This window comes from Delphinus delphis, chromosome 1, assembly GCF_949987515.2.
Source record: "Delphinus delphis chromosome 1, mDelDel1.2, whole genome shotgun sequence".
Classification (NCBI taxonomy): domain Eukaryota; kingdom Metazoa; phylum Chordata; class Mammalia; order Artiodactyla; family Delphinidae; genus Delphinus; species Delphinus delphis.
Window position 1 is genome coordinate 32,007,106 of NC_082683.1, and position 60,948 is coordinate 32,068,053.

Genomic DNA, 60,948 nt, shown 5'->3' on the forward strand with positions numbered 1-60,948 from the left:
AGTTCAATCATGCAGACAATGATTCAATCCATTATGCCTATGTAATGAAACTCCAATAAAAACTGGACACTGAAGCTCAGGTAAGCTTTCCTGGTTAACAGTATTCTGCATCCATGTGCTGGGAGGGTGATGTGTTCTGACTCCACAGCAAGGGGACACTGGAAGCTTCACATTTGGGACCCTCAAACCTTGTCCTATGTGTCTTCTTTTGGCTGGTCCTGATTTGTATCTTTTTTTACCCTAATAAATCTGTAACCATAAGTATAGCATTTTCCTGAAGTCTGTGAATTGTCCTAGTGTATTATGAAACCTCGGGGCGGGGGGCTTCCCTGGTGGCACAGTGGTTGAGAGTCCTCCTGAGGATGCAGGGGACACGGGTTCTTGCCCCGGTCCGGGAAGATCCCACATGCCGCAGAGCGGCTGGGCCCGTGAGCCATGGCCACTGAGCCTGTGCATCTGGAGCCTGTGCTCCACAACGGGAGAGGCCACAACAGTGAGAGGCCCGTTTACCGCAAAAAAAAACCAACCTCAGGGGGTAGTGGAAACTCCCTGAATTTGTAGTCAGTTGGTCAGAAATGTGGGTGGTTTGGGAAGCCCTAAACTTGCAGCTGGTGTCTGAAGTGAGGGAAGTCCTTTGGAGGACTATGCCCTTAACCTGTGAAACTTGGCCTACTCTGGATAGCTAGTGTCAGAATTGCATTGCAGGATCTTTTTGCATTATGAACCTTCAAATCTGAAAAAATAATTGCACTCTGCAATAATTTTTTTGAAAAATTTCCCCACTCCATTCATTTTCTTTTCTTCTCTCTTTCTGAAACTCCTGCTATCCTTTTCTTATCTTTTCTTCAATTTCTATCTCTCTGTGTGTGTGGTTTTGTTTTGGTTTTTGTTTGTTTGTTTGTTTTTGACTTTCCGGGAGATTTCCTCAACTTCCAACCTATAGATTTAATTTTTGGACTACTATATTTAAAAAACATTTTTTTTAGAGCTCTTTTTTTTTTGGTTTCTCAAATGTTCCCTTTTTTTGGTTTCTTTTTTTTCCCATGGACACAATTTTTCCCCCTCTTTTCCCTCTGAGGCTATTAATAATAGTTTTTATATTAATTATAAATTTTGAAGTTTTCTTCTGCTCCCTGTTTTCCCTATTTCCTTGGAATCTGTCTCCCCAACCCCGCACTTGCTTTGCTCTTTTTCTTTTTGTTAGAGGCTTTCATCAAATGTCTGGTGATCCTTGCTGTCAGCTTTTACTTATATTAAAGAGTGAAGTATTAAAAGCTGATTGAAAGCTCTATGTGTGAGTGGTGGGGACCGGGCGGTGGTCTTTTAGTTATGGAGCTTCACTAAAGGGTGAGTAAGCAGATACCTGGCAGTTTTACCAGGAACTCTTCAACTGTCTGTATCTGTGGGTTTTAAAATTTCCATGTAGAGAAGTCCTCTAATCTTCTACCAGGGGCAAGGTAATAAGCCTGCTTGACAGTGTTCTGGGAACCAAGAGGGGAAAAGGGGTGAGAGGGTCTTATAGTTCAGCAAATCCCCCCTCATTACAGTACAGTCTGTCACTCCTATTCTCAGCTGTGCCTGGTGTTCCCAAGTCCAGAGCCTCTCAATTCAATCTCCTGACAAGCTGGAAGAGGGCAGTCACTTGGCTGCAGAGGTTGAAGGAGGAGATTTAGGAGTCTAACTCCTTATGCTTCCATGCAGGCCTCCCCTTTTCGGCCCCGTCCTACAAACTGCCTTCAAATGTATCCAGCGCCTCCTGTTCCTGAGCTGTTTTTCTGTTCTGATGCAGTTATAGACCTGTTTCTTGTTGGCATTTCTCTCTCTTCCTCGCTCCCTGGATAAGGAGTTGTATTTCAGCTTCCTCTGGCCTTTTGCTAAGGCAGCCAGCCCTTATCCATCTGGTTTCCAGCTTCACATCTCTCAATTGCTGTTATCTCCCCTACTCTTTCTTTCTTTTTAAAAATTAAAGTAGGGAATTCCCTGGTGGTCCTGTGGTTAGGACTCTATGCTTCCACTGCAGGGGGCATGGGTTCAATCCCTGGTCAGGGAACTAAGATCCCACATGCTGTGCAGCGTGGCCAAAATAAATGAATAAAGAAGTAAATAAAAAATGAAAGTAAAATTTACATAACATCAAATTCACCATTTTAACCATTTAAAGTGTACAATTCAGTGGTTTCACAAGGTGGTACAACTGTCACATCTAATTCCAGAACATTTTCATCACTCCTCCCCCAAAACCCGTATCCATTAAACAGTCATTCCCTGCCCTCCTACACCCTGGCAACCTTTAATCTACTTTCTGTCTCTGTGGATTTGCCTTTTCTGGACATTTCATATAAATGGAATTATACAATATGTGACTCTTTGCATCTGGCTTCTTTTGCTAAGCACTGTGTTTTCAAGGTTCATCCATGTTGCAGCGTATATCAGGATTTCACTCTTTTTCATGGCTGAATAATATTTCATTGTATAGATATGTCACATTTTGTTCATTCATCAGTTGATGGGCATTTGGATTGTTTCCACTTTTTGGCCATTATGAATAATGTTGCTATCAACATTCATGTACATGTTCTCGTTTGACTACATGACTTTGATTCTTTTGGGTATATACTTAGTAGTAGAATTGCTGTGTCAGGTGGCAACTCTATGTTTAACTTTTTTTTTTTTAATAACCTGATATTTATTTTTTTAATTTATATTTATTTATTTACTTATTTGGCCACACGCATGGGATCTTAGTTCCCAGACCAGGAATCAAACCCACGCCCCTTGCAGTGGAAACACGGAGCCTTAACAACTAAGCCGCCAGGGAAGTCCCCTATGTTGAACTTTTTGAGGAATGCCAAACTGTTTTCCACTGTGGCTGCACTATTTTATATTCCCTCCAGTAATGTATAAGGGTTCTGATTTTTCCACATTCTTACCAACACTTATTTTCAGTTTTTATTACTGTTATTTTTATTGCCATCTTAGTGGATGTAAGGTGGTATCTCACTGTGGTTTTTTTGGCAGAGACGTGCCTTGAGGCTTGCAGGATCTTAGTTCCCCGACCAGGGATCAAACCCAGGCCATGGCAGGGAAAGTGCCAAGTCCTAACCATTGGACTGCCAGGGAATTCCCCTCATGGTTTTGATTCACATTTCTCTAAGAACTAATAATATTGAGCATCTTTTCATGTTTATTGGCCATTAGTATGTCTTCTTTGGAGACTGTCTCTTCAAATCCTTTGCCCATATTTTAATTGAATTGTTTGTCTTTTTGTCATTGTCTGGATACTAGACCCTTATCAGATACATGATTTGCAAATATTTATTTCCATTCTGTGGATTGCCTCTTCACTTTTTTCATAGTGTCCTTTCATTCACAAAAGTTTTTAATTCCAATGAAATCCAATGAATCTACTTTCTCTTTTGCTGCTTGTGGTTTGGAGCATCATATCTAGGAATTCGTTACCAAATCATGCAGATTTACCCCTATGTTTTCTTCCTAGAGTTTTATAGTTTTAGCTTTTATATTTAGGTCTTTGATCCATTGGAGTTAAATTTTGTATATGGTGTGAGGTATGGGTCCAACTTCTCCTGTTCCTTTCTTTCCTTCCTTCCTTCTTTCTTTTTTTCTTTCTTTCTTTCTTTCTTTCTTCCTTCCTTCCTTCTTACTTACTTTCTTCTTTCTTCCTCTCTCTCTCTTTCTTTCTTTCTTTCCTTCTTTCCTTCATGCAACCATCACCACAATTTCCAGAACATTTTCATCACCCCCAAAATAAACGCCACACCCATTAAGCAGTCATTCCCTTCTCTTGTGAGTTTATACTTTATTCCTAATCCATTTACTGTCATTTTAGCGGAATTTCAGGGATCAGTGGAGATAAACCCATGTGATCAATCCTCATGTTCAGTCAGAAATCTGCTCTCCCTTTCAAACTTCAACAATTCTCACTTTCATTAGGCAGATTCCTGAGCCAGGTGGTCTGAGAGGGCTTACTGGAGAAGGGAAATTTCATCTGAGCCTTAAAGATGTTTAGGATTCCAGTGGAAGTTAAGGAGATGAAGGTGGGAGAAGATGAGAAGGGAGAGTTAGGGAAGAGAAAGGGGGAAGGAGGGGAGATGAAGGACTCTGGCGTCAACATCAGAAAAATTTAATCAGATTAAAATCTGGTTTCTTATCCCAAGTCTGTGGCTCTGCTTGAGTTTCACTGAAAAGCAATCCTTTCCTTAGAACCCTAAGAAATGTGGCCTTGCCTTGAGTACAGTGAGAAAGGAGTTCTGGAGTCTTTGCACCTCAGTCTGCAGCCAACCTGGGGAAGGGGCCAGGTCTAGAGAGACAGGGACAGCTTTCAAGAATGGAGATGGGTAGGCTAAATATAAAACTTCTCTGTTTGCAAGCTGTGTCACACTGAGTCAGCTTGTACTGCCTCTCAGTTTTCTCATCTGTAAAGTGGTTATCCTTATCTAGTAGCATTATTGGAGAATTAAATAATACTGTTGGCAAGGCATTTGGCACAGTGCCTGGCCCAGAGGAGAATTTCAAAAATGTCAGTTTTCTTTTCTTTCTTTCTTTGGAGATTCAAGGTAAACAGTATAGGTGGGGTCTCAATCAAGGCCTTGACTGTATGGTGAAGGAGCTTGAACTGAAGCTGAAAGCAATGGAGAATTATTGGAGGTTTGTGAGTGGAGGAGTGACACAGATATATCTGTGCTTTGGAAAGATCACTTCTGGAAGAAGAGAGTCTAAGCATAACGCAGGAGAGGGAGCCCCAGCTCTGCATCTAATTGACCCCTTCTTCTCATATGTGCCCGACACATATGAGTGGTCCTCGTCAGTGTTTCACTAGTGGACTGTGAGTTATGTGAAAACTTAAGCCCTGATACAAACAGGGCACTCACAAGTTTGCCTTTTTTAGAGGTAGACTTGATGGGGGTGGGGGGAGCTGATGTAGCCAGCCTGAACTATCACATGGGGGATGAGATGGAATTTTTGAGAAGCTCTGGAGATCATGATCATGGCTGTCGCCCAGGGGCCCTCCACGACTGCTCCTCAGAGAGATGGAATACCACGTGTCTCGTGCCTGAGGATAATTGTGAAACCATATGAACTCTCCTTAAGAAACTTTGTCCGTGGCGGATGACAAAACCTCATCCACACCCTGCTCTGGGTTCTGACCTCTGGGCACAGGTGGACCCAGGGAATCACCTGGAATCACTCTTCTGTCCACTAGAGGGAAACCCAGGCTAGAGAGACGGTGACTCCTGTGTGTAGGAGCCCTGAGGCAGCAGAAGGAGCTGCCACCCTTGGGGCCTGAGTGACCTAGGCCCAGTGCTGTGCTGGAGTTGTTGCCTTTTCAGGAATCGTGGGAAGAGGTTGTTACATGTGGTCATTAAAAATTAAATTATATAAATTCACATTTAAATAAATATGAAAAACAAAGATAATAGAGACTCCAAACTGACCATTCCCCAGTTGTTTTACTGTATTTTACTATTATCTACTATACCTGTTATGGTGGAAGTATTATAGCACGGTGTGCTACTGTCCAACTCCCAACTAGAAAGTTTTCCCCCATCAGAAGGGTGCTTCCCTCAGGAAGCACCCACCTAGGTCTGTCTTCCCAGGCCTGGCTCCAGTCCCTGGCCCCAAATGTTGGATCAGCTACACAGAACACTGTACAAGAACAAGCAAGACACTGGTGTCAGACAGATCAGGGCTCCGCCATCCCCTCACTGCCTGATCTGAGAAAGGCACTTAGCCAATCTGGTCTTCAGTCTCCTAACTTGACAAATAGGGGTAGGAATACTCATCATGCATGACCATTGTGAAGATTAAACGAGATCATCCGTACAGAGCTCTCGGCTGGGCCTTCGCATCACCTAGGAAGGTGTTCTCATGACGTAGAAGCTACTATTATCATACTTGTGGAGGGGTGGGGTAGGTGCTGAATTTAAATTGGCTCTGAATCCTGGACCACCCTGACACTCGGTGTGTCAGGGAAGGGGCGTGGGACGGGAAGGACCAGGAGGCAACAAATCCGTCGTGGCACCGCTGGCTGACCTGCCCAAGCACACAGCCAGGAAGTGAACCCACCCCGACTCCAGGGTTGGGGCTTGGAGGGCGGAGGGCGGCAGCCGGACGTCTCAGGCCCGGCGGTTGTGCGCAGGAAGCGGTGGCCGGGGCTGTCCCGGAGCCTCAAAGCGGCGGAAGGGAGGGAGCAGCCGGCACCTGCATTGTGCAAGGCTCGCTCCCGCTGAGTCGCCGCGGACCCCCTGGAGCGCGTTCTTGGCGTTCGCTGGTGGGGCGGGGCCCGCGACGTTCAGGCAGGTAGTTACTGGGCAGGGAAGACTCGATCTGCCTTCATGCCTTCATGCCTTCACTCATTCACATACCCATCAGTTATTAAGGTGCGGCACAGGTCCATGATCCCAAAGACCTTCACAGCTGGTGGCTCTGTGGTCAGATGGCTGGGTTGGAATCTTGGCTCCGCCACCCAGTAGCTGTGTAACTTGGGCAAATGACTTAACCTCTCTGGACCTCAGCGGGTGGAATGTTGGATTAAATGAGCGGACGTAGCTCCACTACTTCATCAAGTGTTGGATTAAATGAATTCCGTGTGAAGCACTTGGAATCATGGCTGCAATCAGTCAGCATTAAGTGTAGGATCTTTTCAAAAAATAATTTTTATTATTGCAAAAGATCATTTCAAGAGTGGCGTGGAGGATGCACTAGAGGGGCCAAAAGTTGCACACTGGAGGCCTGAACAGTGGTTTTAAAGATTTTGAAAACTGATTGCCAACCTTTGAAAATTGTGAAACTTCATCTAAAACTCAGATTTGGGCTTCTTTTTAAAAGATTGATGGTCTGGAAAGCTTGTGTTTCATAATCTGCTATTGGCTATTGTGCTAGAGGCAGTCTCTTTATTTATAGTGTGTTTTCCTATGTCTTTTGCAAAATGCTGTTAATTGTTTTACTAGAAAAAAAAATTAAAAACTCTTGGGCAATTCCCCTGTTGCAAGAATCTGCAAGGCAAATTTATTTTGAAAGCCAGATATTATATTTAAGTTGTGGTTATTGGTTGCCTTGGTTTTAAAATGTTGCCTTCTGGGACATCTCCTTAAAAAAAAAAAAGATTTCTTAAACGTGTCAGAATGGGGCAGTTCATGTCATTTGCGTCCCCTGAACCAAGAAAAGATCTGAAGTTCTTTGCGTCTTCACAGCTGGGCTAGAGGCCAGAAGTTAGTGATTAAGTGGAAGGTGTCGAGACCTTACCAGGAAGTGAAGTGGAGATGGAGCGAAAGAGCAGACAGGTGTCAGGAATTTCAAAAGTAGAATTGACAGCATGTGGGGAATGGGGGAGAAAGAGGAGACAGGTTGACTCTTGGGTTTCTGGCCTAAGGGAATGGGTGGAAGGTAGACCCATTCACTGACCTGAGGGTCCAGAGGAGGGGAATAAGTTTGTATTTAGCCATGTGGGGTCTGAGAGTCTGCGTCAGTCATGAGATCAGTGAGGTATCTCAGATCTGGTGCTCAAAAGAGAGAGCCAGCACTAAGACACACCGTTGGTGAGACAGGAGGCCTGGTTAAATCACCCCAGGGGGGGACTTCCCCGGTAGCGCAGTGGTTAAGAATCCACCTGCCAATGCAGGGGAGACGGGTTCAATCCCTGGTCCGGGAAGATCCCATTTGCCATGGAGCAACTAAGCCCATGCACCACAACTACTGAGCCTGCGTGCTGCAACTACTGAAGCCCACGAGCCTAGAGCCCGTGGTCTGCAACAAGAGAAGCCACTGCAACGAGAAGCCCATGCACCGCAACGAAGAGTAGCCCCCGCTCGCCACAACTAGAGAAAGCCTGCACGCAGCAACCAAGACCCAACACGGCCAAAAAAAAAAAAAAAAAGTCACCCCAGGGATGTGTGGGAAGAACAGAAGGCTCAGGATGGATCCTGAGGACCTGTTTACATTAAGGGATGAAGGCACTGAAGGAACTGGAAGATGTAAAAGGAGGAGGAGAGGAGGCTGCAAGAGTTTGCGGGGTCCAGAATCTCTTCCTTTTACATCCCCTGCCTTGCCAGGGGGACTTATCCTCCACCTGCAGCACTGGACCTCTCCCCAGTATCTCACCGCAGAGGTGGACTAAAGAATAGTTAAGGGGCTTCCCTGGTGGCGCAGTGGTTGAGAATCTGCCTGCCAATGCAGGGGACACGGGCTCGAGCCCTGGCATGCTCCACATGCCGCGGAGCAACTAGGCCCGTGAGCCACAACTACTGAGCCTGCGCTTCTGGAGCCTGTGTTCCGCAACAAGAAAGGCTGCGATAGTGAGGGGCCCGCGCACCGCGATGAAGAGTGGCCCCCGCTCGCTGCGACTAGAGAAAGCCTTTGCACAGAAACGAAGACCCAACACAGCAAAAATAAAAAAAAATAAAAAAGAATATTTAAGGAGGAGGGGTTCTGACCAGAGCCTGATGTAGCCTGAATGGTAAGATGGGGGCAAGACCCCAGTCAAGTTCAGAACACCTAAGTGCCCTTCAGAAGCTGCTTCTTGCCCCCCAGGGTCACTTGGTGGGCCTCTGGAACACTATCGGGAAAGGGAGCTCAGAGGAAGAGCCCAGCTGGGCCCCTCTGGCTGCAGAGTGAGCAAACAGGGCACCCAGGACATTCTCAGCTGTGGGGAAGTTGGGAGTCCAGAGGTACCTGGAGCTGCCACATGGTAGGATAACAGGTCAGGTGAGGGAACCCCAACCCTTGTGACCAAAAGGTATTGCGACTGTTATTGGTAGAGGCCAGTGATCTTACTTGGAAGCCAGAGATCCGGGCTGGGGCAGGGCTGAGCTTTGAAACATGCATTGACTCTTACTATGTGCCAGGCACCACCATGCATGTTTTATCTGATCGTCATAAAAAGTCTATGGAGGAAATGCAATCTTCTCCATTCTACAGAAGAAGAAATTGAGGTGCAGAGAACATAAATAACGTGCCAAGGACACTCAGCTGGTGAGAGGCAGAGTTGGGAGGCCAAGGCTGGAGCTCAGGCTCCATCCCTACGGTTTCTCCTGGGGTGGCCCCACTTCTGTGATGGCTTCTCAGTCTCCCTGACACTCGGGCTCTACCTTGGGTATCCTCCTAGGCTTCATCCTCGCCCTCACACTCGATCAAAAAATAATTACTAAATCCTGTCAATCCCCCTCTACAGACCTTGTATCTGTCTGCTTCCCTCCAGTCCTTGAGTCACTGCTCCAGTTTGGGCCTTGTGATCTCTTGCATTGGCCTTTCCATTAGCCTCTTCCTTGGTCTCCCTGACTTCCAGTTCTCCCACCTCCACCCCAGTCCCTCCTCCACGTGAGCAGCCGGTGGTCTCTCCTAAAACCCAAGTCTGGCCACGCCATTGTCCTTAACACCTGCCAACGATATCCCATTGCCCTCTGGATAAAGTGCAAATTCCATAGCAGGTAACCAGGCCCTCTGGGCTCTCACGCTCACTGCTCCCCCGGCCTGCTCCAGCCAAACAGGATCTACTTCACCCTCCTCTGAACAGACCCTGGCTGGGCTTTCTTGACTCTGGACCGTTGCACCCACTGCCTACTTGGCCTACCACAATCTCCTCCCTCCATCTCTGCCGACTGAAGTTCTGGCCATCGTCAAAGGCCCAGCTTCGTGGAGGGCCCCTTTGCCAGAACCAAGTTACCTTGGATTAAAGTTCTTGGTGTTCCTGACTCTCTCTCCCCTACTGGGTAGCGTGTCCAGCGTGTCTCTCCCTTTGCACCTAGCACAGTACCTGACATACTGGGGAGGTTCTGTAAGCATGAGCTGGGACTCCCTTAGCCTCCATCCCCCAATCCCACTATCCTGGCTCTGGTTGCAGGTTCAGTCCTTGATCTGGCCTGGATTCACTCCAGCAACAGCAGCTCCAGGTCCAGCTCCTGGCTCAGTCCCAACACTGATTCTAGCTCTGACCTGCTCCAAGCTGTAGCCCCACCCTCTGGCCTAGCGCCAGCTTTGGCTCTAGATCCAGGACAAGTATAGGCTTAGCCTATAGCATTGGGTCCAGACTCACACTCCAGCCAACTGTTTCCTACCCTCCCAATCTCCAGCTCCACTTTCCTGGACTGAGGTTTCCTGCCTCAGTACTCCCCAGTTAGAAGGAGGGAGAGAGAATGGGAAGAGGCTAAACAGAGCCCCATGCAGCCTGCTCACTTCTGGGGTTACCCCTGCCCTCAAGCCACATTGCTGCAGTATCCCAGCTCAACGTCAGGGCCCTGACAAGTGCTATGGGGACAAACAGTCCCAGGTTCAAAGCACGAGCCTGCCATTTACCGGCTGTGATCCTTGGCGCCCCAATTCTCTTGCCTATAAAATGGGACAACAGTGGATGTGAGAATGGCAGGAGACAAGGCTGTGGAGTCCCCACAGGCATGGCACCTAGAGGAGAGTAGATGTCAATAACCGTGAAGGCCTTTCCTCTTCACCCTTCCCCAGGTCCTTTGGGTCAGTTCCTGCAGGTGTCCTTCACATTCCAGTGCCCATTGCATAAGGGTTTTCCTGCCACTATGACATTGGTAGGCCTGGTGCAGCCTTGTTTCTAGGGGACAGAGCCAAGGCACCCTACTGGAATACTGGAGCCCCTGCCCAGAACTACATGTCCCTGACGTCAGGTGCAAACATGAGTCCATAGAGTAATAGGGGAAAGGCCAGTCTTCCTTCTTTGTTGGGGGCTGAGTATATATATTTCGGTTGGGGAGGTAGGGTGCCTCCTTCTCCCCTCTGATTGCCTCACTGAGTCTCCGTCCCATCAGAGCTCAAAAGGCAAGGGTTCCTATGGATAAGGGAACTTGGGGACCCTGTCCCCCAGACCCAGGAACCACCATCAGTGGGGGTCTGGGTGTGATGTGCAGGTGTGTGCATGTGTAGGTATTGATGTATATGTGGCATGGTGTGTGGTGGGTATAGGCATGTTAGAATATCATGTGTAGTGTGTATACGTCTGTAGGTAATGTGTGTGTCTATAAATGATAGAGGGTAGTTGGAGGGCTGCGCCTATATGTAGCGTGTGTGTGATGTGACTTTTGTGTATGGGTAACTGTAAATGTGGAGATAGGTATGTGGACCTGAGTATGCGGTCCAAGCAATGTGCGTATGTGGTATGTCTGTATGTGATGTGGGACAGGGTGAGAGTGTGAGCTGGAGAGCTCTGTTAGGCGGTGGGCAGTGGGGAGGTGTTGGCATATCTGGAATTCCCCGCTGAATTCTCTGAGGTGACCTGGGCCAGGGTCATTGTCCCCTTGCTGAAAGAGCAGAGAAGGGCCGTATGCGTGAGTCAAGGGGGTTGGGTCTCTTCTCCAGAGAGCCAGACACTCCATGCCCAGCTGACTGCCCTGCCCTGACGTCTGCAAACAGCCCGGGGAAATAAATATAACCTTTGGAAGGCCTGGTGATGTGTCTGGGGAGGATACTACAGCTGGTAGCTCATGTGAGCACTGCCCTGCCTTTGACCAGCGGTCGAGGCTGCTGAGGCCAGTGGCCTTGCTGCCACTAACAGGCCCTAGATGATTATCTCGAACTGCAGCCCAGCTCCAGAGCTTCCAGAGCCTCCCTGCTAAGCAGAGTTAGCCCAAGTGCAAATCGGCATCTCTTGGAACTCTAGGCCGGAGAAGGAAAGTTTAGGGACTTCTAAGTCCAAGCCATATTCAGGCAGCTGATCTCTGGAGGAACTTAATTTTAACTCAGGTTGGTTCCTCCCTGCCCTTCCTCTAGGTGTGCCTCTTTCCTCAGAACGGGCCATGCCTCCCCTCTCAGAATCATTCCTTAGATAATGTGATCTTGTGTCTTCCCTCACTCCGTGCTGGAGACACCCTGAATCACTTGCATTTCCAACAATGCACTCCGCAGCCCACTGCCTAAAACACCCTACTCTGCCTGGCTGACTCTGACTCATCCCTCGCAATTCAGGTTAAGCATCAGCTCATCAGGATGCTTTCTGAAGCTGAAGCTACTAGTTGTCCCCTAATATCCATGACCCTGCTTGTCCTTGGTCATAGAACACTGCTCTTTAGCTGGGCACAAAGTTTGCCTGGAGTAAAAGCTCTATTTCCCAGAATTCCTTGTAGCTAGGTGTGGCTCTGTGACTAAGTGCTAGTCAGCTTGTGAGCAGAAGGATTTTGTGCAACCTCCAGGAACTGTTTCTAAAGGGAGAGTGTGCCGCTTTCACGCCTTCCTCCTTGGGACTGACTGGAATGCAGCCGTGATGACCAGAGCTTGAGCAGCCATCCTGGACAACGGTATGGAAGCATTGTGTTAAGGATGGCGGAAGATGGTAGAGCAATAAAACAGAAAGCACTGGGTTTCTGATGGTCATGGCTCCACCAGACTAGCTCTGGACTAGTTATTTCCAGACTTCTAACTGGTTGTAATGACTGCGATTTGGGGTTTTCTGTCACCTGCAGCCAAATCCAAGCCTCACTGATACACTTCCCTTGGATCGGCTATCTCTCTAGTCCCCTCAGCTCTGTCTGCCAACACCCTCCATTCTAATTGCCTAGTTCTATTTACTCAGCAGATTGTGAACTCAGGAGGGCAGGGTCCACGTCATCTACCAAGCACAGTGTCTAACAAATCAAAAAAAGTTAGTTTTTATTAACAACCGTGTGAAATACACGTTGAGGCATCCAGATTTGGGTGGAGCTGTGATTGAGGAGTTATTAGTATATTAGTATAGAATATAATACAGTCTATTAGTATAAATATGGTCACTGAAGTGGTGGGAGAGGATGGGGTAAATAGAAAAGAGGGTTAAAGGAAGAGGTCCTTTAAGGTCATGCTGAGGGGGAAATGCCCTAGAATGAGGCTGAGAAAAAAGCCTGAGAGCTGGCAAGGATCAAGCAAAGGGCTCTGGAGCAGGTGAGCTCGGAGACCACATGTGATTCCGGGGTTTCCTCCAGCAGCTTGCAGTAGACTGGCATAGAAGCAGAGAAAGCAATCAGTTGAGTTTGACCCAGGATGAGGACAGGGGAATGTGTCTGCAAAAGAAATGCCAGCCCGGTGGAGGAAAGACAAAGTAAAACTAGGAAGGGATGCTAGGTTGGGAGAGGATGGGGGTGTGTCAAGGGATGGGAGGTCCTGATGGGGTTGAAAAATAGGTGGCATGGACATGCAGACATGAGAGACCTGAAGAGAATTTGACATTTTTTCAGGGTGTAACCATGCCTAGGATAAAAACACGGTCACCAAATTGTGTATGTGTTTTTTTTTTTTTTGGTTCTGCAGGACCCCAGCCTCCCTCAAAGTCCTCCTGGGAGCTCTGGGCATCCCAGGGGCTTCTCACACATGCCCGGAGAATTCACTCAGGAGGCTCTCTCCTCTTTTTCCCTTTCTGCTTAGGATCTCAGTGGAACCATTGACTCTTGTCAATGCCGATGGCCAGTGAAAGCACTGCTGCTGGCGAAGCCCAAAGGGGGGGCTGATGTGACTGCTGGTGCCCACCTGGCTCTGCACTGAGGCCACCCCTGCCCAAAGCTAAGGGCCCTAGTGTTAAAAGAAGCAGTGGTCAATGGCTCAGAGTTCTAGAGTCCAGGACATCTGAGTTTCCATCCTGGCTCTGCCACTAGCTCTGTGACCTTGAGCAAGTTAACTAACTTCTCTGTGCTTATCTGCAGAGGAGAGGATATTAAAGAACTTACTTCACGGGGATGTGGTGAAAATGAGAAATTCACTGAAACCACTTAGTACAGTGCCTGGCGTAGAGTGAGTGGTTAACAAATGTTGGTTATTATGATTTTTGTTATTATGGTCCTTCTTGCATTCATTAACTCATTTAACAAAAAGCTCTCGGCATTCCCCCGCATGTGCTCTGTGCTTCAGCCAAAATGGATTTCCTGACATTTCCTAGCACTTAGCATCTTGCCTCACCCCTCTGTGGCTTCATACATGCCGTTTGCTCTGTCTGGATGGTCCTTCACTCCTCGTCTGCCTGGCAAACTTGCCCTTCGAGCCCCAGCTAATGCCTGTTACCCTCAAGGGACTTTACAGACTGGATCAGATGCCTCCTCTGGGCTCGCACGTGACCAGGGCAGTCTCGTTGCACAACTCTGGAGGGACCCATCATATAGACCCCCAGACTTGTGCAACATGGCAATCCTGCCCATATCTCTCCTCTGTTTCCTTCTATCATAATTTTTTAAAATCAAATCCTTACTGTAATGATTTATTTACCTGTTGGTTTCTCCCTCTAGACTCTGAACTCCTTGAGGACTCTGCCTGACACAGAGTCAGGGCTCAGTGAATGCTCATCTGAATGAAGGGATCTTGGTCTCATCCTTGCATCCTGGGGCTCCTGAAGACTGGGAAGACAGAATGAACAAACATGAAACATGTTAAGAACTGAGCATGCTCAGGAGGTTCACAGCCCTGTGTGTTTTAGGTCGAGGCTTTTTTAAGACAAACAGAGCTGTGAGGGAGGATTCAGTGGTCACAGTGGGGGACTGGAGCTGAGATGTACAGAATGAGTGTGTGCTTGGGAAACCCAATGCTCCACACTTCTGGAATGCTTCGCTCTGGGACAGGAAGAATTCAAGCCCTCCATTCCCCATGATTTTCATCTGGTCCAAAGTGAAAGAAGTAATCATTTCAAAGCTCTTAATGGGACTGCCCTGGTGGTGCAGTGGTTAAGAATCCGCCTGCCAATGCAGGGAACACAGGTTCGAGCCCTGGTCCGGGAAGATCCCACATGCCGCAGAGCAGCTAAGCCTGTGTGCCACAACTACTGAGCCTACGCTCTAGAGCCCACGAGCCACAACTACTGAGCCCACATGCCACAACTACTGAAGCTTGTGTGCCTAGAGCCTGTGCTCTGCAACAAGAGAAGCCACCGCAATGAGAAGCCCGCACACTGCAACCAAGAGTAACCCCCACTCGCTGCAACTAGAGAAAGCCCACACGCAGCAACGAAGACCCAACGCAGCCAAAAATAAATAAATAAATAGATTTTTTTTTTTAAAAAAAAAGCTCTTACAAGGACATTAGATACCCAAGAGGAACTATCATAGGTTAATGCTCTTTGCAGGCTTGTTTTTATACATGGTAGGCTGGGGCATAGCCTGAAACAAGAGGATGTGCTCAGAGGATCTGCCATTGCTCTAAAAGATAATTCGAGTTATCCCCACTATGGGCAGGGACCCAATTATAAGGCTCTTAGGAAAGTGTTTTTCTTCCTCAATATGGATTTAGACTATACTGTTGCTGAGAATAAACACTTGTATTTTATAGGCGTATGTGTGTATGTGTGTTTTTGATCTGCATTTAACCACTCTATCCCCCACCCCGCCATCCCCACTCACCCAAAAGGCCAAATCTGAACAATGAGGAGGAGGCATAGCTTGTTACTTCTCATTGGTGGAAAGACTTTAAAGGGACAGGACACTGAGAATCAAAATTGCCAAGCCCACCCTAGGCTGCTTGGTGAAGGCTATTTCCTGTACCTTTGCATGCTCTTGCTGTGAAATTCGTCTAGACTGAACATTCAGACTTTGGCGAGTGTTCTGCTGAGTGTTTCTTATCCTGTTGATTTGATCCCATGTGGCTTAGGGGGTGAGGTTTCCTGCACAGAGCCTAATGGAGACTGCCCAATGAAGAACTGAAAAGGTGGTCTCTTTCCGTGGGTGTGAGGGAAGGAAGATCTGAGACAGGAGAATAAAGTTAGGAACTGAGTGTACTCATGAGGGGACATCCTGTTAACAGGTTTTGGTTGTTTTTTCCCTCGGGCAGTCATGTGTCATGTACAATTTTCAATGATTTTTCCCAGTTGTATTTCCCTACAGGAATTCCTGCTCCTTCAGTGAATTCTGTCACCAGCACATAGGCCTTGCATTCATGGCAGCGTCGTGGAGTGAGCATGTCCAGCGTTGGGGCTGGGGAGGAGTCCTGCTGGGCAAAAGGCTCCAGAGCAGATGGGGGAGGAAGGGGAATAAAATGTGGAGAGGTCCATTGTAAAGGAGAAAGCAGTCAGGGTAAGGGGATGGACTTGAGCAAAGGCTTCGGTGAGCCCTGGAAATTACCTCTTCTGGGGCCCAAGAGCTTCAAGCCCTACTCCTGGCTGGAACAGAGAGTGGGGTGACATCTCGGGGAAAGGAAAGGAAAGGTGGGGGTAGGAACCCCTTGCTCTCACCCCATGGTTGCCATGAGCTGCACCTGTGCTTCCTCACTACACTGCTCTGTGGGAAGGTACTTGATAACAAGCAGAATAGATCCTGCCCACCTGAGGACACCTCCACATGCCACCTGCCCTACCCTTCGCTTCTCATTCTTCCTGGTGACCAGGGAAGTCTTCGGCACCTCAAGGAAGGTTACTACCACCTTCACTTTGGCCTTCTCCTCTGGGAGGAGGAATTAAAGCTGCAAATCTCTAGGAAGAGAAGTGGGGCAAAGGGAGAAGCTTAAGAATTTGCTACTCTCCCTTCTGTAACCCCTTCCTCTCACCCAATATAAGCCCAGAACCTGAAGTTCAGAGGACAGAGATCACAGCTTACCACCTAAGGTTTAGTACTCAGCCCACCCCAGCCCCAAAGTACAGCTCAGAGCCTTGAACCCAGAGCCCAAACAAGCCCAGCCCTGGTCCAAAGTCCAGCCCAGAACCCAGACCACAGAGCCCAGAGCACAACCTGGCCCAAAGGCTAGCCAGAGCCCAAGATCAGAGCTCAGAACTTAGAGCTGGACCCTCAGCCTACAACCCAGGTCACAGCCTAGAACCTAGAGCCAGAGGACCCAAAGCTCAGAGTCCAGAATTCAGGTCAAAACAAAGCCCAAAATCTAGAGCCCAGAGCAGCCTAGAGTTCAGCTCAGAACCTGCCCCAAAGCCTAGAACCCAGCACAGACTCATCTTAGTTCCAGAACTCAGAGTCTAACCTACTAGTTAGGGTGGCCTAGAACCCCACACTCAGCCCAGAGCCTAGCAGATCTTTGACGCTCCTCCTAGAGGCAGCCCCAAAGGCAGAGATCAAGACTGCAAGCCGAGGTGGAAGAATTCCAGATCTCAACCCTACTCCTGGCAGGAGGAAGTAAGGAGCTGGTGTTTGTGTGTGTGACAGGGGGAGTGTTCTGTGGTCCTCCCAGTCCCGGTCTGGAGGGTTCATCTTGGGGACTCAGATACCAGGCAAAACAGGGCTTTCTCTGCAAGGACTGGCCCTCAGACTCCCAATGGGATGGGAAACAGAGTCCCTCCACTGATGATTTGCTTTGTGACCTTGAACAAGTTCCTTCCTTTCTCTGGTCTCACTTCTACCAGAAAGGAAATTAGGGAGCGCTTTATGTAGACCCATAGTCCCAGAAACATGGAGGAAGGGGCTATTACAGCCCCTTCACTCATTTAGTCTTTCACTCATCATACATTTATTGAGGACTTCCCTGGTGGCGCAGTGGTTAAGAATCTGCCTGCCGATGCAGGGGACACAGGTTCGAGCCCTGGTCCAGGAAGATCCCACATGCCGCAGAGCAACTAAGCCCGTGCGCCACAACTACTGAACCTACGCGCTAGAGCCCGTGAGCCACAACCACTGAAGCCCGTGCGCCTAGAGCCTGTGCTCCGTAACAAGAGAAGCCACCACAATGCCACAACGAAGACCCAACGCAGCCAAAAATAAATAAATTAATTTTTTTAAATGTTAATTTCTTTCCTCTGATCCCTCTGATTGGCAGGATGTCTTTGATTAATAGACAGTGGAAAAACACTTTCTGATCTGGGTTTAAAACTTAAAGGTTGAGAGTCTTAAATTAAAAAAAAAATAGAATACTTGGGGGAGCTGTAAAGGTGGCCTTGTCAGTACTTTCACTGAGACTATTCGGTGTCCACCCAGCAACACAGAGATGAATAAAGCATGGATAATCTTATCCTCTGAGAAAGTAACATCTAATCATAGAGACAAGTGTAAGCAGACTAAGTTATGGAATGATGTGACAAAGGCCTTATAGAGATCTGTCTGAGTACACATTTGAAAACGTCAGCTTCTGTCTGGGGGGTAGAAGTCTGCGAAGCCTTCACAGGAGGTGGTAATGCAACCAAACCCTGAAGAATGAGTAAGAGTTCCTGAGACAGGGATGGACATGCCAGCCACAGGGAACACCACAGACATGGAAGTGTGTTGGAGGATGGTGGGTGCAGGAAAACTAAGCAGCTTGGACTGGCTGGGCATTTGCTGGCTGGGGATCTGGTAATCCCTGAGGCTGAGAAGATGGAGAGAGGCCTTGTATCCTCATCCTGAAGACACTGGGGAGCCATTAAAAGGATTAAATGCAGAGGAGTAAAATGACCACATCTGTACTTTATAAAGATGACACTGTCACTAGCCATCCTCAGACCCTCATCTCATCTCTCCTGGACTGCTGAAGCAATACCCTAACTGGTCCCCTCTGAGCCAATCTCCAACAACAGATGAATCTTTTTTTTTTTTTTAGTTTGGGCTCGCCACGTGGCTTGCAGGGTCCTAGTTCCCCGACCAGGGATCAAACCCGGGCCCTCAGCCCCTCAGCAGTAGAAGCACGGAGCCCTAACTACTGGACTGCCAGGGAATCCCCCAACAGATGAATTTTCAAAAAACAAATATGACCTTTTCATCCCCCTATTTATTGATTGATTGATTTTTTATTTATTTATTTTTGGCTGCATTGGGTCTTCATTGCTGCACGCGTGCTTTCTCTAGTTGTGGCGCGTGGGGGACTACTCTTCCTGGTGGTGCGCAGGCTTCTCATTGCGGTGGCTTCTCTTGTTGTAGAGCCCGTGCCCCTGCATTGGCCAGGGAATTCTTAACCACTGCACCACCAGGGAAGTCCCAAAATTAACATTTGTTGAGAGCCAACTGAAAGGTTTGTTTTGTACACATACATTGTCTCACCTGATCTTATAACATGATGATCTGATAAATTACAGATCAGATAAATGAGACTTAGAGAACTTAACTGACATGCCCAAAGTCACAGAGTTGGCTAGAGACAGAACTAGATTCAAATCCTGACGAGCCTGACTCCAGGCCACACTCTCTAAGGGCCCCAGCTATGCTTATCTCTTGCACCTAATCACCATGAGATCACGGGGTTACGTGTCTGAAGGTAGCCACCAAAAGCTGGAGGTCTCTGCATGCCAGTGGAAGTGGAAGCAGCCACTGCATTGTGTTGGGCTGTCCAGAGTGCTTTTTGTATAGATAGGTGAAAGGAGGCCCAGATGGGAGGCGGGACCTCAGGCAGGTTCTGCTTCTGCCACGTTGGTTTGTCTGAGTTCAACAAGTCCCTTACTCTGAAAGAGTCTTCCGGCTCTCAGAGGGTCAAAGGCCAGCAGACCGAGGCACAGCTGCTATGCAGGAATAAGGAATGAGCATAAAGAGAAGGAAGGCAGAGGCCTGGCCAGCCTGTAAGAGAGCAGTATCACTCAGGCTTCAGTCCCCACCCCTTCTTCTGAGGCCAGGCTTTGCGCTTCTGCCCAGAGAGCACCTCACCTGATCTTGTACCCCGGAGCCTACCAGGCAGGTTGGTCCAGCCACTGGGGCTTCCTCAGAGTTGTGCCACGGCGTGGCTTTCTGAGCCAAGGCTGACCTACCCAGCTTCTTCCACACTATCATTCTCATGTCACCTCAGCAGTCAGAGTCTTCCTGGGAAGTAGGGCTGTCTCTCTCTTCTGGAGAGGACCTTGAACCTGGGGGAGTCAAGGATGAGAAGATGCAGAGGCTCTAGGTAGGGAAGGGGGCACCAAGTATCCCAAGGAGTCTCTGGGCACTCTCCAAGTCCCTCAGCCCCAACTGAGGCTCAGAAATTAGACCCATCACCCAGCTCAGTCCTGAAGCCCGGATAGGAGGCTTCCCCATGGAGTGATCAGCCTTGAGTTGGGGGATCAGCCTCGAGGCCTCTCCTGTCTCTCTATTGCCCAACCAACATCTAGGCAGGAACTGGTAGCCCTCAGATGACTTCAAGGGCCCTCAGCTACTTCCTTCCCAAAGAGTCTCTCTTGGGATCCTTAAGAGTCCCTCCTTCTTACTTTCTGCCCTTCCATTTCCCTGCAGGGCAAACAAAAGGGCTAGGTGGGGGAATAGCCTCAGGCAATAGCTTGCCCAGCCCTAAGCTCTTCAACCTGGCCATTCCCTGGCCTCAGGCCTCAGACCATCACCACTTAGGGTATAAACTCACTAGTGGCTCTTGAGATAAGTATGTTTTAAGGCATGGGCTGGGCTCCTTTTCTCCAGAAGTCAGGGTGGTAGATCTGCCAGTTAGGGACTAAAGAGATCTTACCATTGGATAACAGTTTGCAAGCAAACTATCCCACTTGGCAACACTGGCATCTGACAACACCTTCACTTAGCAACAATCTCCTAGCACCAGCACCCCAAAGGCTCTACCTGGTAATCCTGCCCTGGAAGAATCCCACAGGGCTAGAAATACCACCTTGAATCACCAGATATAAATCTAGCCCCTAGTCATTTACATCAAATTTTCTCCCCTCTGACTTAAGTGGCCTTCTTTGTGTGGCTTTGCCCAGGATACTACTAATGATGATGATGGTGGTGATGATGTTAATGATGACGATAAAACTTTTTAAATGCTTACTATAGGCCAAGCGCTGTTCTAAGGACCCTACTAAATCCTCATGATAACACTGTGAGATACACAGAATTATTATCCCCATTTGACAGGTGAGGAAAGTGAGGCTCAGGAGACTTTGTAATTTGCCCAAGAGTAAATTGTGTGGTAGAGATAGGCTCTGAAGCCAGGTGACCTGTCCTTGGAATCTTTGCACTTAATTCTGCTGCTCTGTCTCCCAAGAAGATCAGGGGACCCAGTGGCCTTCCCCAAAGGCCTTCAGGGGAGTACGCTAGGATATGATGAAGCCCACCAGGCTGGGAATGGTGCCCTGTGAGGGCACAGACAGGTGGAGAGCAACAAGGGGATCTCTGAAATGCATTTGTCCTTGACTGTGAGGCTGGGCTAGATCCAGAAAAGGTCAAGGTTGGCCGCAAGGATAGTACCCCTCAGAGTGGGGAGTTGCCTTTCTGTTCCTAAGGGAGAAGCCCTTGTCCTCACTGCTATCCTAGATGAAAAGAATGTTGCTACGAAGAACGGGCCCAGGTCTCTCTCCAGGCTCCTGAGGCTAAGGGAGCTGATAAGGTTGCCCTCTGCCCACCTTGGACGGGAGCCTAAGCAAAGCCTCTTGGGCCCCAGGCCTGGTGGTGTGGGGGAAAGGGGGTAGGAATAAGAGTAGCCAAGAGGGCCATGGAGACACATTGTCAAGACTGTGTGTAGCCAGAGGACAACATCTCTAAGTGACGAGTTTACAGACAAGCTCATGGTCTGAAAAAGAGGCCTGACTCTGGGTGTATAAAACTGGTCGCTGCTTTCCCTCTCTTAGCCTCAGGTTCATCGTCTATAAAGTGGGGGTAATAAAAACTACCCTCCCCAGTTATGTTGTGAGTAAATGAGATGGTATATACCTAAAGCACTTAGCACAGTGCTTGCCCAGCAATAATTGGGAGCTGTTGTATTAGCAGGGCCCTGATTCGGTCAGGGGTGAACGAGTGTCTCTAGTGATGTGTTATGGGGCTCTGTCTTGACCAGCAGGCTGGATGGTATAGTTGAAGTCGCCTGGAGCAGCCTGGATCTAAACTTAGGGAGAGAAAACAGGGGGCAATAGAACCAGCATTCAAAACAATTTCGACAGGTTGGAATAAGCAAGATGACACTGTTGTTCTGTGAGCTTCAAGAAGGGGGAGACACTACACAAAGCAGAGGATGAGGGAGAGACCTGACTTGACCCTAGCTCCAGTGAAAAGGATCTGAATGATTTAGTTGACCACAACCTGATGGGAACTAATCATGGGAGAGAAAGGCTCCAAAGCCCAGCAGTCTTAGGCTGCATTAACAATGTGTCGTGTCCAGACTGGGGAAAATAATAGGCCTATTGTGTTGGCTTGGTCAGGCCATATCTGGAATCTTATATGCTATGCTGGCAGACTGGAACTGGGCCAGGAGGGGGGACCAGCCCAGCCTGGGCTCCCAGGCACTTGTGCTAAGCACTTCCCCTGCATTTTCTTGTTTCATATCCAAAACAGCTCTATTAGGTAGTCACTTAATATCTCCACCTTATACACAGGGAGGTTAACTGAGCTGCCCAGGATCAACCACACAGCTAGTAAACGGAGGAGCCTGGGGCTCTTCTGAATGGGCTACCCTTATGCTTGTACCTGAGGGAGGCTGAGCAGGCATCACTGAACACATCTGAGTCAGGCCCCCGCTAGTCAATGGGGATATGGCCGTGAAAAAGATGTGGTTCCTACCTTCCCAGAGCTCACGGTTTGGCAGGGGTCTAAATCACTTGTGTTGTAGCGTGATCCCATCGGACTGAGGATGTTAGCGCTGGAAGGGATCGTACAGTCACCTCAGCCAACTCAAGCCCAGAGAGGGGAAGAGACAGAACAGTGTCACACCACTCGTGGCAGAACCGTGGGGGCCAGTTCAGGCCCTTTTCACAGTATTCAGCTGCCTCATCTTGGCTCCCTTAGGCTCAGCAGTGGCCAAAATCTGTGTGCCAAGATGGGGATCTGCTAGGGCAGATGAGGAAGCTTGGTGTGGCCATCCTGGGGCAGCCAGACCTCATCTCTCCTGCTGGCAATCAGATTTTATGAAAGAAAAAAGGAAACTGACACTGAGCAACCACAGGCACAGGAGTGAGTAGCCTTGGAGCATCCCAGCAACCACTTCACTAGTCAGTCTCAACTGGCCCCCTCCCAGCCTCTTGAGTGCCTGGGAAGCCAGGGCTGATGGTGACATGAGGGGCCCAGAGGTGGTAGAAGACTTTTCTGGCATCTGGGTCTAGCCTCCCATCTTCTTTCTTTTTTATAAATTTATTTATTTTTGGCTGCGTTGGGTCTTTGTTGCCACATGCGGGCTTTGTCTAGTTGTGGCGAGTGGGGGCTACTCTTTGTTTCAGTGCATGGGCTCTAGGCACGTGGGCTTCAGTAGTTGTGGCACGCGGGCTCAGTAGTTGTGGCTCGAAGGCTCTAGAGCGCAGGCTCAGCAGTTGTGGCACACGGGCTTAGTTGCTCCATGGCATGTGGCATCTTCCCCGAGCAGGGATCGAACCTGTGTCCCCTGCATTGGCAGGTGGATTCTTAACCACTGTGCCACCAGATTATTCAGCACTCTTTCAAACCTTTCCTTGATTGTTTCAACCCAGAGCTTTGTATCTCCCAGGGCTTCTTTTTGGCCGTGCCACGCAGCTTGTGGGATCCCAGTTCCCCAACCAGGGATCCAGGGATTGAATTCTGGTCCTCGGCAGTGAAGGCACGGAGTCCCAACCACTGGACCGCCAGGAAATTCCCTCTCCCAGGGCTTCTTCTTGGGGAGACTGGTTTACCCTTCTCATAATTTTTGCTGAGAGGGATAGCACAGGGCTGTGGAGAGGGAAGGATGTGAAATGGGGCAAAACCTTATAGGCCTGCCTCTGCCACATGAGCGCTGTTTCATTTCTCTGAGTTTTCCTTCCCTCAGCTGTAAAATGGGGATAATAATAGCACCACCCTCACACGGTGGTTATGAGGGTTGAATTAGATCATGTTAAGCATGGAGGGAGCTCTCCGTAAAATGCCGCTGATATCATCATTGTGTGCTGATGGCTGTGGTCCCGACTCCTCTCCACAACTTAGGAGCTTCCTGCCGGCAGCGACTGCGACTGCGTTGCCTCGTCTTTCTCTCCCATCGCGAGGGCCCCACAGATGCCAATGTCGGGAAGAAGAAATGGTCCGTCTTGGAGGAGGGGTGAGGGGTGTCGGTTAGGAAAGTGTCAGCGCTATATGCTCCAGGTTTGGAGCAGAGGGAGACTCGAACTGACTCCAGACGTTAAAGGGGGCAGTAGGTTTCCAAGCCTCTGCCTTTCCTAGGCCTGGGGGTTGGAAGTCTTGGGGTGTAGATCTCACTCAGGTAGAACTCACTCTGGGGGACCTCGGGCAGGTCACTTATAGCCTTGGACCTCAGTTCCTCGTGCTTGTCAAGTGGGTCTCCGGCTTTAACCGCGGGGTTGCGCGGAGGCGCGCAGCCGGACGCGGGCTCCAGGCTGGAGAACGTGGCTTGGTGGCACAAGCCGCAGAGGGGTTTGGGCCGGCGGGAGGCCCGACGGGCTCCAGGATTGGCTGGCGGCGGTGTAGCAGAGCTCCAGGATTGGCCAGTTAGAGAGGGCAGGGCCCAACCTTTTAAGAGGCGCGTGGGGAGTGCAGTGAGCGAGTCAGCGGCGTTCGTAGCGGCGGCGGCGGCTACAACTACAACGCGAGCCCGGGCGGAGCGGAGGCCCGCGGAGCAGAGGAACATCGCGGAGCAGAGGAACATCCCGGCTTCCCGGTCCGGGGCGGCGTGGCCCGCGGCTCATGGCCAAAGGAGAGGGCGCCGAGAGCGGCTCCGCCGCGGGGCTGCTGCCCACGGGCATCCTCCAAGCCGGTGAACGCCCAGTCCAGGTGAAGGTGAGGGCCGGGCACCCCGGGTGGAGGGTCAAGGGTGGGCGGCAGGCTGAGGTGGGGCGTCACGGGATAAACCTGGTTCTGGGACACCTTGGGCTAAGCCGGGAACAGGAGGACCCAGAGGCAGGAGAGGGCCCTGGGGTGCCCTGGAGGCAGGCAGTGATGGAGAAGGTTTGTAGGCGCTGGCCCCCTTTTGCCCACCCCCCACTCTGGGTGTCTCTGGGGAGCGGCCCCACCGGCGGCTCCACGTTGTGCCCGGCTCCGCTCTGCCTAGTCGGTTTCCGTTCCTCTGTGACCAGACGCTTAATTTTGCTGCCCTAGACGCCAGAGAGACCCCAGAAATCTGGGAAGCCCAACTTGGTCCCAAATCTCTCATCCCCCTGCTCTCCACTCCCACATGCTACGCCTGCTTCTCAACTCCGCAGTGAGGGCCGCTCAAGTTCATTCATAAGAGCAAGGGCTCTGCTCTTAAAGGAGCCGCATTCCGCAGGCGTTTGTGTCAGTGTAGGTGTCGGCTCTCGCGCGGAGCTTTGCGCGTCTTGACCTTCGGCCCCATTCCCAGCTCTCTGGACATAATGAAGGACCCAATGACATCAGACGGCCCCAGGGAGGGATCCCAGGCAAAAGATATCTAGATATCTAGGAGGTGACTGCCTTTTCGTTTTAATTTTATTAACCGATCCTTGGAAGAAGCCTGGGAAAGCAATTATGCTGCTCCCGTGTATGAGTAATCTACTTTCCCTGGGCAACCTTAACCTCCCTAGTGCCCCACCCAGAGAGGGTCCAGCCCTGCACCTAGAGGACTTTCCTCTCCTCTCCAAGATTCTCTGGGAACTGGGGGAGGGGGACAGGGAGAGAGGGAGGGTAGGACAGCTCCTGGGTTTGCCTGAAGGTCTGGCTGCCTCCAGGGGCCAGGGAGGCTCTGGGACAGATGGAAGGAACAGCTGGGCCTAGAGCCAGCTGGGTTGGGCCCTTAGGGATCTCTAGAGCCCTCACCCAGTAGGCAGGTTCACTAGCCTCTGAATCAGGGCAGAAGCCAGGGCTGGGCTTAGGCAGCTCTTGGCGGCAAGAGGATTTTCAGGTTGTGGCAGCTGGTGCCAGGTGGGGACAGGTCCATTGCTGGCGCGTGCTCCCTCTCCAACTTGGAAACAAACAGAACTGAGGCCTTTGGAGGAGTCATTAAGTGAAGACGAGCTGATAAGGATCTGGGTTTGGGGTGGGGTGGCTTAGGGGCTACTTCCTCAGTATGGATTCCCCTTTTCCAGATTTTTAAGAACAGAGAATACCTTTCATTTCTTGTGGGAAGTGAGCTGTCCCTGGGTGGGAATAGGGCAAGGCAGACTTGTTCCTCCTGGCAAAGTTCCAGAGTTTCCTGTCTCTGGAAACTTCCAGGATGAAGGCCAGGATCGTGGATCTCTTTTCATTCTTTCCTCTTCTTCCCAGGAGTCGAAGAAGAAAAACCAGTTGTCCATTTGCAACAAACTTTGCTATGCAGTTGGGGGGACACCCTACCAGGTGACGGGTTGTGCCCTGGGGTTCTTCCTGCAGATCTACCTGTTGGATGTAGCTCAGGTGAGTGAGCTGAGCCCGCTAGGGCTCCTCCATCACCCCAAGGTGGGAGAGACTACGGACTCCAGGGTAGGGTCAGTTTCCCCATCTGTGAAATGGGACTGGGAATCCCTACTCTCCTGCCTCTCAGAGTCACAGCGGGTGAGAAATAAGAAGGCTTTGGAGAGTATCCAGAAGGGGAGTCTCTGCCCCAGGCCTCTTAGCTGGCAAGGTCAGCTCACTCCTCCTTGCCTGGCAAGAGCAACAGAGCCTGGAGGGGTAGGCAGTGGTGTGATAGAATGGAGCCCGCTGTGATGTTCTTAGAAGAGACTGGCACACAATACCCCCAGCTGGACAGCAGTAGCTGGCTTGGCTCAGGGGTTGGTGACTTTGCAAGCAAGGCATCTTGTATTCACTTAATAGATGGGGAAGCCTAAGCCCCAGAAAAGACAAATGACCTAATTTAAGCAGCTAGTTTTTGAGCAACTCCCATGGGCCAGGCCCTAAATGGGGTGCAAATAATGGGGAACCTGCTGTCAAAATGTAAGAAGTTAGAAAAGTCAGACTGGGGAAACTGCAGTGTGGGAGAGGCCTCTCCAGCTTCCTGGAGCGATAGTAATAGTAGAGCCTATTGATGGATGAGGAAGAGTCCAGAGAAACTGTCTATTTAGGCCTAGAAGGTTTGGGGGGAGGGGGATAGCTTGAATGGGTAGTGACAGTAACAGTCTACTTTTTCAACATTTTTTCTATTGATTTCTTTTTCCACATCCAAGATAGAGCTTGACCCTGTAAGATAGGGGTCATAACCCCATTATACAGATGGGGAAATTGAGGGCCACTGCGGTGACCCAGCAAATGCTATTTCTGATATCAGGTGGTTGGGGCTTGTGAGAGGGAGGCAAGGAACTGAATTCTGGATTCATTCTAATTGATGGGAGTGTTTTTCAAGGGCAGCGGAGGGGAGGACCTAGGGGGAAATATCTGGGAAAGTTTCCAAGGAGACACACAGTGCTACTTCTGTTGGGAAACTGTTGTTGTCATTATTAACAAGGCAAGTGATGATGCTTAAGGCCTGGGTGGGAGCAGTACAGGGTCCTAATGGCCAGGCTGAAGTAGGGAGGGAGCCCTGCCTTTGCCCATCGGTGAGGGTGGTTGTTGCCCATCAGTTGAAGGATGAGGAAGTCATCTTTTGCCTGTTCCCCATCCCAGGTGGATCCTTTCTCTGCTTCCATCATCCTGTTTGTGGGCCGAGCTTGGGATGCCATCACAGACCCCCTGGTGGGCTTCTGCATTAGCAAATCCCCCTGGACCCGCCTAGGCCGCCTCATGCCCTGGTGAGTAGAAAATGCTCCTTCTGAGGTGGTAGAAGGCGGGGCTTCTGCCATGTCTGCTACCCCGTGGTCCTTCCACATGGTTTGTCACAGGCTGGGGGGTGAGGAGGAGGAATGATGCAGAAACCCCAGCAAGGTCTCAGCTGCCCCAGGCATGGGCATTGGAACTCCTGCCAGTTCATACCCAGGCTGGCCGAATTGCTAGACTGAGCGGCTTCCCCTGGCCCAGGCCCCATTCCTCCCCAAGGTCCTTTTCCCTTCCATGAAGCTGGAATTCTAACTTCTCCCGCTCCATCACTTCCCATAATCGTTGAAAGGTTACACTCTGGAGCCAGCCTGCCTCATTTTGAATACCGACTTAGCCACTTAGAGCTGTACGACCTTGGGCAAGACATTTAACATCTCAGCCTCAAGTTTCTTCATCTGCAAAGTGGGGATAATGATTATGCCTGTCTCACAGGGTTGTGGTGAGAATTAAATTTTTTAATACGTAACGTGCTTAGAACCATTTCTGGCACTTATTAAGTATAATTTGGCACCCCTGCAGAGTGGCTCCTGGTGGAGGGGTAAGCGTGGAAGGTAAAACCCAGAAGGGACAGCATAACCTCTGGCTCCTTGGACCGTGAGAACTACCTTTTCCTTTGACACAGAGCCTACAGGCCTCAGCCTCAGGCTTTGAGGCAAGGCTGGGGGGTGGTGGTGCTACAGATCAGCTGGCAAAGGCAGGCGCGAGGGACAGGCTGACAGGCCAGGGCTCTGGCTCCCTCCAGGACATCCTGCTTGGTGGTTGGGGGGCGGGGGGGGACATGCCCCTTTCATCTCTAGCCCATCCAGGCTCGAGTGGGCGCCTTCCTGCCCCAGGGGCGCCCATACCTGGTCTCCGGCCTTCAAGGCCTTCAAAGCTCTTCCCACAGTCCCTGCCCCCCAGCACAGCTTCCTTTCCCACGAGGTCCCCCTCCCACTGAAATCCCGCCAGCCCCTGGCAAAGGCCCAGCTTGGGGCCTTTGATCCAAGCTTCAGGGCCAGTGGGCAGGAGAGTCTGCCTTACCTGCACAGGCTGCTGGGGTTCCCGGTGAGCCAGCCCCTGAGACTGGGCCTCGTACCCGCCCCCCTGGCAGCCACTCAGGGGCGGGGCTGAGCTGCCACATCTCCTCATAAGACACAGCCAATGGCAGGCAGCTGCCCGGGCCAGCCTGAAGCAGCAGCAGCAGTAATAGCAGCAGCCCGGGCCAGCCCGAAGCAGCAGCAGCCCGGGTTACTCCCAGCACATTTGGTTCCACAGCCCCGGCTGCTTGGATGGAGTGTTTGGGGAAGGCTGCCAGAGGAGCCCTGGTTCTCTGAGGATCTGGGAGGGGTGGGGTAGAGTAAGGGCGGGAGAGCAGAGGAAGCCCTCCCTTTGGGAGGTGAGATCTGAGGACGTCTCGCCCACGCAGGCACGTGCGGCAACCAGCTTGGTGAAGTAGCTGAGGGCCCTTCAGGCTGGTTTGTGATTCAGCACGTGGCCTCAGCTGTCAGGGTGAGAACTCCTGGCGACACCTCTGAGTGGTACCCCCACCCCTGTCTGAGCGCATGCTGAGGGCTGCCGTGTAACGTACATGACCCTCCTCTTCATCCACCCCCATTAGGACCTGGGACCTGGCACCCCTTCTGCTTTCGGTGTAGAAAGAGACTGGGCCTTCCAGGGCTCCTGAGCCCTGGGGCCCCCTCTCCCAGGCCTCAGACCAGTCCCTGCCCTCAGCCAGCATTTAAATCCTCCGTTTCAGACGAGGAAGACTCTGACGGAACACTTTCCTGGAGTTCCCGGCCACCCATTGAGAGGCAGAGTGTCAGCAGGGTCCCATGGGAGATGCAGCAGGGATGGATCTGAGGTCTGATTCCCAGCCCAGTGCTCTCGGCAGCTCCCTGAAGTCTCCCGCTGAGCTTTCCTGGTGTGATAATCACAGCAAACACTTGCTGTGTCCCAAGAACTGTTCTACATTTTAATATCAACTTAAGTCTCAAAACGACTTCAACCCTGTGAAATAGAGCCAAAGTCCTTACAATGGCCTATTGGGCCCTACATGACCTGGCACCCCATTTCCTGTCCAACCTCACTTCCTAATTCCATCTCCCATGCGCACGCCACTCTCTCTGGCCCCCTGGCCTCCTTCCTCCTCCCCAGGCCTGCTGGGGCACATTTCCCACCTGAGCCCTGTTGCCCCGCGACCTCTGCCAGGCCAACTGCCTCCTCTCATTCGAGGCCTGGCACAGAGGCCACCTTCTCAGTGAGGGCTACCTTGGCCACCTGCTTGTGAATCGTACCCACATACTCCCAATCCCCTTTAGCCTGCTTTCCTTCTTTTTTCTACAGCACTTAATCACCGTCTACTATGTTATGTAGCTTTTTTGGTGTGTGGTAGGATACACTATTTAAAAATTTTTTAATTTACCATTTTAGCCATTTTCAAGTGTACAATTCAGTGGCATTAAGTATAGTCACATTGTTGTGTGACCATCTCTCCAGAACTTGTTCCAAACTGAAACTCTGTACCCGTTAAACACTAACACCCCATTCCTTGCTCCCCTCCAGCCACTGGCAACCAACTACTTTCTGTCTGTGAATTTGACTAAGTGGGATCATGCCAGATTTGTCTTTCTGTGTCAGGCTGATTTCACTTAGCATAAGGTCTTCAAGTTTTATGTTGTAGCAAGTGTCAGAATTTCATTCCTTTTTAAGGCTGGATAGTATATATCTTATGTTTATTTTTTGTTTGCCAACTAGAATGTAAATTCCACGAGGGCAATGACTTGTCTGTTTTGTTTACTGATACGTCCCAAGTCATTAGAATAGTGCTCAGCACAGAGTTGACACTTGAATATTTCTTGAGTAAGTGTTGAAGGTAAGGTAGGTGCTATTACTATTATCGTTTGTAAACGATAATTTGGTAAAATGAACCTCAAAAGTTAAATAACTTGCCCCAGACCAAGTTATTTATAGTTACTGGTAGAGCCAGAACTGGATCCCGGAAGTGTGGCTCCAAAGGCCTTTTCACCATGGTTCTCTGCTGCCTTTCTATACTGATGCCGTGAAGTTGGACCATCCTGAGATCTAACTAGGATGGTGTGGGACTCACATGTGGGGAGGCACTGGACCCAGTCCTCCCCTCTGGCTGCTCCAGAAGCAACACCTTCACCTGGAGTTGGCCTCCCCCACTCCTGTGTATGCACACATGGGTGAGATCCCACTGGGATGTCTCCTCCCCCACTGCCTCCCTGCCCCACCATCTGAGGTCTTGGCCTGCATTCTCAGCCCCTCAGCCCATAGAAAGCCCCTGTCTTTGGAGCCTTCACACCTGGGGAGATGCAGGCAAGACTCAGGAGGGTCTGACCTCATACCCCATGCTCAGGACTGTAGGCTGGGGGCCCTGCCTCAGTGTGCCCTTCTGGGCTGGGCCATCAGTCCCTTCCCAGAGACCCTGGGGTGGGTACATCCAGGGGGATGAATTTCCTTCCTGCCGGGCACCCTGTGGGGCTGCAGAGCAGTCCAGCCTGGGCCCTGATCCTGGGGTTTTGGCATCCTGCCTCCACTCAAACCCTCCCCTTCCTCAGGATCATCTTCTCCACGCCCCTGGCCATCATCGCCTACTTCCTCATCTGGTTCGTGCCTGACTTCCAACAGGGCCAGACCCTGTGGTACTTGCTTTTCTACTGCCTCTTTGAGACGCTGGTCACGGTGAGTATGGGCAGGGGTGCGGGAAGTCCCTGGGGCCTCCGGGGTTGGTGCCCGAAGCCACATCTGTCTGTCCATCGTCTGACTGGCCGAGGGCCTCTCTTCCATGCCAGTGTTTCCACGTTCCCTACTCAGCTCTCACCATGTTCATCAGCACGGAACAGAGTGAGCGGGATTCTGCCACTGCGTATCGTAAGTCTCCCCAGCCCACTGAGCCCACCCACCAGGGACCCAGGGTCTCCACTCCCTGACCCTCCTACCATGTTTCTTCCCTTGTGGGCCCAGCTCCCTGCTCTTGGGAGTGGGTGTGAAACCATCTTAAAAATAACTTATTGCTCTGGTGAGACCAGGGAGGTGGAAGGACCAGGGAGAGGTCACATAGCGAGGCCATGAGTTTAGGCCAAGGTGCTGTCTACCCCAGTACCCAGTACCCATCCTATCTGGAGCTGCTACTATCGCCTGTGGCTAGAGCTGGGCTTATATCCATCTGACCTTCCTCCCTGGGGGCCCACAAGCCGTGCGGCCCCTCAAAAGGACTTGCTTTTTCCTGCTCAGGGATGACCGTGGAGGTATTAGGTACAGTGCTGGGCACAGCAATCCAGGGGCAGATTGTGGGCCAAGCACATACACCTTGTGTCCAGGACGCCAATGCTTCTACGGTAGCCTTGGAAGGTGTCAATCGCACGCAGAGCGCCACCTCACTCAGAGAAACGGTAAGGCCCTGGCAGGGCAGGGCTGGGGGAGATGAGGAACGATGGGGTGATTCTGCCATTATCCTCAAAATATTAATAATGGCTAGTGTTTGTAAATGTTGGGCATCTGTTATACAAAGTGTTAATGTGCCCACTTTGCAGATAAGGAAACTGAAGCACAGGGAGGCTAAATAATTTGTCCAGGGTAATCGAGCTAGTGAGTTGCAGAAACTAGATTTGGGGAGCTTTGAACTGTGGGCTCTCAGACTCCACAGCCTGGCCTTCTTAACCTTTTGTTCACCTGGACTTGGCCTTGGGAAGCAACAGCAGGCGCAGGCTGATTTTCCCATTTCGCGGATAGAGACAGTGAGGCCCACAGAGAAGGGACTGATCCAAGGTCATTGAGTAGAGCTGGTGGGAGCTGGGATGAAATCAGACTGACTGTTTCTCTATGTCACCTTTCCCCTCTTTACAGCAAAACGCATACCTGCTGGCGGCAGGGGTCATTGCCTCCATCTATGTCATCTGCGCTGTCATCCTGACCCTGGGCGTGCGGGAGCAGAGAGGTGAGGGGTCCTGGGGAAAGGCCCCAGCGTGGGGTGGTTTTGTCCCTTTGCCTGGGCCTCAGGCTTGGGGAGGGGCCTCTGCTCCTGCCTCACCGTCCCCTCTGGCCCCCAGAACCCTACGAGACTCAGCAGGCCAAGCCGATGCCCTTCTTTCAGGGCCTCCGGCTGGTCATGAGCCATGGCCCGTACATCAAGCTTATTGCCGGCTTCCTCTTCACCTCCTTGGCTTTCATGGTGAGTCGGGCCCTGATATGCTCAGCCTGGGCAGGAGGGGGTATGTGGAACGAGGGGCGGGGTAGGCCTCGGACTCAGGATGGGACAAAGCCCGAGGGACAGGTGGAATGGAGGCGGAGTGAGCAGGGGTCCCTGGAGCATAGGGAATGTCATGGAGGCTCAGCCCCAACTACATCACCTGTTTCCTTACCTTTCCTTCCCACCACGCTCTCCTGTCCCCCAGCTGGTGGAGGGGAACTTCGCTCTGTTTTGCACCTACACCTTGGGTTTTCGTAACGAATTCCAGAATCTGCTCCTGGCCATCATGGTGCGTGTGGGGCCCCGAGGGTGGCCGAAGTGGCTTAGGCTGCGAGATGGTTCTTTGGATATAGCCAGAGGACGTTTCCCAGACTGGCCCAAGGTCATGAGGGATGAGGGAGGCTTCTCAGAACCTTTGGATCTGACCTACCACTGCTTAGGTAGGACGATGAAAGAAAGAGTTTGGGTACATATATCAAATCTTTATGTTGTGCACCTTGAACTAGTACAATGTTATATGTCAATTGTATCTCAATTACACTGGGGGAAAAAGAAGAAAGGGTTTGGGGTTAGATGTTCAAGTAGAGAGCATAGCAAAAGCAAAGGTGTGGAAGCCAGAACTTCCGGAGCTCTGTGCTCAGAGAAGGCAGGAGATGAGATGGGGACTCGCCCTCAGCTCCCCTGAAGAGCCATCGGGTGCCTGTCCTCAACTGTCCAGATGATGTCATCTGTCTCTTGAGCAGGGCTGGGAGCACCTTTAGAGCCCTGGGAAGAGCAGAGGGTATTCCATGGCTCTAACCCACTTCCCTCTCCTCCCCCTTTGCCCATCCACAGTTCTCGGCCACAGTCACCATCCCCATCTGGCAGTGGTTCCTAACCCGGTTTGGCAAGAAGATGGCTGTGTACATTGGGATCTCAGTGAGTGGGGCTGAAGGACAGGGCCTGGGCTGACTTGGGGGCTACTGATGGGAGCTTCCCAGCTGACTCGTATTCCTGTGCCCGCTCCCCTAGTCAGCAGTGCCATTTCTCATCTTGGTGGCCCTCATGGAGAGTAACCTGATTGTCACATATGTGGTAGCTGTGGCAGCTGGCGTCAGTGTAGCAGCTGCCTTCTTACTACCCTGGTAAGTATATATAGGCCCACCGGGGTATGTTTCCCAGCCTCCCACCCCCCAGTTCTGAAGCTCCTTAGGGAGAATCCTGTGGGGCTTGTCTCCCTGCAGGCCATTCTGTGGGTCCAGGTTGGGGGTGGGGCAGGTCTTCCCAGTACAGTTGTACAGGTCGTGAACTGCACAACCACATCTAGTCAGGGTGGGAAATGGGGGCTTAGATCTAGCCTGCACTCTATACCTGCCTAGCTGAGCAACTAGATCTGGGGCTACTTCATCTTGGAGGAAAGGGCCGTCTTTTTTATTCACATGAAGTTGCCCACTCCTCATTGAACTGTGTGTGAGCTGTGGGACTGCAAACTCTCAGAGGACCACTCTTATTGACACGGACCACATGGGCTAGTGGAGGTCTGGGGTTGCTAGGCGGAAGGGTGCTCACGGCTGCCACCACCGTGTACAGGTCCATGCTGCCTGACGTCATTGATGACTTCCACTTGAAGCAGCCCCATATCCATGGGACCGAGCCCATCTTCTTCTCCTTCTATGTCTTCTTCACCAAGTTTGCCTCCGGAGTCTCCCTGGGCATCTCCACCCTCAGTCTGGAGTGAGTGGGGGGGAGTCTGGGCAGTGCTGGGCAGGGGTAGGTCCCAGGTGCCCCATCCTCACCACTCCCCTAACCACTGGGTCCCACAGCTTTACTGGGTACCAGACCCGTGGCTGCTCCCAGCCAGCACGTGTCAAGTTCACACTGAAGATGCTGGTGACCATGGCTCCCATAGTCCTCATCCTCATAGGCCTGCTGCTCTTTAAGCTGTACCCCATTGACGAGGAGAAGCGGCGGCAGAACAAGAAGGCCCTGCAGGCCCTGAGGTGAGTGGGGAAGGGACAGGGAGGTGGACGAGGAGACATCATCCAGTCTAAGCCCTCGGCTAGTACCTCCTGGGGCCAAAGCCAGATTTGCCTTCCACACATCTTCCTTGGACAGCTCCTCCTCTGCCCTTTCCCCCGGCTGATTCATCACCGTGGCCGTTAACATTTCTTGAACACAGGCTGCCTGCCTGGGCTGAGTGGTTTTACATTTATTAATTCAACAAGTACTTAATGGGACGCCTATGTGCCAGGCATTGCTCTAGTGAATGAAACAGATAAATCCCTGCCCTCAAGGAGTTTACATTGTAGAGAATGTACTCGTGATCTCCTATGGTCGTCCAACAACCTTGGGTGTCAGAGATGCCTATGATTCCCACTCTGCAGATGAAGACACTGAGGCTTAACCAGGAAGAGTGATAAGTGATAAGGGGCAGAGCTGGGGTTTGAGCCCTGGTGTTCTGACTCCAGAGCCCACACTCTTCACGGCTCTCCTGGTGTGCAGGAGCTCAGGTGCGGAGACCAGAGGGCAGGGTGGAGTGAGTTGCGCCAGCCCAGCTCGCCCAGGCCAGGGCGTGGTACTGGGGCTTGGGGTGCCTTGTGGGCTGCAAGAACAGCGAACAAACCTACCAGCAGTTTCTGGGCTGAGAGTGGGAGTGAGCAAACTACGTCCTGTGATTTAGACCAGCCTGGCAGCGAGCTAAGACCTCAGAGCCAAGATCCTGCGGGGAACAAGCAGGTGGGTGAGGGTGCTTCCTCCAGCCCATCTCCTCTGGCTTTTGCAGGGAAGAGGCCAGCAGCTCGGGGTGCTCTGACACAGACTCTACAGAACTAGCCAGAATCCTCTAGGGCCTGCTGGGTGGCCCGAAGCCACCATGCACAGGGCCTGGGTCGCCAGGCCAGATGAGGAATCTGGGCCTGCTTGCCTGCTCACTGAACAGCTGGTCTCCAGATGCCAGGAAGGGAGCCAAAGACTCAAGAGTGAGCGACTCAGGACGCCTCCTGTGCCCATCATGAGGCGGGCTGTTCACACAGCCACCAGCCTCCCTCTGCCCACCACAGGGGCCAAGCCCAGGGGCTGCTACTGTGAATATGCCACAAGGACTGATCGGGCCTAGCCCGGGACACTAATGTAGAAACGTTTTATACAGAGACTAATTAATAACTTAATGACCATGTACATAGCAGTCTGTGTGTTTGTATATGTCTGTGAGCTATTAATGTTATTAATTTTCATAAAAGCTGGGAAACGGAGCTGCCTGTTTTCTGTCTTTGTCCTGACACTGAGCCGTTCTGTGCCAAGGTGCAGAGAGTGAGGGAGCGCTCAGCCGCAGGTGCCCTGGGGGGCGAGAATGTGTGTGGAGGTGTGATAACAGCATCAGCTAACATTTACTAAACACCTGTCTGTACCAGGCCCAGGTGTGGAAGCTTTCCTCTCACTTTGCTGATGTTCTCACTTAATCCTGGGAACCATCCTGCTAGGCCAGGACTGTCCCCATTTTAAAGATGATGAGACTGAGCCCCAGTATTGAGAGGGACTTAGCTAAACTCACACAGCCAAAAGAGACCTAACTGGAGTAACATCCCGGGTCTTCGAGACTAGTACCTTAACCACTATCCATTGCTCCCCTGTGTCTGAGAGCGGCCAGTTTGCTCTGCTCAGGCCCGCATGCTCTGCTTCCCACCCTAGGCTTGCCTGAGCATGTGACGCTGGCTGTGCTGGGGCAGACTCTGTGACTGGGCCCCTGTGGGGTCCCCAGAGACCTGTGATTCTTCCTCCACCACCGATAATGACAGTGTTGGAAGGCGGGAATGTACCCAGCTGGGTGTATGTGTTGGTTGAGGGGAGGGGGTCTCACCACTGGTGGCGGGGAGGAGGATGGTGGGGAAGGCCTAGTTTGTAGCATTTGCCTATTTCCAAGCTGTAAATATTCTCACTATAGCCAATTTCAAGTTACCAGCAGTTGTTCTCTCCTGCAAAATTCCTGAAAATTTAATAATTTGCCCTCACAAGCTGGTAGGAACTTGCCTCAGCAAGTCATTGGGGGTTTTTTTTGGTTTTTTTTTTTTGCGGTACGCGGGCCTCTCACTGTTGTGGCCTCTCCCGTTGCAGAGCACAGGCTCCGGACGCGCAGGCTCAGTGGCCATGGCTCACGGGCCCAGCTGCTCCACGGCATGTGGGATCTTCCCAGACCGGGGCACGACCCCGTGTCCCCTGCATCGGCAGGCGGACTCTCAACCACTGTGCCACCAGGGAAGCCCCAAGTCATTGGGTTTTACACACTTAGATGAAACTCCAAAAAATGAGGAAAGCAACACTGGCAGGATCAAGAGGCTACCAATGCAACCTCTTTGTTTTATATCGTTGGATAAATGAGGCCCAGAGAAGAGACGTGCTTAGACGCTTTAGGCTTGCTTTTTACTTTGGGTTTGGGGCTTTTTTTTTTTTTTTGAGCTGGAGCTCCATTTTTTGGATGAAGTTCTACTCAACCACTTTTTTTTATTTATTTATTTATTTTATTTACTTATTTTTGGCTGCGTTGTGTCTTCCTTGCTGCGTGCAGGCTTTCTCTAGTTGTGGCGAGCGTGGGCTACTCTTCGTTGCAGTGTGTGGCCTTCTCGTTGCGGTGGCTTCTCTTGTCGCGGAGCGCAGGCTCTAAGGTGCGTGGGCTTCAGTAGTTGCAGCACGCGGGCTCAGTAGCTGTGGCGCACAGGCTCAGTAGTTGCGGAGCACGGGCTTAGTTGCTCCGCGGCATGTGGGATCTTCCCGGACCAGGGCTCAAACCCGTGTCCCCTGCATTGGCAGGCAGATTCTTAACCACTGCGCCACCAGGGAAGCCCTCAACCACTTTTTAAAATTTATAAAGTGTTAATAACAGGCACTGTTACACATGCTTAATAAATATCAATTTAATTAGTCCTCATAACTTCCCTCTGAGTGAGGTAGGTACATTTCCATTCAGTAGTTTTGCCACCACCAAGCCAGGTCCTGCTGCTGCCTTTGGAGCTGCCCTCAGGGTCAGAGGCTGCTCTGGTCTGACCTCCGTAGCTGGAGCGTTCAAGGACTCCAAGATGACATTTGCAGAGGTTCACTCACACCTCCCTTCTCCCTCCACTCTGATCAATAACCACCAAATCCCATCTTTAAAACAGAAATTTCCTAAACCACCCAAGCATACTTCTTTCCCATCCCTGCAATTACTTCTCAGGTCTTATCTTCTCTCACCTTGGATGATTATACCAGCATGCTCACTGGCTGACTGACTGATTTGATCTCAAATCAGATTTGATTCCTTCCGCAAGCTATCCAAGATAACCTAGTAGATTTCCTGTTTAGAAACTCCTTTGAGTCCCCATTGTCTTCAGGAGGAAATCCAAGACCCCTGCCGACTTCCCCAGCTCTAGATTTAGATGCAGCCCTTTTTGCAGGTCACCTGCCTGGCCCTGGAACACACCTCTAGCCCTTGGTCCCCTTGGCAGACACTGGTCCAGTGTGCCTTTGCTCCAGCATGCCTCTCGAAAGCTATGCCTGTCCCTTGCATCTTTGGGGCAGCTCTGGGAATCCATGCCCTCGTCATGGTCGCCCACACGGCGCCCAGGGCCAGGCATGGAGGGGAGGGGTGGGGCATGTGGAGCTGAATGAGTGAGCTAAGACTAGAGAGGGCTTTGTCAGCCAGACCCAACTCCCACTGACCCACTAGGAGGCTTCCCCGGTCTCAGTTTCCCTCCATTGTACCTTGGGGATTTAGAATTGAAAACCTTGCTTCTCCAGTTTCATGTTCACGGAAAGTGGTTCTCCTCAAAGACCCTTTGCTGACTCTTGGGGGTGTGATTTAGGAGGCTGGATAGGTGGGGGAAGTGGGAAAGCGATCTGGGATCCCAGGGACTCCTTGGATCATTGGCTGCTCCAGGTGCCTCTGGACAGCTCATACTTTCCTGTCCTTCGGGAGACGCTGCCACCTTGACTTCCTCTACGCTTGGATCCAGCAACACTACAACAAACCCTGCCTCTCCCTCTTCACTGTCCTTCTGCCCTCAGCCAGGCAAAGCACGTACCCCTCCACTCCACCCCTGCTGAGGACCAGATGTGGCTTTGACTCCACCTGCTGGAAGAAAGGGGAAACACCTTTTAACACTGCAAAGAAGGATTTCCGGATCTGTCCTTGACTGGCCCTAGGACCCTGGTTATCCATTTACGCAACAAATATTTATAATGGGCCTATTATGTGTCATGCATCGATTAGGCTCTGAGGATAGAGTGGTGAACAAAACAGAGCTTACATTCTTAGTGGGCACCAATGACAAATAAATGGACACGCACATAAGATAATTTCGGATTGCCATAAGCACCATGAAAGAAATAAGCAGGATGCACTAATAGAGGGAACTGGTGTGGAGGTTATTTTATTTATTTTATCTGGAGGTTATTTTAAATCAGATGCTCAGGAAAGAATGTTCTGAGAAAGTGATGTTTGAATCAAATCACAAAGGAGGAGAATTAGACAGACATTTGAAGAGCTTGGGGGAAAGTATTGCAGGTAGAAGCGACAGCTAGCATAAAAACCCAGAGGTAGGAAAGAACCTAGTGTATCTGAAGTACTGAAAGAACACTGTGCAGCCAGTGAGTCGTGAAGGAGAGGGTAGATGGTGTGACATGGATTTGGAGAGCTATGTGGGAACCAGCTCACCCAGGGCCTTGCAGCCCACAGTGAGAGTTTCAGTTCTATTTTGAGAGCAGCCAAAGCCATTGAAGAGGTTTAAAAATTGATTTACATTTCTACAAAATTGATTTACATTTCTAAAAAAGTGTAGGCAGAGGCAGATGGCACAGGGCTTTGTGAACCAAAAGGATTTTTCTCTTTATCCTAAGAGCAGACAGAAGCCATTGACAACTTTTAAGTAGGGGAACCATATGATGATTAAGAGTTTAGAAAGACTGTATCATCTGCTTTGTGGGGAAAGGATTGAAGGAAGTGAAAGTGGAAGCAGGATGACTAATGAAGAGGCTGCTCTTGAAATGTTCCTGGGTAATGAAGAGTACAAGACAGAGGTGGTGGCAGTGGAAACAGAAAGAAGACAGATTTGGTAGCTGTTTGGCCTGGATAGTTGACAGAGAAAGGGTGAGAGAGGGAGAGGGAAAGAGAGAAATGAAGGTGATGTCTAGATTTCTTTTTTTCTTAATAATTTTATTTATTTACTTTTGGCTGCATTGGGTCTTCATTGCTGTGCGTGGGATGTCTCTAGTTGAGGCAAGGGGTGCTACTCTTCGTTGTGATGAGAGGGCTTCTCAATGTGGTGGCTTCTCTTGTTGCATAGCATGGACTCTAGGCATGCAGGCTTCACTAGTTGTGGCACACAGGCTCAGTAGTTGTGGTGCACGGGCTTAGTTGCTCCACAGCTTGTGGGATCTTCCTGGACCAGGGCTCGAACACACGTCCCCTGCATTGGCAGCCAGATTCTTAACCACTGTACCACCAGGGAAGTCCAATGCCTAGATTTCTAATTTAGGGAACAGAGAGGGAGCAATAGAGGAGCTCCCTCCATAATAGAGGGAGCACTGGAGGAGGAGCAAGCTTGGGGGACAAAACAATTCATTTGTCACCTGTTTGTATCATTTTCATATAAAAAAAAAGGAAGAAATCACACTTAGAAATTCGACTAAATCAGAAACAAAGATATGCACTATCACTACTATTACTATGTAACCTTTCATTGGAGATATTAGCCAATGCAATTAGATAAAAAAAGAAATAAAATTGGAAAGTAGGTAAAATTATATTTATTTGCCAATGATTGTATTCCAAGAGAACCCAAGTGAATCAACTGAAAAACTCCTCTAAACAAGAAAAGTCCATAAGGATATGGGATATAAAAGATATGGGATATAAAATTAACATACAAATATCAATACAGAGAGGGCAGACAGCAGAAGGAAGAATTACAATTCTGCAGCATGTGGAGGGAAAACCACATTCACAGAAAGAGAGACAAAATGAAAAGACAGAGGATTTTGTACCAGATGAAGGAACAAGATAAAACCCAAGAAAAACAACTAAATGAAGAGGAGATAGGCAACCTTCCAGAAAAAGAATTCAGAATAATGATAGTGAAGATGATCCAGGACCTCAGAAAAAGAATGGAGGCAAAGATCGAGAAGATGCAAGAAATGTTTAACAAAGACCTAGAAGAATTAAAGAACAAACACCTAGAAGAATTAGAGAACAAACAAACAGAGATGAACAATACAATAACTGAAATGAAAAATACACTAGAAGGAATCAACAGCAGAATAACTGAGGCAGAAGAACGGATAAGTGACCCAGAAGACAGAATGGTGGAATTCACTGCTATGGAACAGAATAAAGAAAAAAGAATGAAAAGAAATGAAGACAGCCTAAGAGACCTCTGAGACAACATTAAATGCAACAACATTTGCATTATAGGTGTCCCAGAAGGAGAAGTGAGAGAGAAAGGACCAGAGAAAATATTTGAAGAGATTATTGTCAAAAACATCCCAAACATGGGAAAGGAAATAGCCACCCAAGTGCAGGAAGTGCAGAGAGTCCCAGGCAGGATAAAACCAAGGAGAAACACGGCGAGACACATAGTAATCAAATTGACAGAAATTAAAGACAAAGAAAACTTATTGAAAGCAACAAGGGAAAAACAACAAATAACATACAAGGGAACTCCCATAAGGCTAACAGCTGATTTCTCAGCAGCAACTCTACAAGCCAGAAGGGAGTGGCACAATATATTTAAAGTGGTGAAAGGGAAGACCCTACAACCAAGATTACTCTACCTGGCAAGGATCTCATTCAGATTCGATGGAGAAATCAAAAGCTTTACAGACAAGCAAAAGCTAAGAGAATTCAGCATCACAAAACCAGCTCTACAACAAATGCTAAAGGAACTTCTCTAAGTGTGAAACACAAGAGAAGAAAAGGACCTACACAAACAAACTCATAACAACTAAGAAAATGGTAATAGGAACATATGTATCAATAATTACCTTAAAAGTGAATAGATTAAATGCTCCAACCAAAAGACACAGGCTCACTGAATGGATACAAAAGCAAGAACCATATATACACTGTCTACAAGAGACCCACTTCAGACCTGGGGACATACAGACTGAAAGTGAGGGGATGGAAAAAGATATTCCATGCAAATGGAAATCAAAAAAAAAGCTAGAGTAGCAATACTCATATCAGATAAAATACACTTTAAAATAAAGAATGTTACAAGAGACAAAGAAGGACACTAGATAATGATTAAGGGATCAATCCAAGAAAAAGTTATAACAATTATAAATATATATGCACCCAGCATAGGAGCACCTCAATACATAAGGCAACTGCTAACAGCTATAAAAGAGGAAATCGACAGTAATACAATAATAGTGGGGGACTTCAACACCTCACTTACACCAACGGACAGATCATCCAGAGAGAAAAGTAATAAAGAAACACAAGTTTTAAATGACACAATAGACCAGATAGATTTAATTGACATTTATAGGACATTCCATCCAAAAACAGCAGATTACACTTTCTTCTCAAGTGCACACAGAACATCCTCCAGGATAGATCACATCTTGGGTAGCAAATCAAGCCTTGGTAAATTTAAGAAAATTGAAATCATGTCAAGCATCTTTTCTGACCACAATGCTACAAGATTAGAAATAAATTACAGGGAAAGAAATGTAAAAAACACAAACACATGGAGGCTAAACAATCACTTACCAAATAATCAAGAGATCACTGAAGAAATCAAAGAGGAAATCAAAAATACCTAGAGACAAATGACAATGAAAACATGACGATCCAAAACCTATGGGATGCAGCAAAAGCAGTTCTAAGAGGGAAGTTCATAGCAATACAAGCCTACCTCAAGAAACAAGAAAAATCTCAAATAAACAATCCAAACTTAAAGGAAGGTTAGAGAAAGGAACTAGAGAAAGAAGAAAAAACAAAACCCAAAGTTTGTAAAGGGAAAGAAATCATAATGATCAGAGCAGAAATAAATGAAATAGAAACAAAGAAAACAATAGCAAAGATCAATCAAACTAAAAGCTGGTTCTTTGAGAAGGTAAACAAAATTGATAAACCTTAGCCAGACTCATCAAGAAAAAGAGGGAGAGGACTCAAGTCAGTAAAATTAGAAATGAAAAAGGAGAAGTTACAACAGACACCACAGAAATACAAAGCATCTTAAGAGACTACTACAAGCAACTCTATGCCAATAAAATGGACAACCTGGAAGAAATGGACAAATTCTTAGAAAGGTATAACCTACCAAGACTGAACCAGGAAGCAATAGAAAATATGAACAGACCAATGACAAGCACTGAAATTGAAACTGTGATTAAAAATCTTCCAACAAACAAAAGTCCAGGACCAGATGGCTTCACAGGTGAACTCTATGAAACATTTAGAGAAGAGCTAACACCCATCCTTCTCAACTCTTCCAAAAACTGCCGAGGAAGGAACACTCCCAAACTCATTCTATGAGGCCACCATCACCCTGATACCAAAACCAGACAAAGATACTACAAAAAAAGAAAATTACAGACCAGTATCATGGATGAATATAGATGCAAAAACCCTCAACAAAATACCAGCAAACAGAATCCAACAACACATTAAAAGGATCATACACTATGATCAAGTGGGATTTATCCCAGGGATGCAAGGATTCTTCAATATATGCAAATCAGTGTGATACACCATGTTAACAAACTGAAGAATAAAAACCATATAATCATCTCAATAGATGCAGAAAAATCTTTTGACAAAATTCAACACCAATTTATGATAAAAACTCTCCAGAAAGTGGACATAGAGGAAACCTACCTCAACCTAATAAAGGCCATATATGAAAAACCCACAGCAAACGTCATTCTCAATGGTGATAAACTGAAAGCATTTCCTCTAAGTTCAGGAACAAGACAAGGATGTCCACTCTTATGACTATTATTCAACATAGATTTGGAAGTCCTAGCCACAGCAATCAGAGAAGAAAAAGAAATAAAAGGAATACAAATTGGAAAAGAAGAAGTAAAACTGTCACCGTTTGCAGGTGACATGATACTATACATAGAGAATCCTAAGGATGCCACCAGAAAACTACTAGAGCTAATCAGTGAATTTAGTAAAGTTGCAGGATACAAAACTAATGCACAGAAATCTCTTGCATTCCTATACACTAACAACAAAAGATCAGAAGGAGAAATTAAGGAAACAATCCCATTCACCATTGCAACAAAAAGAATAAAATACCTAGGAATAAACCTACCTAAGGAGGTAAAAGACCTGTACTCAGAAAACTATAAGACACTGATGAAAGAAATCAAAGATGAAACAAACAAATGGAGATATATACCATGTTCTTGGATTGGAAGAATCAATATTGTGAAAATGACTATACTACCCAAAGCAATCTACAGATTCAATGTAATCCCTATTAAACTACCAGTGACCTTTTTTACAGAACTAGAACAAAACATCTTAAAATTTGTATGGAGACACTAAAGACCCCGAATAGCCAAAGCAGCCTTGAGGGCAAAAAATGGAGCTGGAGAAATCAGACTCCCTGACTTCAGACTATACTACAAAGCTACAGTAATCAAGACAATATGGTATTGGCACAAAAACAGAAATATATATCAGTGGAACAGGATAGAAAGCCCAGAGATAAACCCACGCACCTGTGGTCAACTAATCTATGATGAAGGAGGCACAGATATACAGTGGAGAAAAGACAGTCTTTTCAATAAGTGGTGCTCAGAAAACTGGGCAGCTACATATAGAAGAATGAAATTAGAACACTCCCTAACACCATACACAAAAATAAACTAAAAATGGATTAGAGACTTAATGTAAGACCAGACACTATAAAACTCTTAGAGGAAAACATAGGAAGAACACTCTTTGACATAAATCACAGCAAGATCTTTTTTGATCCACCTCTTAGAGTAAGGGAAATAAAAACAAAAATAAACAAATGGGACCTAATAAAACTTAAAAGCTTTTGCAAAGCAAATGAAGCTGCAAACAAGACGAAAAGGCAACCCTCGGGATGGGAGAAAATATTTGCAAACGAATCAACAGACAAAGGATTAATCTCCAAAATATATAAACAGCTCAGCCAGCTCAAGACTAAGAAAACAAACAACCCAATCCAAAAATGGGCAGAAGACCTAAATAGACATTTCTCCAAAGAAGACATACAGATTGCCAACAAACACATGAAAGAATGCTCAACATCATTAATCATTAGAGAAATGCAAATCAAAACTACAATGCGATATCATATCACACCAGTCAGAATGGCCATCATAAAAAAATCTACAAACAATAAATGCTGGAGAGGGTGTGGAGAAAAGAGAACCCTCTTGCACTGTTGGTGGGAATGTAAATTGATACAGCCACTATGGAGAACAGTATGGAAGTTCCTTAAAAAAACAGAAATAGAACTACCATACGACCCAGCAGTCCCACTACTGGGCATATACCCTGAGAAAACCATAATTCAAAAAGGGTCATGTGGGCTTCCCTGGTGGCGTAGTGGTTGAGAATCCGCCTGCCAGTGCAGGGGGCATGGGTTTGAGCCCTGGTCTGGGAAGATCCCACATGCCATGGAGCAACTAAGCCCGTGTGCCACAACTACTGAGCCTGTGTTCTAGAGCCTGTGAGCCACAACTACTGAGCCCATGTGCCGCAACTACGGAAGCCCATGTGCCTACAGCCCATGCTCCACAACGAGAGAAGCCACTGCAATGAGAAGCCTGTGCACTGCAACGAAGAGTAGCCCCCGCTCTCCACAACTAGAGAAAGCCTGCACACAGCAACGAACACCCAACACAGCCAAAAATAAATAAATAAATAAAATAAATTTATTAAAAAAAAAAAAGGGTCATGTACCAGAATGTTCATTGCAGCTCTATTTACAATAGCCAGGACATGGAAGCAACCTTAAGTGTCCATCAGCAGATGAATGGGTAAAGAAGATGTGGCACATGTATACAATGGAATATTACTCAGCCATAAAAAGAAACGAAATTGAGCTATTTGTAATGAGGTGGATAGACCTAGCGTCTGTCATACAGAGTGAAGTAAGTCAGAAAGACAAAGACAAATACCGTATGCTAACACATATATATGGAATCTAAAAAAAAAAGAAGGTCATGAAAAACCTAGGGGCAAGATGGGAATAAAGACACAGACCTACTAGAGAATGGACTTGAGGACATGGGGAGGGGGCAGGGTAAGCTGGGACAAAGTAAGAGAGTGCTAGTGTATATATGGACATATATACACTACCAAATGTAAAATAGATAGTTAGTGGGAAGCAGTTGCATAGCACAGGGAGATCAGCTCGGTGCTTTGTGACCAGCTAGAAGGGTGGGATAGCATGGGTGGGAGGGAGACAAAAGGGGGAGGAGATATGGGGATATATGTATATGTATAACTGATTCACTTTGTTATAAAGCAGAAACTAACACACCATTGTAAAACAATTATACTCCAATAAAAATGTTAAAAAAACAAAACCACTGCATCGTTTGACATGATAACCACTACCATGTGTGGCTATTTGAATTTAAATGCAAAATAATTAAAATTAAATGAAAAAAATTCAGTTTCTCAGTCCTACTGGTTACATTTTAAGTTCTCAACAGCCACGTGTGCTTAGTGGTTATTGTATTCATGTAATTATAGAACATACCCATCATTGCACAAAGTTCTATTGTCCAGTGCTAAGTTAGAAGATAAGGGGAAAGAGAAGACCACACTTACGAGAGCAACAAATTACCTAGGAATAGGAAAAAAATAGCTCTCTGTTACACCACATGACCTATTTGGTCACAGACCCCCTGTCTAGACGGCTCTGTATTTCAGGTCACAGCCAAAGTCTCATCTCTTTGGGAATCTTCCCTGACTCTTCCAGGCTGACTCAGAGGTCACTCCAGTACCCACCAGTGCAACATACAGTTGATTCTCATTATTTGCAGATTCCGTGTTTGCAAATTTCCTACTTGCTAAAATTCATTTGTAACCCCAAGAAGCGGGGCAGGAGAGGGGAGAAGAAGGCAGCAGCAATGACAGAGGCGGTAGAGAACCAGGGAAGGTTTAGGACTGGGTGTTTTGGATGAGATCCAGAGCCTCTCTCTCTTTTTTTTTTTTCTTCAGCTAAGACAGCAAAAGAGATGATTTATTGTACACATGTTACATTCAGCCACAAGTGAGAACAGAACTAGTCCAGAATGTCAAAGGTCCAGGGCAAAGGACCAAAAGGGACCGTTTTGATACGAGCAAGGGGGTTCTCTCAAAGGTGGTCGAGGCGATCAGAATGGTCATCGATGTTCCAGATCCACTGAGACAAGTTCTAGACAGTAGGCAAGCAGTCCAATAATTTGTACCAGCGTCCCTGGCCTCTGGCTTCCCTTGTTTCTGCTCCTGTGGCTTTCTAGGGTCTCCCTCTTTTTCTCCAGGGCAGCTGTGAGAGGCAGGGTGGGGCTCACATCTCCAGGGCAATCAAGGAAGTGCCCGATTGCTATGGCCTAAAGTGCTTTCCATTTTCCGGGGTGAGGCCTAAGCCCTAAAGTGGCTCAGGCTTGAGTAAGTTCTGATTGCTCACCCATCCAGCAAATTACCTTCTGTCTGGCAGAGATCCTGTTGAAAATGACCTGGGGTGGGTGGACTGGGTCCCCACTCCAAGGTGATCCAATATGGCCTGGATAGCTTGGAGGGAGTCTGGCATATCTTGGGGGTGACCTGGGTCAGAGAAGCAAGGAGGGGGCAGGACTGTCTGCCCTTATAGTGGTTCATCAGAGATGAGAGATGAGGCCTGAAGTCTCTCTGTCTCCCATGGCAGTCACCACAGTCACTCAACCCAGTACCTTTGCCTTAGGACCCCCATGCAGCCTCAAAGGACATCTGTAATGGGGAAGGTAGGGGAACCACCCAGGGCAGCCCGCAGGTTCAGAGAGAGCAATGGAGTCACACAAGGTCACACAGCCAACCAGAGACAGAAGCAGAATGGAATCTAGTTCTCAGTCCCACACTTAGAGTTATTTTTGTTTTCCCTCCAAATTATCAGTTTCTTTCTTACTTTTTTTTTTTCAGTATTAATGCTTTATTTCCTAAACAGGGTAGTGGTTTCACAGGTGTTTATTACATTAGTCCTTATAGCCTCTGTATGTCTGAAATACATCATAATTTTTAACGGGGGTAAATGGTAAATTTGTAGAATACAAGAACAACTTAGAGGAGAGCTTGCTGAGGGAGGGGCATGGATGGGCATAGAGATGAAGAAGTAACAGTCGTGTCTCAGGGCTGAGGAACTGATCTCCATCCCCTTCATCCCCACTGCAGTTTTCTTGGTTCAGGTTTTCATCTTTTCAATAGCTTCCTGTTTGTTTTTCCTTATTAAAGTCTTGTTCCCCAGAATTTATTGTTTATAGTTCTGAGTGGAATTGTCAGTTTCTGAAGGACCAAGACTCTTGTCCTGTGTCAGTCCCTTCCCCTTTACTTCCACCAGGGCCCAGACTCCAGAGCTAGTTTCCTAGCAGATGGGTTTGGTCTTTTCTGTTAACACCCAGGCTAGATGCAGATCCACTCCCTGCTATTTCTTAAAGGGACCCACGCACAGAGCCCACAAGGGAAGAGACTAGGTTGTCTAATCCAACTGCCACCTGATGCTTGGATGCCGCAACGACATTTCCGCCTGTGGCTGGCTGGCTGCATTTTGCTCACACACGCCGTTGGCAGACAGTTCATTATGGTTCAAGTCAGTCTTTTTATTTCTAAAGAAAGGTGTAAAAAAGATATTCCTCATCCTAAATGGAAACTGAGTGCGTGGTTTGCCCCCCACATACCCTGGATCTGTCTTTGGAGTCTGCACAAAACACAACCTCCTTCAATCTCATCTCAAACTGCAGAGAGTTGAAGATAGACCCATGTCCCCAGAAATGGGTTCAAGGCTTGGTTTCACTCCTTTAGTTGCTTTAATTTCCTGTAAAAAGCATGCGTTTATTTACTTTTATAATTATAAAGGAAGCTCCTTATTAAAAACTTCTTTTATTATGGTAAATTTCATATAGGAAAATGCACAAATCTTAACTGTACAGCTCAACTTTTCCCTATGTATACACCCACATAACCTCCACCCAGTTCAAGATATAGAACATTTCTACCTCCCTGGAAGTTCCCTTGTGCCTTTTTCAATACCCAATCCACCAGAGGTAACGACTATTCTGATTTCTGTCACCATAGGTTAGTTTTGCTTATTCTTGAACTTCTTATGAATGGAACCATATAGTATGTACTCTTCTGTGTCTGGTTTCTTTGCCTTAGCACAATGTTTTTGAGATTTATCTGTGTTGTTCTGTGTACTAGTATTTTTTTTTCATTTTGATTATTGCTGGTAATATTTCATTTTGTGAATACATCACCAAGTGTTTTATTCTCCTGTTGATGGATATTTGGATGTTGTCCAATTTTGGCTGTTGACTAAAGTTGCTGTGAACATTCTTGTACCAGACTTCTGACAGACATATGAACTAATCTTTCTTGGGTGTATGTCTGCATGTGGAATCGTTGCGTCATAGTGTAGATGTATGTCTGGCTTTTTAAGGATCTGCCAAATAATAACATATGAAAATTCAAGTTAGTCCACATCCTCAGCAACCCTAGATGACAGGTTTTTTTAAAAAGCCTTTCTTCTGAATGTATCAAGTATCTCATTGTTGCTTTGACGTGCATTCTTTGATGAGATATTATTTTAAGCAGTTTCATACATTACTGGCCATTTGTCCTTTGTGAAATGCTTGTTCCAAGTCTTTTACTCATTTTGAATTGAATGTTTGTATTTTTCTTAATGATTTGTAAGGGTTCTTTCTATATTCTGGATACGATTTATCAGTCTCTACCTTGCTGATTTGTTTTCTTAATGGTATCTGTTGATGATTAGATGTTTTTAAGTCCAATTTATCCATTTTTTAAGAGCTAAGTGCATTTTGTGATCTGACTAAGAAATCTTTACCTACCCCAATATCAAAAAACCTCTATGTATTTATTTAGAAGTTTGAGTGTTGAAGTTTTGACATTTAGGTCTATGATCCACCTTAGGATTATTTTCTGTGTATAGTTTAAGGGTCAGGGTTCTTTTTTCTCCACATACATCTAATTGTTCCAATATCATTTATTAAAATGCCATCCTTCCTCTACTTAATTACAATGACACCTTTGATGAAAATCAAGAGAGCATACACGTGTGGGTCCATTCTAGACTCTTTATTCTGTTCCAGTGATCGTATTTGCCTATTTTTGCTCCAAAAGGTCCCTGCTATTAATTACTATAGCTTTATAGTAAATCTTGAAATCTGGTGACGTAAGTCTTCAAACTTTTTTTCAAGAGTTCTTGTATATTCTGGGCTTCCCTCGTGGTGCAGTGGTTAAGAATCCACCTGTCAATGCAGGAGACACGGGTTTGAGCCCTTGTCCGGGAAGATCCCGCATGCCACGGAGCAACTAAGCCCTTGTGCCACAACTACTGAGCCTGTGCTCTAGAGCCCGCGAGCCACAACTACCGAGGCTTCGTGCTGAAACTACTGAAGACTGCACGCCTAGAGCCTGTGCTCCGCGACAAGAAAAGCCACCGCAATGAGGAGCCCGCGCATCGCAACAAAGAGCGGCCCCGGCTCTCCACAACTAGATACAACTAGGGAAAGCCTGGGCACAGTAATGAAGACCCAATGCAGCCAAAAAAAAAAGAGTTCTTGGATATTCTAGTCCTTTAATTATCACGTAAATTTTGCTATCACCTTGTCAATTTACACACAATCACACACACATATACTACACACATGGCTTTTGGGAATTTAAACTGGATTGCATTGAACCTATAGACCAATTTAGAAAAAATCAATAACAATATTGAGTCTTCCAATTTATGAACATGGAATATCTGTCCATTTACTGAGGTAATCTTTAATTTTTCTCCAGATATATTTTATAGTTTTCAGTGTCAAGGTCTTGCACACCTTTCAATAGATTTATTCCTAGGTATTTAATATTTTTCATGCAGTTACAAATAGCATTGGTTTTTTTATTTATGAAATTTATTTTCTTATATAAATTATGTATTTCTCTGGGCAGACAACCTTCACCTTATTTCACTAATAGCACATCTGTAATACCAAGCTACAGGACAAGTCTTAACAAGGTCTGTATTCAACGTAGCACTTGTCTACTGGGTACTGTAGAAGAGGATGAGGAAAAGCCAGGACCCATCTCAGGTTAAGAACGGGGAGGGGGCAATGTGTCTCGCCTCTGACAGTTGGTTTTCTCCCGGGAATGGGAACATGCAAAGTTATGTCTGGATTCTGGAAGCGGGAGGAGATCTTGGAGGCTGAGAAGCCCAATGCAACACTGCAGCTCAGCTCCCTTTATCTCTGGGGGAAGCAGGGACTCCTCTTTCACTCATCTGTAACACATCACTCTGGCCTAGCTGATGCTTTGGGTAAACAGAGACAGGGGTCATCCTCGAATTAGCAGCACTTAAGAACAGGCCATACACCGCCACAGTGTGCCACACTCCCTGGGTGTCCCTGGCCCCAGGGACCTGAAAGCTGTGTATCCTAGGGAGAGGTGCCACTCAAGACCCAGAGATGGCTGTGGAAGTCCCTTTATCTAATGGAGCTGGGGATGATGCTTGGACGTCCCCATGACCACACTTAGCTAGCAATGCTCTGGTGTTGGATCTTCTAACCATTGGTCAAAGCTGTAATGAGACCGAGTCTGTAGGCAGAGTGAAGGGATGCCTGAGTAGGAAGGGGGAGGAGCGTGGGGATGGGGACGGGTAATGGGCAGTGATTGTAACATGATTAGGTCCTCCTTGCAGATGGAGGCTGGGCTGAACTGGGAGTGGGGTTAGGAGGGGCTGCAAGCCCCCGCCTGGAGCTCCTCTCACTCTGCCTTTGAACAACGCTGAAGACAAGTTGCTCACATTCTCTAGAGCACGTTCTTGATGGGGGCTTTGGGGGGAAGTGGTGATTTGGTATTGGCCAAGAGCCACATTAAGCCTTTATGAGGGCAACCACTACAGCCTTGGCATTGGGACTGCATAGGTCACAGTAGACCTGGCCAGTGCCCACAAAGACGATGGGTTTGCTTGTGATGTAGGTCATAGAAATAGCAGCTCCCACCTTGTCATCGATGGTATCAAGTTTGGTAAGGACACCGAGGTGTCTGGGCCATAGAATGGTCAGCCAAGTCTCTGTTGAACTTGACCAGCTTGTCCACGGCCTCATTGCCCACTAAGGCCTCCCCCACAAACAGCACCAAGTCGGTGCATTGACAGTAATGAGCTTGGCCAGGGCAGTCATCAGAGGGGCATTGTCTTGCATGCGGCCAGCTGTGTCCACCAGCACCACATCAAAACCTTGGTTATGTGCAAAGGCAACGGCTTCCATGGTAATGCCAGCAGTATCCTTGCCATAGCCCTTCTCAAACAACTGCACCATGGTGTGGCTCCCGTGGTTCTCGGGGGGGTGTAGGGCAGTCAAACCCCGGGTGTGTGTCCGCAGCTGCTCCACAGCCCCGGCGCGAAATGTATCGCAGGCAGGAATGAGGACACTGAAGCCATTCTCTAACAGCCAGAAGGAAATCTTGGCAAGATTAATAGACTTCCCCATGTCATTCACACCACAGAAAGTGACCACGTAAGGGCGCTGATGGTGCTGGGTGTCCATGATATCCTGGAGCATGTCCACACAGTGCTGTGGCTGCCGAACCTGCACCAGGGACTCTTGGAGAGCTTGCTTGGGAAGTCACCGTGCTGAACGTCCCCATCACCTTCCCTTCCAGCTTGCTGGCCACAGATTCACAGAGTTGCACTGCAGTGGCTGCTGCCACGTTCTTAGCAATGAGATGGTCATGCATCTTGTCCAGCACAGATGCCATGTCTTCACGACTCAAGCTCTTGGAACCCTCAAGGCCCCTCAGCATCCCAAACATGCCACCCAGGTTCCCCTTGGTAGCACTAGGTTTGATGGAGTTTTGAGCAGCCCCTTAGTCATCTGAGCTGCTGCGGTCCAGATCCTAAAGCTGCCTCCCAGACCCAGTCCCTCGAATCCAGTTGATGCCCTCGGCTGGGGCCACCTCAGGGGCTCCATTGATGGTGGGAGTGCAATAGTCCAAGACTTCTCTGTTAGCAGAGCCACCCAATGCCCACACCCCGGGCACTTTTTTGCCCTTCTCCTTGGGAGCATTTGACTTACTGGACTTGCCGGACTTCTCCATACCCCTCCCATGCTTCTGAATGAACTCTTTTCACTTCCTGCGGATCAATTCCTGTTTGGAAAGTTCTATCCCGTTCTCAGGCCCCACTGGGAGACCTGACTTTTCTGCAGGGACTTCTTTGCTGGTAGCCAAAGGGCCATCAGAACCTTCCTTCTTGGTCCCCTTGTTTTTTTTTTTTTTTTTTTTTTTTGCTGTTCTTGGCTTTTTCCTTAGGCTTTTCACCCCATGTCTCAATCATGGACCTCACAGGTTTCTTGGCCTTTTCAGAATCTTCCAATTTCTTCATGGTTGTGGGAGCATGGATCTTACTGCTCTCCTGATTCACGAAGGAGCCGCAGAAAGTCCTTCTGGCAATTGAAAGTACCGTTCAATAGACTTAAGGCACGTTGCTGTCGGATCTCAGTGCGGTACTTGTCACAAAACAGCCGGTGCACAGCGTCTATCAACTTGCCTGCGTACGTCAGTGTTAGGATCTTCTGAAAACCTACCACAAACAGCAGCTCAAACTGGTTGTCCAGTTTATACCTGAGCGTGAGTGCCTCATGGGTGAAGGAGTTGTTACCTCCCCTTTCCTGCCACAGTACCGAACGAATCAACGCGTTAATGAGCCGGGTGCATGAGTCGCTCACGCCCTGGACGCACCAGAGCACGAGCCGCCTTTGGAGAAAATGGTGAAGAAGTTGAGCGTGGCGGCAGCGGGAAAGGAACCGGGCTGGCGCCGGGAACTCAGGCCAAGATGGTCGCTGCTTCCTGCTGCGCCAAGCGCTGGACACGTCCCACCAGTGGCCCCGGACACCGGCTCCAATGGTATTGTTTTGTTAAGTTTCATTTTCCAATTGTTTCTTGCTAGTATGTATCGACAGAAATACATTTGCTTTGTATATTGACCTTGTATCCAGTAGCCTTCTAAAATTCACTTATTAATTCTATGAAACTTTCATATATTTAATTTAAAAAACATCTTCATCGATCTTAAAGTTCCAGCTGGTATTTTCATTATTTTAAAGCATCCCATTTATTGACCATCACCGCTTATCTTTCTGGCTCACTCTCTTAAATATCGTGAATCCATTAACTTTCTAACCTCTTCAGGACCTCCAGCCCATTGACCCTACCACCTTTTTATTGCCCTTCACCTTGCCTACTTACCTCTTGGGGTCCATGGTCTCATCATTATCATTACTTTCTTGCCCTCTTTCCTCTATATAGATCTTGCTTGGTTACATTCCTGTTTAAATCCAAATCCCAGGCTCAACATGGTTGAGAAAAAGACACAACAATATTGGCTAGTTTCACTATAAATGGGCCTGTGATGCTACTCATTTCCCAAGTCCATTTGTTCTTCCACTCTTAACTATCTCACACCCTCTGTCTTCTCAAACCTCCAAAGCCTCCTCTCCACCCTCACTCTCAAATGGTGATCTTGCTTCTTATTTCATTAGAAAAGCAATCAAAAGAGAACTTCTACATTCTACGACCAACACATCAACCTACCCACCAGTATCTGCACTCCTTTATTCGAGCGCATTCGTCATACAATAGTTTTCTCTCTCTCTCTCTCACATCTTCCATTACTCCCTCTCTAATGATTCATTCTCAGCAGCTTACAAACAGGCCATGTTATCTCCTGTCTTAAAAACCAAATCAGGGCTTCCCTGGTGGCGCAGTGGATAAGAATCTGCCTGCCAATGCAGGGGATATGGGTTCGATCCCTGGTCCGGGAAGATCTCACATGCGGCAGAACGACTAAGCCCATGCTCCACAACTACTGAGCCTGTGCTCAGGAGCCTGTGATCCACAACTACTGAAACCCGCGTGCCTAGAGACCATGATCTGCAACAAGAGAAGCCACCGCAATGAGAAGCCCCCGCTCGCCACAACTGGAGAAAGCCCACGCACAGCAATGAAGACCCAACACAGCCAAAAAAAGAAAAAAAAGAAAATAAAATCAAACCAAATCCCTCCTCTGACAGCACACTTTTTTCTAGGTACCGTCTCATTTTTCTAATCTACTTTATAGCAACACATCTCAAAAGATTGCCTTTATCCTCTCTCTCTACTTTGTCTACTCCCATTCTCTCTTGAACCCACTCCAGTCCACTTACCCTAGCCGCAGGGAGTGCTGTAACAGGCAGCAGAGCAAAGAGCAGTATCTAGAGAGAGGGATGATTGGACTCTAATCCGGTCAGCTTTTGCCCCAACTATTACACCAAAACTGCTCTTGTCAAGGTCACCAATGACCTCCATGTTGCTAAGTCCAGTGGTCAGTTGCCCTCTTACTTGCTTATCTACAGCCCAGATGATCACTTCCTCCTTGAAACTCATTTGACCTCACAGGGACACTCTTCTCTCTTTGTTCTCTTTTTCCCTCTGGGGCTTTCCTCCCATCTTCCCAACCTCTACCTGAAGTGCCCAGGACCCAGTCTCAGACCTCTTCTCTTGTCTACACTTGGTCGATGGCTCTCAACCCTATCAGATCCAATACTCCCTTTTAATTTAATTTAATTTTTAAATGTTTTATCATAAATAATGTCAAACATACAAACGAAAGTGGAGAGAATAGTACAATGTATTCCCATATATCTATTACCTGGGTTCAATATTTAACAATACTTCTCCCCATTTGCTTTATCTATCCCTTTTTCTCTTTTTCTTTGCAGAAGTCTGGGATTTGAAAGCAAATCCCCAGACACCAGTCATTTCACTCCTACCTACTTCAGTATGCATTTCTTTTTTTCTTTTTCTCTCTTTCTTTTGTAATTCAAGCAAGATCGGTATGCATTTCTTTTTTTTTTTTTTTTGCTGTACGCGGGCCTCTCACCGCTGCGGTCTCTCCGGCTGTGGAGCACAGGCTCCGGACGCGCAGGCTCAGCAGCCATGGCTCATGGGCCCAGCCGCTCTGCGGCACGCGGGATCCTCCTGGACCAGGGCACGAACTCGCATCCCCCGCATCGGCAGGTGGACCCCCAACCACTGCGCCACCAGGGAAACCCCTGGTATGCATTTCTTAAAGACATGGGCCATTGTCTTGCAAAACCACAATGCCGTGACCATACCTAACAGCATTTAAAATAGTTCTTTGGTATCATTTAATATCCAGTCCATAATTACACTTTCCCTAATGTCTCAGATATGTGTTATTACAGTGGATTTGTTCAAACTTGGATCCAAACAGGTCTTCACATTATATTTTGCTGCCGTATCCTTTCAACTTTATTCATTGCCAGCAGTCCTCCTCTTCCCTTTATTTTTCATATCATTGACTTATTGCAGAAACCAGCTCAATTGCCCTGTAGAATGTTCCACATTCTGGATTTATTCCTTTTTTATAACAAATCTTTTGTAATTTGCCCTTTACTGTCCTGAAATGAAATTGAGAAATAATGTAGCTACTGTATTAGTTAGGGTCTGGCAGGAAACAGATGGCACACTCAAGCCGAGTCCAATCAAGGCCAGTTTTATAAAGGGATTATTGACAAAGGTTGGGCAAAGTGAAGGGAACCAACAAGAAATGAGGAAGCACTAGAGGACGTGTCTGCCATCCCTGGGCCTGAAGGACCAAGAGGAGGGAGTGGTATCTCCCTCTGGCTGAACCCCACAGGAAGCCACTGGGCAAGGGAGCTGGTTGATGTCATTTATGAAAGTTGGCCTCCTGGGGCAGGTAGCAGGGTGCAGTAGAGCAGAGAGTAGATCGGGTCGAGAGGGACAAATGAAGTATATCCCTCAAAGCAGTCTACACACATCATTTCAAAATAATGAATTGAATTTCCTGTATTACAAGGAAAAACGAGAGGAAACTAATGTATAAAGTATTATATATTTGAATATGCAAAAATTTTGCACCACTTCACCAGAAGCCCTAATGGAATCATCAGATGCTTGCAGCCGTTCCTAGAATCACTGTGTCTGCCAAAGCGGCACATGCAGACTGATCCAGGAGAACTGGAGTGGCATCTCAAATACAGAGAGAAGCCATGTTGTTGATTTTCGAATCAAGACCAAGCACCCTCTTGCATCAATTACAGGGAAATGGCGTTCCTGGGAAACTTGGTGTATATTAAAACAATACCCCGAATACTCGGTGTTTATGTGGAGAATAGATTTAGGCTCTCTGTTGAGATAAATAATAAACATATTTTTTACCAAATGAATGTCTGATAGAACATTTTTAATTAACTAATTTATTTATTTGAGGTACGCGAGCCTCTCACTGTTGTGGCCTCTCCCGTTGTGGAGCACAGGCTCCAGACGCGCAGGCCCAGCAGTCATGGCTCACGGGTCCAGCCGCTCCGCGGCATGTGGGATCTTCCCAGACCGGGGCACGAACCCATGTCCCCTGCATCAGCAGGTGGACTCTCAACCACTGCGCCACCAGGGAAGCCCCTGATAGAACATTTGAAAATCATATGGAATGCGGGACAATTTCTGTTATGCAGGACTGTCCCGTCCATTGCAGGATGCCGAGGAGCCCCGGCCCCACCCACTAAAGCCTCATAGTGCGCCCCACCCTAATCATGAATACATAACCTCCCCCAGCAAAAACGTCCTGGCAATTTTCCAAAATTTTTTCTAGTGGGTGGATCATCCTGTTGGAGAATCATTGGCTTAAGTGATCTCCTCTGGTCTCATGGATTTAAGTACACTGACGGCTTCCAAATTATTCATTGTCTCATCCTCTCTCCTGAGTGTACACTTGTAGATTAAATTTCTACTTCATGTCTCTGTTTACATCACTAACTGGCACCTCAGAGTTTACATGTTACAACCAAAACCTTGAACCTACTCCTGAATGCAGGCACCTCCAACCTTCTCCTCTCCCAGATTTTTTTTTTTTTTTTGGCTGCATTGTGTCTTCGTTGCTGCGCATGGGCTTTCTCTTCATGGCGGTGCGCATGCTTCTCATTGCAGTGGCTTCTCTTGCTGTGGAGCGTGGGCTCTAGGCGTGCGGGCTTTAATAGTTGTGACACACGGGCTCAGTAGTTACAGCTCGTGGGCTCTAGAGTGCAGGCTCAGCAGTTGTGGTGCATGGACTTAGTTGCTCCGAGGCATGTGGGATCGTCCCAGACCAGGGCTTGAACCTATGTCCCCTGCATTGGCAGGTGGATTCTTAACCACTACGCCACCAGAGAAGTCCCAAGATTTATTTTAGTTTAGTAACAATTTAATTCTTCTAGTTGTTCAGGCCAAAAATATTAGAATCATTCCCAACACCTCTCTTTTTCTCACGCTCCACATGGGATCCATCATCAATTCAGTTGGCTCCACCTCCGAAATACATTCCAATCTGATCAATTTTACCGTCCCCACCACCACTTTGGTCCAAGCCATTGTCATCTCCCAAAACTGTTACAACAGCCTCCAAAAGGGTCTCCCTTTTTCCACCCTGGCCTCTACTTTCTATCTGCAACATGGCAGCCAGTGAGATCACTTAAAAAATGTGAGTTAGATTAGCTCCCGCCTCTACTCAAAACCATGCAAAGTTCTAAGTGAAATGGGAACCTCTGGTATCTCTGTGTCTCCAAATTCCTTCTTCCTGTAAGGAGGCCAGTCAGATTGGATTAGGGCCCATCCGAACAGTCTCTTTTAACTTAAACACCTCTTTCAAAGTAGTCTGTTCTGAGGTACTGGGGATTGAGCTTCAACATATGAATTTTGGAGAAACACAATTCAGCCTATAACATCCCTATTCATATGAGGGATAGTTGCATTGTATTAAGGAAAACATTACTGTTCTTTGAAAGTTAAATATGGACAGAAGAATGTATATGAATTTCACTGACTAGGCAAAGGGGTAGACCATATCAGATTGTTGGCATCTCAACACCATTCTCACTTCCTTCTAAGATTCATCCTCACTTCCCCTATATTTTGGAGGCTGGAAGCCTCAAGACTATGTTTCCCAGATTCCCTCGACAGCACAGTTCTGGGTTGTGTCCTGCAAATGAGAGGTGCACGTGTGAGATTTTCAAAGCAGAGGAAAGGAGAGACCATTATTACTCTGTCAGTGGTGACCAGGCTAGGGCTTCTGCAGGCGGCAGGTGGAGGTTTGGAGTGTAGCTTCAGGCGTCCTCCTGTGAATCACCCACTTTGTGTCTCTGGTAACTGAGATCATTGGTGTTGGTTCCTTATGATTTCTGCACTTCCTGATTGCCTAAACATCAGCAGACATATTTTTGGCTGCGGGATTCTTTGCAAGATACTTCTCAAAATCTTGTATTATCATTACCAAGCCCTCTTCTTCTCCCTCGATTATACAGGCATGGAGGCCCAGCTGGGCAGGCCAAGTTGCGGTAGCCTAGTTCTCCAGTTGGGAGCAGAGCAAGAGAGCTGTTTCTCATCAGCTTTCATAATACCCTCAAGGCTTTGGTTCTAACATTTTTCCCAGGGAAACTCTGCACTGGTGGTTGGTTGCAGGACATTTAGGGTGATGAATTAAATATTGCACATAGGATTGGAAGACTTTAGTTCTAGGCCTAGCCTAACTATGGGATTACTACATGGCCTTGGACAAAACCCTTGACTTTCGGGGTCTTACTTTCCCCATTTATAAAATGGGAGAAAGAAGAAGAAAACAAATCTGAGTCATAGCTAACATTTATACAGTACTTTCTATGTTCCAGTCATTATTCTGAAGACTTTTCATATAGCCACTCATTGAATCATCAAAAATCATATGAGAAAGGTACCATTTATATCTTACATTTGGGGAAACAGATACTAAGAAACTTACCCAGGAAGTCTGTGTCCTTGTCGGGGCTTTGAGCCATTAAGCTATTTGGCCTCTTGTTTCATGAAAATGTGTGATAAATGGCAATCGATTTACAGTTTGGATGTACTGGCCTTTGTCCCAAGTTCTTTGGCCTCCCAAACAAAGTAGGAATTCACTGGACCCAGGAACTAAAGACATTAGGAATTGTCCTGTGTCTTTCCCTCATGTAACTCTCTGCATAACTTTGCACAGCATTTTGTTCCACTGGCAGGTAGAAGACGACCAACCCATAGCTCTGAAGCATATTTCTCTGTTCAAGTGACCTCCGCTGATTGAGTTGGACACTCCTGATTCTAATTATGGATTTCCCTGAGAGAGAGAGAGAGAGAGAGAGAGGGAGAGAGAGAGAGAGAGAGAGAGAGAGAGAGAGAGAGACCCTATTAGCCCAGCTAGAATCTGGAAATGACTGCTCTCCAATCACTTGGAGGCGGTACGTTCACTTGCTGGACTATAGAGATATTTAGGTCCTTTTTCACCAGCTCAGGGACAGTAATATGTCTCTGTCCTTACGGAAAAATCTCTTCCTTCTCCAAGCCTGGCAGCCAGCCTCAATCTTCCAGGGACAGCTCAGTTATAGTGGAAAGAGCCTTCCATGCAACCTGAAGTCCTGGGATGGGATCGACATCCAGGTCACTGCTTACTGACTATGTGACCTCAGGCAAGTTATATAAGCTCCCTGAGCCTCTGTGTACTCATTTCAGAAAAATCAGAAAATGCAAACAGTTATAACTAGAAAAAGAAAACCACCCTCTTTGTCCCCTTCTTTCTCCCTTTTACTAGGCTCCTTTTGATGTAACACACACAGGCACAGATGGGAGGAGTCTAAGGGTTTAGTTTCAAAGCTTTGGCAGGGCCTTTGTGTCTTTGTAGAAAAAGGAAAAGCCATTAAGAAGTACCTGGCTCTTCAATAGCCTTGCTCACTATTCCCAGTGGCCTGAGTGAACACAGTTTGGGAGGCCAAGGATCAAAGAAGGAAAATAAAACTGTTCTGCATTGCAGATAGAAGTCCTACCCATTGTGAGAGAGGTGGCCTTGCAAATTACGGGGGTAGAGGAGGTGAGGTAGCTAAGTCAGGAACAATTAGTGAAACCCAAGAGCAGAGAATTGTACAAACCTCTAAGGGAAGGTAGGCCACTAGGACAAGTATGGGAGGGGTAGGTTTCCCCTTCCTCTTCTGACCCAGTCAGTGGCAGCAGGCCACCTCTAATCTAATCTAAAAGAGCCTCTTAGAGGAAATTAGTAAAGGGCGCCCCCTCTCTGAGTGGATGCAGCTCTGTGCCAGGGTGCAGGGTTCGGTGAGTGGAGTGTGAGCTGCACACCTTACACGCGTTCA

General features: G+C 48.0%; 1 protein-coding gene and 1 pseudogene across 4 annotated transcripts; one reads left to right on the plus strand and one right to left on the minus strand.

Annotated features, from left to right (window-relative positions):
- Window positions 1-24,238: 24,238 nt before the first annotated feature.
- On the plus strand, window positions 24,239-35,792 carry MFSD2A (MFSD2 lysolipid transporter A, lysophospholipid). Of its 4 annotated transcripts, none has more exons than XR_009520564.1 (14): window positions 24,239-24,467; window positions 25,908-26,036; window positions 27,222-27,346; window positions 30,932-31,055; window positions 31,166-31,244; window positions 31,608-31,765; window positions 32,220-32,310; window positions 32,423-32,544; window positions 32,768-32,851; window positions 33,397-33,480; window positions 33,574-33,686; window positions 34,132-34,275; window positions 34,466-34,541; window positions 35,324-35,792. XR_009520564.1 is itself a non-coding variant. In XM_060020010.1 (14 exons), the coding sequence occupies exons 1-14, from the start codon at window positions 24,375-24,377 to the stop codon at window positions 35,385-35,387; spliced, it is 1,587 nt and encodes a 528-aa protein (XP_059875993.1). In that variant the 5' UTR covers window positions 24,239-24,374; the 3' UTR covers window positions 35,388-35,792. The 4 variants fall into 4 exon arrangements, 3 of the variants coding, with proteins under 3 accessions (XP_059875993.1, XP_059875999.1, XP_059876010.1); XM_060020010.1 differs by having other exon boundaries at window positions 34,365-34,541; XM_060020016.1 differs by having other exon boundaries at window positions 24,239-24,461; window positions 34,365-34,541.
- A 15,829-nt stretch (window positions 35,793-51,621) lies between these two features.
- LOC132433971 (signal recognition particle receptor subunit alpha pseudogene) lies at window positions 51,622-53,675 on the minus strand (annotated as a pseudogene).
- Between the last annotated feature and the right edge of the window lie 7,273 nt (window positions 53,676-60,948).

Bases quoted from the DNA above. Each gene is read 5' to 3' on its own strand.
- MFSD2A (XM_060020010.1), top strand. From the start codon at position 24,375: ATGGCCAAAGGAGAGGGCGCCGAGAGCGGCTCCGCCGCGGGGCTGCTG. The intron at 31,056-31,165 runs GTGAGTATGGGC...CTTCCATGCCAG, and splicing joins TCTTTGAGACGCTGGTCACG to TGTTTCCACGTTCCCTACTC. The intron at 32,311-32,422 runs GTGAGGGGTCCT...TCTGGCCCCCAG, and splicing joins GGGCGTGCGGGAGCAGAGAG to AACCCTACGAGACTCAGCAG.